The sequence below is a fragment of the Urocitellus parryii genome, chromosome 12, assembly GCF_045843805.1.
Source record: "Urocitellus parryii isolate mUroPar1 chromosome 12, mUroPar1.hap1, whole genome shotgun sequence".
Lineage (NCBI taxonomy): Eukaryota > Metazoa > Chordata > Mammalia > Rodentia > Sciuridae > Urocitellus > Urocitellus parryii.
In genome coordinates, this window is record NC_135542.1 from 89,472,619 (window position 1) to 89,544,707 (window position 72,089).

Below are 72,089 nucleotides of genomic sequence, written 5' to 3' on the forward strand. Positions count from 1 at the left end.
TTATGAAGGACCTGAGAAGCACTAAGATAGTTACAGATGGGCATGCGGACTTGCTCTGCAAACAGAACCCCACTTTCTTGGTCCTACTCCTCATTTCCCAGCAAACTTGCTCTTTTGACGGATGCCTCCACCCATTCTTAACATCCTGAGGATCCCAACTCACAGTAGAAACTGAAGCTATAAACTGAAGCTATAGATCTGTTTGACAACATTGTCGACTTAATTAAGTACTGCTTGTTGGGTGTCCCAGTTGCAGAATCTAGGATTTTTATCTCATTATTATACATCAACTTAATAGATTTATCCTTTGACAATATTCTCTAGCTGTTTTCATTTTGTGTTTGAAGTTGACTAATGTTTAGCATCCTGGCTCAAGATGAAAATCTTCCATTTTAATAAAACAGTAGCAGTACAAAACAGTAGATATTTTTAATTATGGAAAAATAAGAAAATCTACAAAATTAAAGAACATGCTCTGATAAACCTGGAGGACTCATCACTTAGTGTCTTCATGGTAGGCTGCAGTTTGCCTGGGAGATCTAGGCTGTGTGCCCTGTTCCAATGCGATTATGAATAGCTCTTCCTTTCACCCTACAGAGTGTTCCAGTTTAGGTAGATTTTGCTTGGCTTCTCTCAACCGTAATTATCCCTCCATACAAAAGATCATTTTGAGATAAATCCTAGACATCATACCATTTTATAATATGACATATATTTATAATATATTTTAAGAAGAGATTTTAATTCTTTGATGGCCTTCAGCTTGATATGTCTTCAGATTGAAACTAAACATAATAAATAGAAGCTTCAACATCATGCTAAGTGAAGTTAGCCAATCCCCAAAAAACAAATGCCGAATGTTTTCTCTGATATAAGGAGACTGATTCATAGTGGAGTATGGAGGGGGAGCATGGGAGGAATAGAGGAACTCTAGATAGGGCAGAGGGGTGGGAGGGGAAGGGAGGGGGCAGGGAGTTAGCAATGATGGTGGAATGTGATGGACATCACTATCCAAAGTACATGTATGAAGACGTGAATTGGTGTGAACATACTTTATATACAACCAGAGATATGAAAAATTGTGCTGTAGGAAGAAAATGGTGATTCTGGACCCATCTGCTGCCTCTTTCACTTCGCTCCCGGCAGAGAAGCTGAATGCGTAATCAGCAGCGGATTGTAAGTACCTGAGACAAGAAAGCTCAGTACACTCCCTCCTTTTTTTCCTTTTTTTTTGTTTTTGAATATTTTCTATACAGGGAGAGTTAGTGGATGGGTATTGTGGGCTGGGCTGTGGTTTCGGGGCTGAAAATCCACTCCGCGGGAGCCGCCATTTGCTTTATGCATGCTGTCTTAATGGCTCTGACTACATAGTCCAGCTGCCGCACCTAGAGACTGGAACTGGGCTGCCTGCCGAGTCCTGTCCTCCGAAGGCGGGACCACGACCGAGCGCCGCCGCGAGAGACCACGGTCGCTTGTTCCCTGCTGCACCTTTGAGCAGAGCCTGTTCTGGGGTCGTTCGGCATTCCCCTGCGAGGGGACCCGTGCTCCGGAGGTGGGAACTGGAGAGCCGCGGCGGCAGCAGCTCGGACTCCGGGAGCCAGGAGCCGCGGCGGCAGCAGCTTGGACCCCGGGAACCAGGCACCTAGCCAAGGAGCGGCGGAGGTCACGGCGGCGCTGCTAAGGCCGCGGACAAGCGCGGCGCCCGAGCGCGGCCCAGAGGTGGAGGCGATGACAGCAGGGTTTCAGTTCTAGAAAACTGGACGGGAAACAGAAGCAGCAGTTTGTATAATCCCAAGATCTTGCTTATGCCAGGAAACTGTAAGGGCAACATGAATGTCACTGAGGTGGTCTAACATGGCGGCAGACGCGGAGAGATCAAGTCTCTGACCTCTTCAATTGTGCGGATATAGGGAGCTGTAAATTATCTAAAGTCTGCTTGCTCAGGATCACTAGGCAAAGTTGAGCTGACGTGGAGCTAGGGCGCACAGCCTGGGCCCCTCAGAAAACGCACACTGAGCACGAATCAGCTGCATTCAAGCTCTGGTTCGCCTCCTTCTAGTGACTCAGCACTAACGATCCCACTGAAATAACTAGTCGGCCCACCTGAACTCACAGAGGTAAAAGCCAACTGAGCACCATAGCCGGACCCAGGGAATCAGGAGAGACGTGGGACCTGCAGTGCAGATCTCCCGGCTATTACTTCCACCAGTGCTGACAACAGAGGTCCCTTGCACCAGCTACCAGGGGAGTTGCTACCTGAGGGCAAACAAGTTCGCTGGGGGCCCTCAGCCCCAAACCCTACAAACTTGGGGTCTGAGGGAGGCAAACAGAAAGGGTGTGCCCAGGCACCCATGAAAACAGGGCTCCCAGGAGCAGCAGACCTGGCGTGTAGCCAGTATTGTGGTGAGTGTCACAGGTGAGCGGGGCCTGGCTTGAGGAACCACAAGAGAAGGCCCTAGGCACTCAGGATTAGAGACCCACACAGTCTGGGAAGAAGAGCTGAGGCACAGTGATTGGCTCCCACCTATCAAGAAGAGAAGCCTGGCCCAGTGGGCATAGCTCCACCAACTGGAAGAGAAGCTAATCGACCTATATGACTGCATTTATTATTATTATTATTTTTTTTAATGATTATTATTAGTATTTTTTTTTTCACTTTTTGTTGTTGTTGTAGTTGTTGTTCTTTAACTTTCTTATTAATGGTTTCAATTTTTTTAAACTCTTTTTATTTTATTAGTATTACTATTATTTTCTAAACTTTAATTTCCATTTTTTATTATCATTATAAAATTTTTTTTTTTTTTGGTTTTAAAGTTTTATTTTTTTCGTTTCTTCTTTCTTTCTTTTCACTTTTTTTTTTCTTTTGTCTTCTCACTTCTTCTCAATTTTCCTATTCCCCCTTCCTTGAATTCTACCTGCCTATACTCATTCTCTTTAGTGACTTCTTCCCTCCCCTTCTAATATCTCTCCTCCCCAGTGCCTACAAGCTAGGCAAACCTGCAACCCACGGGCGGGTCAGGTCCAGCAACCTGCCGAGTGACAGAATAGCTACACGTGCCTGCAGGGAACGCGGACAGGACCCACAAGTAGGACAGGGCCGGTGGCTCGCTGAGGGGCAGGCCCGTCCCCTCCCCCAGTGTCTGCAGGTAGGCGGGACTGTGACCACCGGCAGATGGGCCGAGCGGCCTGCTGAGGGGCGGAACCGGCCCCTCCCCCAGTGACTGCAAGCTAGGCGAACCTTCGACCCATCGGGAGGTTAGGCCCAGCAACCTGCGGAGTGACAGAGGTGCTCCTCGTGCCTGCTGGGTAGGCGGACCTTTGACCGACCAGCAGAGCAGAACTAGGGCCTGCCAGCGTGGTAGACGGATCACACCAATTGGAGGAGGATCACAGCCACTACCTGCCCTGCAAGGGTGATTTTTCAACTATTCAAGAGCAATATAAATAAATAGAGAGAAAATTTCAAAACACAACAGTTTCACCAAGCAGAAAGAAACGCCAGCAGTATGAAAAGACAAGGAAAGAAAGGATCACAGGCAATGCAGGTCAACTCAACTTTAGAAGAGGTAGTAGGTGCAACAGATGGAATGTCAGATAGAGAGGTCAGGATATACATGCTTCAGATGATCTGGAGTCTCAAGGAAGACATGAGACAGCAAAATCAGATAATGAAAGATCACATTGACAAACAAATCCAGGAAGTAAAAGATCAATTTCACAGGGAGATAGAGGTAATAAAAAACAAACAAATAGAAATCCTAGAAATGCAGGAAAAAATAAACCAACTTAAAAACTCAATTGAGAATACTACCAGCAGAGTGGATCACTTAGAAGATAGAACATCAGACAATGAAGACAGAGTATTTCAACTTGAAAAGAACATAGATAGCTCAGCAAGTCTACTAAGAAACCATGAGCAGAACATCCAAGAGCTATGGGATAATATCAAAAGACCAAACTTAAGAGTCATTGGGATACAGGAAGGCACAGAGCTCCAAACCAAAGGATTAAGCAATCTATTCAGTGAAATAATACGAGAAAACTTCCCAGACTTGAAGAATGAGACAGAATCCCAAATCCTAGAAGCCTACAGGACGCCGAATGTGCAAAATCATAAGAGATCCACACCTAGACACATTATAATGAAGATGTCCAACATACAGAATAAGGAGAGAATTTTAAAAGCTACAAGGGAAAGGAAGCAGATTACATTTAGGGGTAAACCAATCAGGATAACAGCTGATCTCTCAACACAGACTCTAAAAGCTAGAAGATCCTGGAATAACATATTTCAAACGCTTAAAGAAAATGGATTCCAACCAAGAATCGTGTATCCGGCGAAATTAAGCTTCAGGTTAGAAGATGAAATTAAAACCTTCCACAACAAACAAAAGTTAAAGGAATTCGCAGCTAGAAAACCATCTCTTCAAAAAATACTAGGCAAAACATTACAGGAAGAGGAAATGGAAAATAACATTGATAACCAACAATGGGAGGTAGGACAGTAAAGGGGGGAAAGTAGTCAAAGAGGATAACAAATCAGGTTCAGTAACATCAATAAACAAATATGGACAGAAGAACAAACCATATCTCAATAATAACCCTAAATGTTAATGGCTTAAACTCACCAATTAAGAGACACAGGCTAGTAGAATGGATCACAAAACAAGACCCAACAATATGCTGTTTACAGGAGACGCACTTGATAGGAAAAGATGTACATAGACTGAAGGTGAAAGGTTGGGAAAAATCATATCACTCATATGGACCACGGAAACAAGCAGGAGTGTCCATACTCATATCTAATAAAATAGATTTCAAGCCAAAGCTAATCAAAAGGGATAAAGAAGGACACTTCATACTGCTCAAGGGAACCATACACCAACAAGACATAACAATCATAAATATATATGCCCCAAATAATGGTGCAGCCGTGTTCATCAAGCAAACTCTTCTCAAGTTCAAGAGTCTAATAGACCACCATACAATAATCATGGGAGACTTCAACACACCTCTCTCACCACTGGACAGATCTTCCAAACAAAAGTTAAATAAGGAAACTATAGAACTGAATAACACAATTAACAACCTAGACTTAATTGACATATATAGACTATACCACCCAACATCAAGTAGCTACACTTTTTTCTCAGCAGCACATGGAACCTTCTCAAAAATAGACCATATACTATGTCACAGGGCAACTCTTAGACAATACAAAGAGGTAGAGATAATACCATGCATCTTGTCTGATCATAATGGAATGAAACTGAAAATCAATGATAAAAGAAGAAAGGAAAAAATAAGCATCACCTGGAGAATGAACAATAGGTTGCTGAGTGATCAACGGGTTTTAGAAGACATCAAGGAGGAAATTAAAAAATTCCTAGAGTTAAATGAAAACACAGACACAACATATCGGAATCTATGGGACACATTGAAAGCAGTTCTAAGAGGAAAATTCATTGCTTGGAGTTCATTCCTCAAAAAAAGAAAAAACCAACAAATAAATGATCTCATACTTCATCTCAAAATCCTAGAAAAAGAAGAGCAAAACGACAGCAAAAGAACTAGAAGGCAAGAAATAATTAAAATCAGAGCTGAAATTAATGAAATTGAAACAAAAGAAACAATTGAAAAAATTGACAAAACTAAAAGCTGGTTCTTTGAAAAAATAAATAAAATTGACAGACCCTTAGCCATGCTAACGAAGAGAAAAAGAGAGAGAACCCAAATTACTAGCATACGGGATGAAAAAGGCAATATCACAACAGACACTTCAGAAATACAGAAGATAATCAGAAATTACTTTGAATCCTTATACTCCAATAAAATAGAAGATAGTGAAGGCATAGATAAATTCCTTGAGTCTTATGATCTGCCCAGATTGAGCCAGGAGGATATAGACAACCTAAACAGACCAATAACAATAGAGGAAATAGAAGAAACCATCAAAAGACTACCATCTAAGAAAAGCCCAGGACCGGATGGGTATACAGCAGAGTTTTACAAAACCTTTAAAGAGGAACTAACACCAATACTTTTCAAGCTATTTCAGGAAATAGAAAAAGAGGGAGAACTTCCAAATTCATTCTACGAGGCCAACATCACCCTGATTCCGAAACCAGACAAAGACACTTCAAAGAAAGAAAACTACAGACCAATATCTCTAATGAACCTTGATGCAAAAATCCTCAATAAAATTCTGGCGAATCGGATTCAAATACATATCAAAAAAATTATACACCATGACCAAGTAGGATTCATCCCTGGTATGCAAGGTTGGTTCAATATACGGAAATCAATAAATGTTATCCACCACATCAATAGACTTAAAAATAAGAACCATATGATCATCTCGATAGATGCAGAAAAAGCTTTCGACAAAGTACAGCATCCCTTTATGTTCAAAACTCTAGAAAAATTAGGGATAACTGGATCATACCTCAACATTGTAAAAGCAATCTATGATAAGCCACAGGCCAGCATCATTCTGAATGGAGAAAAATTGAAGGCATTCCCTCTAAGATCTGGTACAAGACAGGGATGCCCTCTCTCACCACTTCTGTTCAACATAGTCCTCGAAACACTGGCCAGAGCAATCAGGCAGACGAAAGAAATTAAAGGCATAAAAATAGGAAAAGAAGAACTTAAATTATCACTATTTGCAGATGATATGATTCTATACCTAGCAGACCCAAAAGGGTCTACAAAGAAGCTATTAGAGCTAATAAATGAATTCAGCAAAGTGGCAGGATATAAGATCAACACGTATAAATCAAAGGCATTCCTGTATATCAGCGACAAATCCTCTGAAACGGAAATGAGGACAACTACTCCATTCACAATATCCCCCAAAAAAATAAAATACTTGGGAATCAACCTAACAAAAGAGGTGAAAGATTTATACAATGAAAATTACAGAACCCTAAAGAAAGACATAGAAGAAGACCTTAGAAGATGGAAAAATATACCCTGCTCATGGATAGGCAGAACTAACATCATCAAAATGGCGATATTACCAAAAGTCCTATATAAGTTCAATGCAATGCCAATCAAAATCCCAACAGCATATCTTGTAGAAATCGATAAAAGAATCATGAAATTCATATGGAATAATAAAAGACCCAGAATAGCAAAAACAATACTAAGCGGGAAGTGTGAATCAGGCGGTATAGCGATACCAGACTTCAAACTATACTACAGAGCAATAGTAACAAAAACAGCATGGTACTGGTACCAAAACAGGCGGGTGGACCAATGGTACAGAATAGAGGACTCAGTAACCAATCCACAAAACTACAACTATCTTATTTTTGATAAAGGGGCTAAAAGCATGCAATGGAGGAAGGATAGCATCTTCAACAAATGGTGCTGGGAAAACTGGAAATCCATTTGCACCAAAATGAATCTGAATCCCTATCTCTCGCCGCGCACAAAAGTTAACTCAAAATGGATCAAGGAGCTTGATATTAAATCAGAGACATGGCATCTGATAGAAGAAAAAGTTGGTTATGATCTACACGCTGTGGGATCGGGCTCCAAATTCCTCAATAGGACACCCATAGCGCTAGAGTTAACAAATAGAATCAACAAATGGGACTTACTCAAACTAAAAAGTTTTTTCTCAGCAAAAGAAACAATAAGAGAGATAAACAGGGAACCTACATCCTGGGAACAAATCTTTACTCCACACACTTCAGATAGAGCCCTAATAACCAGAATATACAAAGAACTCAAAAAATTAGACAATAAGATAACAAATAACCCAATCAATAAATGGGCCAAGGACCTGAACAGAAACTTCTCAGAGGAGGACATACAATCAATCAACAAGTACATGAAAAAATGCTCACCATCGCTAGCAGTCAGAGAAATGCAAATCAAAACTACCCTAAGATACCATCTCACTCCAGTAAGACTGGCAGCCATTAGGAAGTCAAACAACAATAAGTGCTGGAGAGGATGCGGGGAAAAGGGCACTCTTGTTCATTGCTGGTGGGACTGCAAATTAGTGCAGCCAATTTGGAAAGCAGTATGGAGATTTCTTGGAAAGCTGGGAATGGAACCACCATTCGACCCAGCTATTCCCCTTCTCGGTCTATTCCCTAAAGCCCTAACAAGAGCATGCTACAGGGACACTGCAACATCGATGTTCATAGCAGCTCAATTCACGATAGCAAGACTGTGGAACCAGCCTAGATGCCCTTCAATAGATGAATGGATAAAAAAAATGTGGCATTTATATACTATGGAGTATTATTCTGCATTAAAAAATGACAAAATCATAGAATTTGGAGGGAAATGGATGGCATTAGAGCAGATTATGCTAAGTGAAGCTAGTCAATCTTTAAAAAACAAATACCAAATGACTCCTTTGATATAAGGGGAGTAAACAAGGACAGGGTAGGGACGAAGAGCTTGAGAAGAAGATTTACATTAAACAGGGATGAGAGGTGGGAGGGAAAGGGAGTGAGAAGGGAAATCGCATGGTAATGGAAGGCGATCCTCAGGGTTATACAAAAATGACATATAAGAGGAAAGGAGGGGTAAGACAAGATAATACAAATGGAAGAAATGATTTACAGTAGAAGGGGTAGAGAGAGAAAAGGGGAAGGGAGGGGAGGGGAGGGGAGGGGAGGGGAGGGGAGGGGAGGGGAGGGGAGGGGAGGGGAGGGGAGGGGAGGGGAGGGGAGGGGAGGGGAGGGGAGGGGAGGGGAGGGGAGGGGAGGGGAGGGGGGATAGTAGAGAATAGGACAGACAGCAGAATACATCAGACAAGAGAAAGGCAATATGTCAATCAATGGAAGGGTAACTGATGTGATACAGCAATCTGTATACGGGGTAAAATTGGGAGTTCATAACCCACTTGAATCAAACTGTGAAATATGATGTATTAAGAACTATGTAATGTTTTGAATGACCAACAATAAAAAAATAAATAAATAAATAAAGAAAAATTGTGCTGTATATGTGTAATAGGAATTGTCATGTATTCCACTATCAAAAAATAAAATTGTTATACATTGTAAAATAAAATAAAAAGAAGCTTCAAAAATAATAATAAATAAATAAAAATAATAATAATAAATTGAAGCTAAAGCTTCTCCCTTGGAGAAGGTATTTGGCATGGGGCAGGAATTGTTTTATGCTTGAACCTATTGGTTTATAAACTAGGGTGCCTGCATTGCCTTGAAAATTAAAAAATTGGGCATAGGGAAAAAAGAAAAATAATAATCTATTTTATAAAACAGCCTAGAACACTAAGAGTAAAGTTATATAGCAGGATTCTAAAAATTATTTTGTCTTGATTATCATAGCTAAACCTGAAAAATTAGACAACTGGAGATGGAAATGTGGAAATGATAGTATTTTCTTATAAATTCTTGTAACTCCAAATTTACTGGACAAAGAGTCTTTGATACCCTTCCTTCTCATCCAGGTGAAAATGCCTCCGTTGTGAGGACCCGCTCTTCTAGCTCATTTATTTTCTGATAGCTCCTTACTTTTGGTAACCCTGAAAAATGATCTCCCATAACACTTGAGTAATAACTGCACCTCATTCCTAAAAGTATTAAACTTTTTAACCTCACTTTTATTCTAATTCCTTTTAGACTATTATTCAGATCTTCTAATTTGCCCCTTCTATTTTTCTGAAGTTTCTGATAAGAAATAACCATATTTGTCAGAACTATATGTAAACTAAAGTCAATAATCTTGAGTGGGGTAGAAGAATTTTTCAGCATCTCTGGACTATTCTAGATGGAAGGTACTGGGACTGAATTCATAGGTACTACAGCTATGTTCGGGCATTTTTGTAGCAAAGACAAGCAACTTCACCAGGGCTTGAATTTAAATTAACCCCCCTGGCTTTAAAATTCAAGATGGTAGGCCTATCCCACCATATCCTTATGCTTCTATCCCTACTTGGACTCCCTTACATGGATCAAAAGGGAATAAAAACATAAACCCATAATGGCAAAACAAAAGTGGGTTACAACCAAAGGAAGAGACTTTAACAAGTTTCTGGAAGACAAAACGCAGATGGAGCACTGGTGATTAATGTCTGAAGGAGAAAGAAGCCACAGTCTAGATTTCTGGCAGAGGAGGCTGGAGCAAGAAAAGCCTATCTGTAGGGCACAGCCTGGACTCGGAGATGAGATGCTCAGTACTACAGAAAGCAGGGATCAAAAATTAGAGGCTGAACACAAATTACAGACCCTGCCCAACTTCCAACCGGCACACAGAGCAGCCCACGGCCCAGCACTGAGCTGTCATTGACCTCTGCCTCAAAATAGCCTGCATATACTGCTTTTTCTCAATTCACCAATTTCAGTCACAGGATGGGTCTCAGGCCAACCACACACAATGCAGGGGAGACCCAGGGCAGCTGCGATGGTGTGGTGTCCCCACAAAAGAGAGTCTTTCTCAGGAGCTGCCTAGGGGACCTGAGAAAACAGAATCCATTTGAATTTCACCCTTTGAACACTTTCCACTTAGTGGCCCAAGGTGTATTAAGTAAGTACAATCCTGCTACTTACTTCACAGTGAACAATATCAACCCAGTCAGGTGACACTTCAAGAGTTTTCAGCTCTTACAAATTCCTTATGGACAAATCAGAGAGACCAATTATGAGTATGGAACAGAATGAATATTTTATCCCCTTTGATAATGCAGAGCTGGAGGGAAGGAGGAAGAAGCGGTGGTAAGAGCCTCATCTTGCAGAGGAGAGTCCAGTCACACATCAACAGCGGATGGAGTGGGACATTCAGTTTTAATTAATCTATTGTCTGGAGTTGCAGGGATGACCAGGAGAAGGGCAGTTTCGGGGTGGGGGGTTTGCAGACGTGTTGCAAATAAGCTACATCCTTGATTTTCATGGCAGAGTCACTAGACGATGACAGAAGACGATCAGAGACAGTAGTATATATGTATACTTTTTTTCAAACGAGAGGTAACTACAGCAAAATGAAAAAACACAACTACAGTGGTTTGTCTGGGAGAGGGGATTTGGGGTGGGGCAGGAATTGTTTTCTGCTAGAATCTATTTGATTTAAGAACTAGGGTACCTGCATTGCCTTGAAAATTAAAAATTTGGACATAGGAAAAAGAGAAAAATAAAAGTCTATTTTATAAAATGGGAGAAAGGAAGTCTCACACAGCACAAGCAGGGATGGTAAGCTGGAGTCTGCATAACTATGGTAACAGATGTAGCTAATTTAGGACAGAAAAGAGGGTGTTGGAAAGAGCTAAGAGTACGTGGTGTTAAGAGGGAAGGAGAATAAATTCTAAATAAAGGGATGCTGAGATAATCAGTATGGATGCTCTGCCATCTGACACAGTAAAGAGGAAAGAACTGAGCCCGCCCTCATTTTTCCTGTGTCTTTTCACTGTAGATTTTTTTTTAAAGTAAGATCCTGATGGGAACTCCATGCCAAATAAAGCAAGCAAACACAGTGAAATTCATACCCAACAAAATGACACAGGTGGAACATCACGTCCATTGTTTAAAAAATCCTGTCTTCATCGAGTCCCTGTGCAATTCAAAGTTCAATAGCTTCATTTGTTCAAGAAAAGTAATTTATCAATGACATTCAAATGCACTTGTATGGATTTTCCCTTCGAGAAAATGATTCACAACTGAGCACAAAGACTTAAGTACTTTCAAAATGCCACAGAAATTTACCAAAGGAATATAAAAATAGGAACAAATCTGCATTGCTTCTGGTTACCAGGAAGCTGCCCACCCTGTGGCAGGAACTGTGGGGGATCGGCAGCTCTGCACCATGGTTCCTCCCGTCCAGGAACACGGCATTCTATTTCTTGAGTAAATATTGTTAGTTCATGTTTTCTGTGAAAAATTGCCCATTTCATCCAGAGCTTCACCTGTTAGGATTCTATAATGCCGTATTCACATGATTTTAAAAATATTTTATCATCTTGGTTCCATATGTTGTTTCCAGATTTATGGAATTTTTTTTTTCCTAGTCTTGCTAAAGTTTGTCTATTTTACTGGCTTTCTAAGAGAACTTACTAGACAAAAGAGAGGAGACCACCTGAGGAGGAGGAATGGGCTGTGGACCACCCAGGAACTGAGGCGGGATAGGTGAAGGGAGTCCTTCTGAAGGCTGAAGTGGTTCTACCTTCCCAGGGGGTGGGTGGAGTGTGAAGGAGGAAGAGGGAAGGCTGTTGGGGCTACATTCTGAGGGTAGAGGGATGATGAGCTCAGCTATGGATGGAGGGAGGTCAGGCTAGAAGCATGGAGGAGAGGGAAGGTACTCCAAGTAATCCAGATTGCAGCCAAGAGCTGTGTGGCTGAATGAAATGGACACCTAACCAAACAAACCCAGGCAGAATGGAAGGGCAGCCTGGTTGACAAGGGAACGAAAGTCTAGCTGGGTCTCATGGAAGCTACTAGAACTGAAATCAATTTAAGGAGCCATGCAGATGCCTCTCTAGATCATCCATCAAGTGGAATGGAGACAAGACCCATGATGTCTCTCTTTCTTGAGATTTTACTTTTCAGAAACACACAAGTTTCCAATGCATCTGACACTTCTTGCCATGCTTTCCTCTTGTAAACCTGAATTCTATTTCGAGTACTCCAGGTCCATGTTTAAAATGACAGTGCCTTAACAAAAGAAAGAAAAATTGTGCTGCATTTTTCCTCCTGTTACCTGAAAACATAATGGGTGTACATATATTAAATATATCCTTACAAATGTCCGGGTCATGTTTACCAGCTGGAATTCTTTTACTTAATGTGTGGGTAATTTTGCATTGTGATATTTTTAATCAAGACATATGAGTAGAAGGTTGTTGATTTAAGACAAGTTTGAGATTCACTAAAATTAATGGCTGTACGTTTGTCCTTCTGGTGGCTGTGGAAGCTTCATATTTTCTTTGGACATCATTAGATGTCTTAGCTCTTGAAGTACAACTTTAATGCTATATGAATTTTGCCATTTTGCTAACACTGGTATGCTTCGTGCACCCACCATTCCACTGGAATTATTTATTCCATTCATATTAATTTTTGTTACAAATCTAACTGATGGAGGAGCTTCTGGGTATTTAGGTCCACATTCTACTTTCAAGCTATATATTCTGTTTTCATAATTTGTCCTTGGTGGCCCAATAATCATGCCTGTCCTACTTGTGTCATATCTTCATCATCTTCTCCTACAGCCCCCCACGATGTCTCTCATGTCTTTTTTTTTTTTTTTTTAGGGGGAGTGGGCGGTTGGTGGGGTTTGAACCTGAGTCTCAGCATGCTAGGTAAGTGCTCTACCGCTAAGTTACATACCCAGTCCTTTTTTATTTTTGAGACAGAGTCCCGCTAAGTTTCCCAGGCATGACTTGCAATTCTCTGCCTCATCCTCCTAAGTGGCTAAGATTATAGGCGCACTCCATGCCCAGCTCTCTGTGGGGCTGGGGGGGTCTTCTCATCCCAACTCCTCTCCTCTTGATGCATGGCCTAATGTGACCACTGAGATTCCAAGTCCTCATAGGTCCACTTCAGGTCCAAATAACTGCATTAATAAGGAGATGGGGTGAGGGTGTCATATAACTCTTGGAGCTGTCAGAGAGAGAAACCAGAGGGATTTGCTACCTGGCCTGATAAAATCTTCCCAGTCCCTATGAGGCGGGGCAAGGGAAGATCATAGATATCAAATGGAACTTGAAATTTGCTTTGGGAACCACCTCCTGAATGCCCTGGCCTCTAGATCCTTTTCTGGTAAAGCCCTGTGTCCCATCAAATATGTTAGGAATATTTACTGCTGGGCCAAACAGCACTTATATTTCTTTATTTTTAGATGCCTTTATCAGGTGATCAGAATTGTCCTTGTTGAAGTTGAGTTCTAGTTCCATGTTCCTGGGAGTTCTCTCAGTATGTCAACATTGGGGGTCCACCACTCAAGATGGAAGTGCTGATTCTCACCCCATCAATCATACAACAGCCCATCCAGCCCTGTAGCACCGAGCTTAGGACTACTCTAGAATTCAGCCAGGGCACACCTGCCTCTTCTCAGGAGGGACCCTTGTGGAACCCTGGGCTGGCTGATGTTGGTTGGCACTATCTGTACCATGTCTTCCATAGAATCCTAAAAGAATCTAGGCTCAAGGTTTGTACTCTCTATTCTCTAAAACTAAAATAGATCTGGTTATCTGTTTTTGTCTTATCAGAGGAAAGGGAGCCAGGTATGGTGGCACATACCTGTAATCCCAGCAGCTCTAGAGGTTGAGGCAGGAGGATCACAAGTTCAAAGGCAGCCTCAGCAACTTAGCAAGGCCCTATGCAACTTAATGAGACACTGTCTCTAAATAAAATATAAAAATGGCTGGTGGGGCTGGGGTTGTGGCTCAGTGGTAAAGCACTCACCTAGCATGGGTGAGGCAGTAGGTTTGATGTGTCCATCTATAACTAAAAAATGTTTTTTGAAAAAAATGGCTGGGGATGTGGCTCAGTGGTTAAGGACATCTAGGTTCAATCCCTGGTACCAGAAAAAATAAAAAGGTGTGGGGCCTGTAAGCATTAAGGTAAATGCTTAGGCCCTTGCTACCATCTTTAAACCATCTCCATCCATGTGATTATGATTATGACTTTGTTACCTCCAGCCCAGATCCCCCTCTCAGGCTCTGCCCAGACCTACACATTGACCTCTCCACTAGCCATTCCCACCTTACCTAAAACTGACCACTGTCTTCCACAAACCACTTTCTCCTTGGCCATGCTGATTACCCAACAATCAGACAAAGGAAGTCTAAAACTACCAGCAAAGCAGGGTTCCAAACACTCTTGGCATGAACTGTATATTCTAAAGCATCAGAACAATCATGAAGCTATTATAGTCATAATATTGAGCAAGACACAAATGATACAGTTGCAATCTTTATAAGAGAACCAAGTCTGATCTATTGTTTAGAAATGCAAATTTAGATTATAAAACTATAAATGAAGGAAAGTCAATGAACAGCATAAAAGAAAGATAAGCCATTAACTGCAAGAAAAAGGTGTGTCCAGAGGGTGCACTGGGCTCTGGAAGCTGGCAACGACCCATTTCTTAACTTGCTTGGTAGTTACCCACACATTCGCTTTATAAGGCTTCCTTAAGCAGTACCTTTGTCTCTACATGTGCATTATGTTTTATACTTTTTAAATTTTTAAATAAAGTAGTTATTGGAATGGGGCAAAAAAATCTAAAACTTTCCTAGACTTTCTTAAACTTACTGTCAACATCAATAAAATAAGTGTATCTTCCATGATGCGGAACACTGGAAGACAAAGAACAGTATGTAGAGTTTTCAGGTGAAAAAGATTCTGAGGAACAATTATGTGCCCTACATAAGGACAACATACAGAAGTTCTTTGTCAGGAAATAGCAAAAGAACAAATCACATTTTCTGAGAAAAAAACCAACTAACCAAGAAACAAGTAAAAATAAAGATTGCATATAAGAAAAAGATTGTGCATGGTCACTTACATGACTCAGTCTATAAATAACAACTGTTAATGTGGCTATCAAACAAATGTCACAAATAATTCTGGAAAACAATAGCATGCATTATCTTTCCTTAAAAAAAAAAAATGCTTCTTAACTAAAGATATTTTTAAGGTAAGAAGTGGGATTGGGGGAACTGAAAGCCTTCCTCCCCCATTATTAACTACTTACTTTAGTAGGGTACATATTTCACTTGTAATAATCAAGGTTGACACATTATTACCAAGGTCCATGTTTTATTCAGATTTTCTCAATTTTTGCCTAGTGTCTTTTATTTTTTGTTTCAGGATCTCATTTGGTTATCTCATTGGATTTAGATGCTATGTCGCCATAACCTCCTTTAAGTCATGAGAGTTTTTCAGACTCATTTTTTTGTCACTGTGACAGCTTTGAGAATTACTTTTTGGACATTTTTGGGGACTGCCTTTCAGTGAAATTTGTCTGATGTTGTTCTCATAATTGGATTGGGTTGTGTGCCTTTTGGAGGAAGACCACATTGGTAAAATGACATTCTCATCATACATTTGTCATTCCATGGATTTGTATTATGAACATGACATTACTCTTAAGTAAACTTGATAATTTGCTGAAGTATGTCAGTTTTTTTTTTCATTTGTAAAAATTACTCTTTTTCTCTTTTACATACTCTAAAGAAGTTATCATGTTCTTTAGAGAATTTGTGCTCCACTTACTCGAAGGTGGCCTGTATGTACATACATCCTTTGGAATTCTTCTACCTGGGAAATTTATCTATTCTCTTATTTATTAAATAATTTATATAAGTATGGAAAAAAGAAGTGGGATTGGAGAAAACAGGTAAGAAATTAAAATATATTCATTCTCTCATTTGGGGGAGAATTAATAGATATGATGGGGTTTTTTTAATGTCAATGAAGAGTACTTAAGAAAACTTCTCTTTTATCTCAAGAACAAGGAAATCTTAGACTACACTTAAGTTTAAAAAAAGGTGGTGGGAAGGTGAAGAAATAGCCTGGAATTTTTTTTTTTAAACAAAAAATTTAAGATAAAATATATCAGGCGTAATCAATGTGAACTTGTTTAAAAATAGTCAGGGGCTGGGGTTGTAGCCCAGTGGTAGAGCATGTACCTAGCACACACAAGGCCCTGTGTTCTATCCCAAGCACCACACACATACTCACCACCATCCCCACCGCAAAAAAATTAAAAAGACAAATATCAATGGGCTTGGGGTTGTGGCTCAGTGGTAGAGTGCTTGCCTAGCATGTGTGAAGCAATGGGCTCAATTCTCAGCACCACATATAAATAAATAAATAAAGGTCCATCAATAAGTACTAAAAAAATTTTTTTAAAGACAAATATCGTGGCTGGGGATGTGGCTCAAGCGGTAGCGCGCTCGCCTGGCATGCGTGCGGCCTGGGTTCGATCCTCAGCACCACATACCAACAAAGATGTTGTGTCCGCCGAGAACTAGAAAATAAAAATTAAAAATTCTCTCTCTCACTCTCTCTTTTTAAAAAAAAAAGACAAATATCAAAATGACATGGAAGAAATTTAATTTTTAAAAAATGACTATCATGCCAGGGAAATGAAAGTTTTAAAAAGAAAGCAGGATCTCAGTTTTATCATCAGTAAAAATTAAAACAAAACAAAACATACAATGAAACAAGGATATATGAAATAAAGATTTATTCCATAATGGAGCTTCAAGAGTTACAAGTGATTGTGTCAAATAGGATGATCAACCACCACTGTTTGTCTGGCACTGTCCTGGTTTAAGAACTAAAATTCCGGGCTGGGGATATAGCTGAGTTGGTAGAGCGCTTGCCTCACTTGCACAAGGCCCTGGGTTCAATCCCCAGCACCACTGAAATTCCCCATCCAGGAAACCCACCAGGCCTGGACAATCAGGGCCCTAAGTAATCAAGCATCCAAGATATCTGATTGTGTGTGGGTGTGGGTGTGGGTGTGGATGTGTATCTGTATCTGTGGGCTCCACAAGATTCAACCAACTTCAGATTAAAAGTATTTGGTGAAAAAAAAGAAACTGCATCTCTACCATCTGATCAAACTATCCCACCTCTGGGTATATGTATCCAAAGGAAATAATGTCTATGTATTGAAGAGACACCTGCATGACTATGTTTGTTGTTGCACAGTTCACAACAGCTAAGATATGAAATTAGCCAAGGTCCCCACCAAAAGATGAATGGATAAAAAAAAATGTGGTACATGTATACAATGAAATATATATATATATATATATATATATATATATAATTTATTTATATATATATATAATTTATTTATATATATATACATACATATATCATATATACATAATAGAATATTGTTCAGCCATAAAAAGAATTATATCACATGCAGCAGAATGCGGGGAACTAGAGGAAGCTTACATTGTGAAATAAGTCAGACATACAAAGACAAATACCATATGGTCTCTTGTAGATTTAAGGAAAAAAGTTAATTAGAATGTATAATAGTGGTTTTTAGAAGGGTAGAAAATTGGGGATTGAGGAACATTGGATAATGGATACCCAAATAGAGTTAGATAGAACAAGTTTATATACAGTATGATCATACTACTGGTGTGACTCAGCACCATTTACAGCCAGAGGAAGGAGAAGTTATGTTCCATTTGTATACAATGTGTCAAAATGCATTCTAATGTCATGTATGACTAGTTAGAATAAAAATAAAATTATATAAAACAAAAAAAAAGTGTATATTCACAGGGACCAGTTCAAAACACCTATGCTTTACAAATTTTTGACTAAAACGTCAAAATAAATGCATCTATCAAACTTTAAAGTGTCAAACCAATAAAAACTGATTTACTGCAACAGATAATATTGCATTATAATATTATAATATATTGCTGAGACTAAAACACCATTTGGGGTTTAATAGTAGAAAGGTATAGCCTCAGGTTTTGGTTGCTACATATTATCAGTTTTTAAATTTTGACTTCAATAATACTAGTGCAAATAATGTCCCCAAGCATGGTGTGCCAAACAACACTAACATCCTCAAAACCAGGTTTGCTACCTGAAGACAATCAGATCATTTAAAATTCTGTGATCCCGCCATCTTCTGAAATGCCTACATAAATGAACTGTCACTTCATACAAATAAAAACAGTCTATGCTCCAGGTGTCTCGTGTGTAATAACTTACCAATCCTCATAAATCCACCATGAAATCAATATCATATGTTTATCCCCATGTTATCACAAGAGGAAATGGAAGAACAGAGGAGTCGAACAACTTGCTAAAACTCTCACAGCTGATGAAGTAGGAAAACACAGATTTGAAGTGAGGCAATCTGGCTCCATTTCACCATTATGTCAAACTGCCTATTGGGGCACTGGATCTATGTTAAATGGAGAGCTAACCCAATGATTGCTAAAGCCAACGGCAGCCACCTTTTCATTGCATTTTTACTCCGACACCTGCAGCTTATAAATTGCTGCAACTTGGTCCACAAGAAGGTGGGACTGGCATGAGATTTTCATTCTTTGCCAACATAGCAGTGGTCACCAGGAGCTGTTCTTTTGAACTTGGCAAGCCCAAACCCTGTGCAGACTAACCTCTCTCCAATATTCAAACTCCCCTGCCTTCCTTGGAGCTGTGACCCAACCCATGAAGCCTGCCCCTTGCTCAAATGGAATAACCCAGAGGCTAACATAGGCCCCAGCACCTGATTTGCCATTAACATGAGCCAGAACACAATTTAATTATTATCTTAGATTAAAATTAATAACTACATCCAATGATAAAGAATACAGATTCCTCAAAATACAAATATTCTTAGAACACCAGGGCTCTGAGAGATCTGTGGTGTGATATTTTTAGCTCAGATTGAGGGACATTGCCAGAAAACAAGTGTTTTGAGCTGGGTGTGGTAGCACACACCTGTAATCCCAGCAGCTTCTCAAGTTTAAGGCCAGACTCAGTAACTTAGGGAGGCATCAGCAACTTAGTGAGACCCTGTCTCGAAATACTAAAAGGACTGGGGTGTAGCTCAATGATAGAGTGCTTGCTAGCATGCCCAGGACCCTCAATTTGATCCTCAGTACTAGGAGTGGGAAAATATATATATATGTATGAAACTCTCCTGTGTCTGATAAGGAGATGACTGAAGACATCATCCCAAACACTGCAGTATTTTTGAGCAAAGTTCCTTTCTGATCTCAGAATCAAGAATTGTGCTTCTCTTAAGAAGTTTTTATGTTTTTCTATTCTGGACATGTGATGTTTTGTTTTCCCTGAACAGTTCTTAGCACAATTTGTAATTACACATTCATTTGTGAGATTCATTGCTGAATATTCATTTCTTGCCTTTGTCTTTAAGTGCCACCAAGGCAGAGACCATGTCTATCTGTCTCATCCCTTTTTCCCCCCTAGTGCTTCTCTCAGAATCTGGAACTTAGTAAGTTCTCATGGAATGTGTGTTGAGGGAATGAGATAATACATAAATAAAACATATGCACTATGGGCTGGTCAATTACCTTTTTGCATGAGCTGCTAACAAGGTTTAGAGCGGGATTTGCTTCCTACCCTAGTCAGTGTCTCTACCTTGAGTTTCCTTTTTTTCTTTTCTTTCTAAATTAGGCAGCCTTATTATAATTTATGAATCCCTGTAAACTGTCTTAAAACCCTTGTGGAACAAGGCAGGAGATAAATATATTTTCTAAAGTCTTTTATATATATATTTAAAACCTCAACACTAAATCCTCTGCCAACAAACACATTTGATCATCAGTAAACCTTAAGAATAGCTGAGGTTTGCTAAGTCCAGCACTGTACTAGTGCAAATTCAAAGCAAATTCCAATCAGAGCCCAGAAACCACAGGTGTTATTTTGGTTCAGACACACTTGAGTACTGTAGTTAGAACAAGCACATTTCTAATAGGGCTAGGCAATTTGGTGGACAAGAAAGAACATAGGGCTGACTTCAAAATCTTTATGGATTTGTGGTCAAAGAACGATTTATCTTTAGTGGGTCCTCAAAGTGCTTGATGCCACACTCAAATGAAAAAGTTTGCTTTTACTTGTTCCCCTATGTGCTGGAAGAAAGGGATTGGACAAGATCCTGGTTCATAGGCATTGAGAAAAATCTATTCTGTCTGCAGAAGGAAGGTAGAACATTAGTAAAACTATTAAATGCTCTAATCACCTTTTGAAATCTTTGACATATTATATGTAAATGAGAGGTGTTACTTGCAAGCCTAAAATTTCATAGTTACCTGGTTATATTCATTTAAAGTCCCTTCACTTCAAATATTGGCTAGCTATTTCGTTGTTAAAATGAAACATGATTTTTAAATCCCATTAGTGCAAAAACCCTTTTCACTGAACTTGGCAAGCCCATACCCTGTGCAGACTCAAGAATTCCAACTGTGAAAAGAGCTGAGCCCATGTACCCTCTCCAGTTCCTTTGCTCTAAACCAATCCTTCCTTAGGGGTTAGTCAGAACCGTCTGCCTAGGAAACTGAGGTTTGATTTCTATTATTTATAAGACTCACTTGAGTCAGTTGAATTTTAGATGACAAACTGCCAGAAGAGGGAAGAGTGGGCGTAAAGAAACAGATGGGTTATAATTGTGTGTCATAGATTAATGACAATTTTTAAAGAATTTGATAGGGTGTGGGCTGGGCCTCGCCTTTTTTTTTTTTTTTTTTTTTTTTGGTGGAGGACAGAGATTAGGGATGAGAAAAGGAAGAGCCAGGCAAGACAATAGGCCAGACTCCAGCGCCTGATCAGCATCCTAAAGCAGTGTGCCCCTCCCGCCCTTCCCCCCAGCACCAGGTAGGCTGTGGTCGCATTTCAAAACAATCCTACATGGCTCCCTCCTGCCAGCTGGACAGAGGGTGGCCTCCTCCCAGGCTGCAGGAGGAGAGGAGACACCGAAGAGAGGGAAGAGAAGATGGAAGCTCAAGATGAAGTGACTGGCAACACCTCCTTAGGGACAGCGGCCTTTTCTCCCTCCCAAGTGGTGGAGTCACATAAAAATCCAAACCCACCGGGCCGCTCACGTGCCAATCGCCCCAATCCAAATGCAGACAGCTGCAGGCACGGCACCTGCTCGGCGCGCCCCTGCTGCGGAGCGCCAGGCCCCTGGGAAGCCAGGAGCTAGCACTGCTCCCCGGGAGGGCGGCGGCCGGCTGAGCCGTTCAGGAAGGGAGGGGGCGGGAAGGGAGGGAAAAGAGGGACCGGCCGCCAGGCGAGGTGGACCCAGGCAGGAAAACAGCCTCACCCGTCAGGCCCGGCTTTACGCTCCATCCACATGTGGGAACCGCTGCTTGCAACCCCGATCTCTAAAGAGCTCAATATTACACCATCACCAGAAACCTATAGGCGTAAAACATACAACCTCGACCAGGGCTGCATCGCCACAGCGCACCCGAACAGAGGCTCACCTAGCTGGACCAGCCAGCTCCTGCACTGTGGCAGGATGCTTAGGGGTCCCAGATGCTGTTAAACCGAGCTCCACCAAGGCGAGCCCACCGTACCCCTTCCCAAGCAGGTCTTACCGTCTGCACAGCATCACAGCATCGTATGCATCTCCGGTCTGCCACTGTGGGTTGGTCTGTGTTTTTCTGTGGGATTTTTTTGGATGCGCTTCATAAATCCATGCAGCTACTCTGCAGAGCAGTGTTTTCCACCCATCCTGCAGCCCCTGCTTATCAGAGCAGGGAATCCCACCAGCCTGGCAACTTCTCCTCGCGCGTTGGTGCCAATTAAGAGCACCAGAGCTGCCACTCCTTGACAAAAGGCTCTGCTTCCCGCGCGCGTCCCTCACGGCCCTACGGTCAGAATTAAATCCATTTCCCGCAGGAGGCTGGGAGGAAATGAGAGCTCTCGGCTGTGCACGCTGACAAAAGGCCGCCTTGCCGTGCCCACAGCGCCCCCTCCAGCGGGCCTCTGCAGGCCCGACCCAGGCCGCGGTGCTGCAGTGTACCCGCCCGCGCCCGCAGTGCCACCGCCAGCTGCCGCAGACCCCGCGGCTCTGGCTCTGCCCACGTCTACTGTGCTCAGCACCACTCACTGTCCCAGACAGTACAGCGCCCGCAAGAGGACCTTGTTACTGGGAAGAAAATTGAAGCGGTGGCTCCATTAGGGATGTCTCCTCCCTAGATTAAAAAAAAAAAAGTCTTACCCATGCTTGGAGTTGTTTTTCTAGTTGGTTTGTTGGTTTTCTGGTCCAGCGAGGGGGAGGGAAGCATCCTGCCTTTGGAAGATAACTCTATTAGTGATGTTAATAGCAACTGGTTGACTGAATTCCAAATCAAAATTTCCCTTATTCTGACTCCATTTTCAAGTAGGACAAAATTCTTGTTGGCACCGCCCCTCCTTCCTCCCAGGCTTTGGGTCCAGCTCCAAATCTCACTAGGCATTCTCCTTCACCCCTTCCCCTCCCCACTCTCCCATGCCAGAGGAAACAGGTATGTAGTGAGTGGAGAACTAAATGGGGACCCAGACACTTGGTTGCAGTCTCTAACCTGCCTTTAGCCAGCTCTGTGGCCTTGATGAAGCCACTTACCTCTCAGGTTCTGTTTGTCTTCTACAAGGAAGTTGACACAGTAAGCTATGGCCTAGATGGTTTCTCGTTCTGTCTGTGTTTCTGAAGGTTTGGCCCTCAGAGAATAGGGATGACAAGGGGAAGCTTGGGACTGTACACCCCCACAATGGCCATGCATTCCACAAAGCTCACCTAAATCAACACTTAGTGCTTTTTAAAATGTGGTTGGAAAAAAATGTTCAGCTTCCAGAAAAGCCTCTGACCACTGATCCCAAACCATGCTACAGCCCCTCTGCTCATTCTAGGTTATGGAGGCCAAAGCTCTCAGATTCCTCCACAAAATCACTGGACCATACCATAACGGAATGCAGAATCTCTGCAGGTGGGCCCAGGAATCAGCATTTTTAACAAGTACCCCCCCCAGTGATTCTGTTGCACCATACCATTTAAGAATTGCCACTCTGTGCCAGCCACTACTGATTTAGAAAAGAGAAAATGTCCATCACAGCAACCTTAAAGCAGTTGTCAAGGATTCCATTCCAGATGCCAGGATAACTTCTTTCTTGGTCCTGCAGCCTCCTCCTCCTCCCCAAGCCTCCCAGAAGCACAGTTCTCAAACCCTCTCCTCGCTGTCCTGTTCAAAGCTGAACTACAAGCACAGCCACACAAGGTGAGCTCTCATCCCTCTTCCCACCCTGCAGGACAGAAGGTCTGCTGGACCAGGAACCCTGGAAGTGACATGTTTATTGAGACACTCCTGGTGGCTGTGACACCGTTGGTGTCAATTAGTGATTAGATCTGGGAAGCCAGGAACCCCTTCTCCAGAGAATGGAAATCACAGGTAAAGTGGGCTGTGTTCCTAGAGAACGCCAAAAGGGAACAAAGAAATTTTATTTAGTCTAAAACAGCAAGTTTCATGAATCCTCCCAAGTCATCTCTATCAAAAAATTAGTTTGTAGTGTTAATTTTCTCAAACTAATCACAGCAAATTCTTGTTGACTCCTGGCACTATTCCAAAGGCTTTATATTTATTCTTACTTTAATCTTCAAAAGAACTCTATGAGGGTGGTGGTAATATTATCCTCATTTTACAGATAAAGAAACTAAGGCACAAAGAGGTTAGGTAATTTGTTTGAGGCTGCACCTCTGATAGATGGTAGATGGCTGAGCCAGGATTCAAATTCAAGCACTAGGACTCCAGAGGTTATGGGCCCTAACTGCAATGCTGCTTGGCCTCTTAGAAGGGACCAGAGACAATTAAAAACAGAACTGGTACAAGACACTGGCAAGGTGGATACACTCTCCTTTTCCCGAAGAAGCGATTCTGCTTCTCTACGTAGCACAGGATTTTTTTAAAAAAGAAAATACGTTCTGCTTCTCCCAGACTTGATCTGAATATGAGAGATCTGAGAATAGTGGTGCCACGTATGGCTTGAAAATTGTTCACATGTCAGACAGGAAAGACTTCATTAAGTTCCACATTAATAGCCTCTATCAAAATTTTCATTGAGATTCCAGAAACTCTCTATTCCAGATTCTCTTTGAAAATCTAACAAAAGGAAGCATAAATGTTATTGGCCCCTAGTATCACTGGAAGACTGAGACACTTCAGAGTTCTCATAGCAGCAAGCCTAAGACTCCCAGTCCTTAAAGAGGACCAGAAAAGCACAAGAGACCCCAGGTCAGGCTTAGAACACCACAATTGCATAATGTCCTATTGGTTCTGTTTCTTAGAACTTGGACTAATACAGATTTTGGTGCAGAGAGAGGGGTGCCACTGCAGGAAATATCTAATCAAGTGGAAGTGGCTTTGGAAATGAGCAATGAGGTAGAGGCTGAAAGAGTTCTTAGGTACATGCAAGAAAAAGCTTAGATTGACATGAAGGGACTCTTGGTAGAAACATGTATGTTAAAGTTGATTTCTGGAAAGCATTCAAAAAGGAAAGAGGAGACCTGAAGAAAGAGCTTCCATCTTCCTAAAAAAGTACTTAAATAATCACCAACAGAATATTGATAGAAAATTATTTCAAATAAAAAAATAATGATGCATCTCAGGAACTTAAATAAGCCATAACAAACCAAACCAAGTCCAAAATTAATAGAAGGAAATAAATAACAAAAATCAGAGTAAACAAAATAGAGACCAAAAAAAAATTAGTATAAAAGATCAATGAAACCAAGAGTTGGTTCTTTGAAAAGATGAACAAAATTGACAAATTTTTAGCTAGACTAACCAAGCCAGGGGTTTGGGGATGGGGAAGACAGAAGACCCAAATAAATAAAATCAGAGATGAAAAGAGAGACACAACAACCAACACCACAGAAATACAAAGGATCATTAGGGGTTATTGTGAACCGCATGCTAACAAATTGGAAACCCTGAAAGAAACCACCCCATTTCTGAACACTAATCTGTATGGACACATATAACTTAGAAAAATGAGCCGTGAGATCATTAGAAAGAAAACCTGAAGAGACTAATAACAAGCAATGACACTGATCAGTAAGAAAAAGTCTCCCAGGAAAGAAAAGCTCAGGACCAGGTGGCTGCACTGCTGAATTTTTCTAAACTGTTAAAGAACAACACACATTGTTCTCAAGCAATTCCATAAATTAAAGGAAAAAGAATTCTTCCAAACTCAATGAGGTTATTATTAACCCTGTCACCAAAATCAGAGGCTATGACAAAAAAAGAAAATGACAGACCAATATCCCTGATGCATATAGATGAAGAAATTCAACAAAATACTATCAAATTGAATTTAAAGCACGTTAAAAAGATCATTCACCACCATCAAGTTGGTTCCATCCAAGGAAGCACATCATAGGATGCAATGTAATAAAGAACACAAAAATAGCATAATCATCTCAACAGGTACAGGAAAAGCATCTGATGAGATTCAATATACATTCATAATAAAGAGCCCTGAACAAAATAGGTACAGAAGGATTATACCTCAACATAATAAAAGGCTGCATATGACAAGCCTACAACCAATATCATGTCGAATAGGAAAAAAAGCAGAAAGCATTTCCTCTAAGATCAAGAGCAAGACAAGAGTATTCACCCTCATCACTCCTATTTAATGCACTAAAAGTTTTCGCCAGAGTAATTCGGCAAGGAAAAGAAATAAAAGCACACAAGTAAAAAGGGAGAAAGTAAAATTATCTCTTTGCAAATGATATGATTCTATACAGAGAAAAACCAAAAGACTGTAACTGATAAACAAATTCAGTAAAGTAGCAGGATACCAAAGCAACATGCAAAAATTAGTAATTTTTCTTTACACCAAATAATGAACTTGCTAATAAAGAAATCATGAAAGCAGTCCCATTCACAACAGTGACAAAGCAAAAATAAAATACCCAGGAACAAATTTAAAGAAAGAAAATACCTTTATAAAAAAAATTACAAAACACTGAAGATAGAAATTGAAGAAGACAAAAAAATGAAAAGCTCTCCCACATTCATGGATGGGAAAATATTGTTAAAATATTCATACTACCCAAAATGATCTACAGATCCAATACAATCCCCAATGATTGACATGCTTCATAGAACTAGAAAAAAAATGACATTCTTCATACAACTAGAAAAAAAAATGACATTCTTCATAGAACCAGAAAAAAAAATCCTCAGCTTCATATGGAAGCATGAAAGACCCAGAATAATAGCCAAAGTAACTTGAGCAAAAAGAACCAAGCTGGAAGCACTGCAGCCTACATCAAGACATACTACCAAGCCACGGCACTCACAACAGCATGGTATTGGCATAAAACAGACACAGGAGCCAACAGAACACAATGTAGATCCAAGAAATAAAACCTGTCACACATCTGGTTCTCAGTATAGGCATCAAAAAAAAACATTGGAAAAAGAACACCTTCTTTAACAAATGGTGCTGGGGAAACTGGATATTCACATGGAGAAGGTTGACATTTGACTTCCCTCACCCTGTACAAAAATCAACTCAAAATGATCAAAGGCCTAACTGTAACAATAAACTAGCCAGGTACCATGGTGCACATCTATAATCCAAGCAACTCAGGAGGCTGAGTCAAGAGGATCACAAGTTTTAGAACAGCATCAGCAATTTAGTAAGGCTCTAAGCAACTTGGTGAGATCCCGTCTCAAAATAAAAAGGGCTGGAGGTGTAGCTCAGTGGTGGAGAACCCCTAAGTTTAATACCCAGTACTTCCCCCCACCAAAAGAAAAAAGAAAAAAAAGAACTGAAATTACTAGAAGAAAACATAGGGGAAACACTTTAAAACATTGGTATAAGCAATAACTTTCTGGGTAGAAGCCTAGAAGCAAGCGACATGGACAAATGGGACTATGTCAAACTGAAACACTTTTGCACAGCAAAGAAAACAATCAACAGGGTAAGGGGACAACCTACAGAATGAAAGAAAATAGTTTTCAACTCTTCCTCTAACAGGGATAATTCCAAGATATATAAAATAATTTTTAAAATCTGATTTTAAAATGGGCAATTGATATATTTCTTTTACAAAGTGTCTATTCATAAGTGGCAAAAAATATGCAAAAACGTTCAATATCCTTAACCATCAGAGAAATGCAAATCAAAACCACAATGAGCTATCACTTCACCCCAGTTAGAATGGCTATTATTTTAAAAATTAAGAATAAATGCTGATGAGGAGGTGGAGAAAAAGGAACTGTTAAACACTGTTGGTAGAGTCATAAATTAGCACAGCCATATGGAGAACAATATGATGGTTCTCAAAAAACTAAAAGTAGATCTAAAACATGACCCCACTATTCCATCTCTTGGTATACATCCAAAGGAAATGAAATCAACGTACCAAAGTGATACCTAAATGCCCATGTTTATTATGGCTCTATTCACAATAGCTGGAGTCAGCTGTGGTGCCTATCAACAGACAGATAATGTGGTAAATGTACACAGTGGAGTATTATTCAGCCATAAAGAATGAAATACTGTCATTTGCAGCAAAATATATGGAACCAGAGAACATTATGCTAAGTGAAATAAACCAGAAACGAACAAGTAAATAAATAACATTTTATTTCATATATGTTAAAAAAGTCAACCTGAAAGTAGACAGTAATTACAAGGGATTGGGGAGGGTACTAGGGGAGGGGAAAGGTGGTTAGCTTTAATCGGTGCACACTGAACTCCATTAATATGTACAATTAATACATGTTAACAAAAAATTTAAGACTATTCTAATTAAAGCTCAGGTGGAAATGAGGAATGGTTTACTAGAAACTGAAAGATGACCCTTTTTTATAAAGTGACAAATTGTATCCTAGAACCTGTGAGTAATAGAACTGGACACGTAGCAGAGGAGCTTTTTAAGCAAAGTATAGAACGTACTGCTTATAACAAAATGTGAGAGAAGAAAAATGAATTAAAGAATTAAAAGCAAAAAGGACCAGAACTTGGAGAGTTAGAAATTCTCAACCTATCCATCTTTTAAAAAAAAAAAAATATGACAGCAGAATGCATTTAGATTCATTGTACACAACTGGAGCACAACTTTTCATTTCTCTGGTTGTACACGACGTAGTCTCGCCACATGTGCAGTCATACATGTAGCTAGGGTAATGATGTCCATCTCATTCCACCATCTTTCCTGCCCACATGGCCCCTCCTCTCGCCCAGTCAGAAAGTTCCTCTATTCTTCCCATGCCCCCCGCATTATGAATCAGCACCCACTTATCAGAACATTCAGCCTTTGTCAACCTATCCATTTTGAAGAGGGAGGGAGATGGGAGGGGAAGAGAGAAGAAAAGGAGGAGAGAGAGAGTTTATTATGAAGCAATGATGCAACTGAGCAGCCATCTATAAAGAAACCATGAGTGTAATTCACGGACTTAATCAGCCATCTCTACAAAAGAAATGGAGGTGGGATTACACCAGCAAAGACACTAACAGTGAGAACTAGAGGGGACAGAGAAGGTGGGGTGGAGTGAAGGAAGGCTGCTGACCTCCTCAGAGTCCACAGGACTGGACCACATCTAACATGCACTGTTCAAGGAAAGGGAAGAATAGCCCCACTTACAATTCAGAGAACCAGGACAGCCACTTACACAAGTCTGGGGACAGGGCTGGTTCTGCCTGCTTTAGAAGGATGACACTTCCCCACCCCCCAGGGAGACTAAAAGGCAGGACATCAAACCAAAGAGGATTGTCCTTGAGACTTAAGATAAGATGAAATTTGCCTTGCTAGGTTGTGAACTCACTTGAGATACATCAATCCTTCTACTTCTCCCTTTTGGAATGAGAATGCCCATCTGTGTCTGTCTCACCACTATATTTTGGAAGCAGCTAACTTGACTGGTTTTACAGGTTCACAGCTGGAGAAGAATTTTATCATGGAACAGGACTCATACCTCACATCTCATAACTGATTGAGATGATATTTAAATGAGATCCTCGAATTAAGCCATTAGAAGTGATGCTGGAATAAGACAAGACTTTGAGCTGTTGGGGGGGAATGAATGGATTTTATAAACAACAAGGACATGAATTTCAGGGGCAGGAGGCCGGTAGCAGAGCACTCCAGACAGAATCATGTTCCTGCAAAACTCATACATGGAGACCCTTATCCCCCAGTGTGACTATGGTGGAGACAGGTCTTACAGAGGTAGAGGTTGTGACTATAATCCCATTGCAGTAGTGGCCTTATAAAGGATGAAGAGGGACCAGAGCTACTCAACTCTCTGCCATGGGAAGACACAGGGAGAAGGCAGATATTCTTAAGCTAGGAAGGAAGCCCTCTCATCAGAAACTGAACTCTACCAGACCTTGATCTTGGATTTCTCAGCTTCTAAAACTGAGAAATAAATTTCTGTTAAACCACCTAGCCTAAGGCATTTGTTAGGGCAGCCTGTGCCAACACCCTTTCTGTGCCTCAAGTTTCCCCATTTGAGAAAGGGGGATACTCATGCCCATCTCTTAGGACTGCTGTAAGAACAAATTAACCCATACAAAACGTATAGAGCAGACAGCGGCATAGATGAAGCATCAGGTCTTTGTGAGCAACTATTCTGAAGATGGAGGCTATCTTTGGGCTCAAGGTGCTTGGGTGACTATCTCCCACAAAGGTGCCACTTGTCCTGAGCTGGGCATTTAGAAAATGTCCACTCCTACAGGCCAGTGTTCAGGATTCCACACTCCTCTATCGTAAGCTTGCATTCCAATTAAAGGTTAATTTCCCTGGGAAAGGTAACAGCCACTTATTCCTCACAAGGCAAGACATCAGGTGTGGGTCCTGAGAGGGTGAGGGTGAAAGCTCCTGAGGGGCTGGGAGCAAAGGCTGATGGGTCCTCCAATCTATTTCTTCAAAGCTTGAAGTAGAAAGTGGAGTCGAGCGAGTCTGTGGGAGACAAGGCCATTTAAAGGGTGACTGTTAAACTCAGAATTATTGCAAATTTCTTAAAAAAAAAAAAAAAAAAGACTCCAAAATGTTCAAGACTGAATTTATTTTTCTCTAGAAGGTAACCCTGGGCTTTTTCACTTTTCATACTTGTGGAGTCTGAAACAGAGAAGAAAGTCCATTATAAATAGCTAAAGGAAAAGAACAGATCGCTCACAAAAGAAAAATAAAGAAATATTGGGGCTAGGGGCATAGAACACAGTATGAGTGAGGCCTGGGTTTGATCCCCAGTCCAAAATTTCATTTCAATTCATTTCATTAGTAATCAAAGATGTCAAAGACAGCTGGGTGCAGTGGTGCACACCTGCAATCCCAGTGGCTTGAGAGGCTGAGACAGGAGGATCACAAGTTCAAAGGCAGCCTCAGCAACTGCAAGGTGCTAAGCAACTCAGTGAGAACCTGTCTCTTAAATAAAATACAAAATATGGCTAGGGATGTGGCTCAATGGCCAAGTGCCCCCGAGTTCAATCCCCAGAACCTCCCATCCCCTGCAAAAAAAAAAAAAAAAAAAAGATATTTAAAGACATCAGGGTTTTTTTTTTCCATTTTTAGATGTCTCATTGTTGGCAAGATGGTCAAACTGGCACTGTGCATTGCTAGTGGCATTACAAATAAGCAAGTCATAGAACATACCTACCTGTCACTCAGGAACTCTTCTACTTCTGGGAACCTATCCTGAAAAAAAACAATACAAAATACAGAAAGGGCTAAACACAACAGGCACTCTCCTACATTTATAAAAACAAAAAGTTGAAAACAACTTAGGTGTCCAAAAATTTGAAAATTGTCCCCATTAATGGTCACCTAAACATGATCATGATGAGAAAAAAAAAAGTCACACAATTGTTATGTGCCCTGTGCTAATTTCTTAATTCAGTAGCATAAGGGAAAAAGTTGGAAGCATTTTAGTAGATTTCCAGCAGAGATTTTACTAAAGTGGTGAAATCATTGTCTTCTCCGTTTCCTGAAATCTCAAAGGAAGAATAAACCCAAGACTGAAAAAAAAACAAAGGCTTGACTCATCTCTAGGCAACTCAGACATTAGAACTCATTAAGTATATAATTGTGGATGATAAAATGCTATTGCCAGAAGCTTCAATTTAGTTTTAAAGTTGTATGTATTTTCTGGTCTGCTCTCCTTTACATTTCAAGGTTGAGGGGTTTTCTTTTTTAGAATAAAAATGGTTAAAAAGAATTTGATACTATGGCCCACACCCCTCAAACACACTTCATTGACTGGCTAGATATTGAGCAAGTTATTTTTGTTCTTTAGTTTCCTCAGATGCAAAGTGGAGAGAACTGTTTGTACCAAACAAGGTAGTTACAAAAATTCAATAGGTTACTATGTAGAAAGGGCAAGGAACAGTGTCTGGCACAAAATAAGTATGAAGAGCTGTTTTTCTGACTTTTTAAAAAATATTTTTTGTTTCAGTTGTAGATGGACACAATACTTTTTATTTATTTTTATGTGATGGTGAGGATCGAACCCAGTGCCTCACAGGTGCAAGGCAAGTGCTCTACCACTGAGCTACAACCCCAGCCCTATTTTTCTGTTCTTGATTCATTCAGTCTAAGATTTTTTTCTGTTAGATTTAGCTTTAGAAGCCTTTTTAAAATTAACTTTTTACATATACAGAATGTAAATTAAATCTAAGAAACAAATTCATGTATTGTTATGTTTACCTAAAGAGTTAAAAGAGTAATTGAATTCTATCAGCCTGGGGTCTAGTGTATTTTAGATAAATTGTTTGAGTTTGTTTTTAAGAGTTAGCTGGAAAATTCCAGAAATCTAATATTTAAGAACCCAAATAGGAAAACTTGCTTATCAATGTTGTCTTTGATGTCACAGTTCATCAAAAAAAAAAAATGACAGCTGGACCTCATCTAAGTCAAAGCGGGTAGTCTGAGGAATAGAAACTCAGCCTGTTGATTAACATCTTTCAGAACAGGGGTGCCCTGCCAGTGTGAGCTGTGCGGCTGGATAATCAGAGGTACTATCCAATCATTTTTCATTCATCCAATGAGCCAATGCTTGGTAGGGGAAGGTGGGGTGAATAGAAGTCCTTGCTTACTTAGTTTTAGGGTTCAGTCCCCAGCCTCATAATAGTTTGAAAAGCAACTTTCATTTGAAAGAGAATATATAGATTCTGGTGGGCCAGAGCTTAGATGGCTGTCCATCAGGTAGCCCTAGAACAGGAAGAAGGCAAGATATGATGTGGGAAAACCTTCCTACAACCAAACATGGAGGCAGAAGTTGAAATGGCAGGAAGTAGTTGTTGAGAGGTGATGGAAGCAGTGTGAAGAAGCTCCCTGATCCCCGAGGACGACCCTGCACTATGCTGTCTTGGGCCTTGACCCAAGATGGGAAAGAGTTCCATAAGACAACAGAACCCAAGAAACAGACAGTAGAGTCTGAGGGAAATAGGGATTCGCCTCTACTCCCCAAAGGGAGCCTCTCAGAAGAGGTAAGTGCCACAGAGCTGAGTGGCATCCCCAGGTTCATGGATCCCCAGGCAGCCTTATTTTTTTTTTTTATTGGTCGTTCATAACATTACATAGTTCTTAATATATCATATTACACAGTTTGATTCACGTGGATTATGAACTCCCCCCCCCCAGGCAGCCTTATAATCCCAACTAGAAGTCGGGGAAGCCATGGAAACCAGAAGTCCTGGTTTCTGAATGGAACTGTCCCAGCAAGTCTGGCCCAGAGAGGAGAAGACACCGTGGGGTCACAGAATTTACAGGGGATGTCAGCTCAGCACCGCCCAAGACCAGCGAAGCCCAAGGACAAGCAGAATCCCTGCCAGCCTCCACAGTGCTCACTCCACACTGTACTTAGAGACAGAGGAGAGGTGGGAGAGATGTCCCAAGAAGCAAAAAGCCCCAAAGGGATTCTGAACATTGAATGAACATAAATATTGAACATTCAATACTTATTTAAAAAAGATGGGCCTTAACGGGGCAAGATATGGAATTTCCCCATAATCTGCATTATAAGGACTGAGACCTTGGGAACAAGTAGAATATAGTATGGAAGGTAATATTACATTTCCTCACATCTAGGTCATGCCTATATCTGGCAACCTGCTTCAGTTGTCCATCTGGACCTAGAGACCAGAACACAGCCATGTAGTCCCAGCCTGGCCTTCTCATATCCAGGGAGACAGCTATGTAACTCTTCCAGCCAATGAAGCTCCTATCATGAATGGAGTGTTGGCCACCAAACCCCATGCAGTCCCAGTCTCTTCACTGGGGGTCTCCTGTTCCTCAGCACAGAATACATGGGACTGACTGTCCCTGGTTCCTCATCTCAGACCACCCCAATGAGGCAGGTGCCTCAGACACATCTTTCACACCAGAGTAGCTGGAAGAACATATACAGGGAGGGGATTTCCAAAGAGGAAGAGTGATCTAAAGGGAACAAGAAGGGTCCCTAAAGTAATGGTGTAGTATTTATAATCCCTTCACCCTCCCCATTAGGAGATCTACCATTAACACTGTGTCCTTGGAATTCCACTTTATCCCTTATCTGTCTGGATAACACAGGAATAAGGACAGGACATCAAAGGTGGTAAGACACACAGAGCTTCCTCAGAGGCTAGGGCTAACTTGTGTTGTCCTAGAATTTGGCGATTCTCTACTAACCCAAACGGCCATCTGTCTCAAGGAAAATGAGCAGCATATCCAAAAAGTCTGACCTCTCCTCTGAGACACCCTTCCATTCAATTCTGCCATTCTTTATGTTCACCTGGGGCCAATGAGATGGGCATATTACAAGGCTCTTTATAAAGTCTCGTAAATCCTCCTTCTGGAAGTCTAATGGAATAGACAAAGACTGACTGAAATTAATTTCACAACAAGGCCCATTATAGGTAGAAAAGGGTGGAATTATTGGCTCTCTCGAATAATAGTCCACTTTCTGACAGGATTAGGGGACATACCAGGTAGAGTTCTTGTCATAAAAAACACCAAATTTCACACACATCCACACATACACCCAAAGCATGTAAACCTGCATTCATAATCAATTCAGTCTTCTTTACCCAGAGAAAAATTAAAAGAAATCTCCCTTTCTTATTTTCACAAAGAAATAGAAATTTGTCTTCCCTCTAACATTTTATCTTGATGGGATTTAGCCTTAAGGGTCTCCTCTTGGGCATCTAGTTGTATTATTCCTCGGTAGCTGCAACCTGGGAATCCTCCACTGGATGTATCATCATTGCCAACACAGATCCATCCTGCCCTGCCTGCCCCAGATGGCTCACCTTTCCAGAGTCCCAGACAACCTACAGCATAGGTAGAATCAAAGCATCAGCTCCTAGACCCACAAACTTTAGAAGACATAGAAAATCCCAGAGCTGAATGCAGTTACTGGAGCAGCCTACCCCAAGCCCCATGTCTTAAGTCCAGAGCAGCACTGTCAATCACCTGAACAGGCAAGATGCTAGTACCGTGCAAAGAGGAGTGGTGGGGACTCTGGCAAACCAGAGAGCACCTGCCCCGTCCAAAGGGAGATTCAGCATTCCAAAATATCCTGCTGGCTACACTCATCAGAACATGCCTCATCAGTCACCAGTGAACACCCAGGCAGACAATGTGCTTCCTATGCAAAAACCTAGACACGCTGTGCTCTGCGGTAGACTTCTCACTACTGCATGCCTCCGCCTGGGGAAAGGCAAGGAGCAAGATAGAAGAAGCTTCCAGGCTTTCCACAAGTGTTCATCTGTTCCCCTCATTTCAGAGGTTAAAATGTTATTGGAATAAATGTCCCCAAGGAGTCATTTCACAGATGCCCACAACCTGGAGAGGGGGCAGTGGGAATCTACCACCCATGCAGCTTCCTTCTCTCAGGCTCTTTCAAGGAACTTTCTCACAGCATGCCAAAATTCAGAAATCTATGTTGGCAGCAGTTCTAGGCCCCTGGGACAGACATTTGTGTTCAGCCACATGTCTCTTTCCAAAGCCCCTCAAACCCCGGCATTCTTGGCATCTCACTCCAAAACTGAAGGATTTTTTTTCTTTTTTTTTGTTTTTCAGAGATGTAATCTCTACAGAATCACAAGCAACTCTGAATACAGTTCAGAGCCATATACATTGTCAAATGCCCAAGCCACCATCACAAGTGACAAGTAGAAAGAATAAACATGGCAAGACAGCAAACACTTTGCTACCCAGCAATGCCCAACCCCAAGATGGCAAATACCCACACCTGGAAACTTCATTTTTAAACAATCCTCTTGCAGACCTTGAAACCAATCCTTATCCCTACCAGGCCCTGCTGTGGAACCCCTCATGGCTCCCAACCTCTCCGCCTACATGGATACTTGCTGCTTCTGTTCCCAGGCAAACCTGCTCTGGCCCCAGAAGTTAATCTCCGTCCCTGCCATCAGCAGATTCTTATGTACTTCATTCAGGATTCTGCCTCCCGGGAATGTTGTTGACCTTGCATAGCCCGTTCTGACCCTGTCTCCAAATCCCCTACAATGCCCATCACTGCCAGCACCAGGAATTCCACTCCTGACCCCAAGGGCAGGAAGAAGGGTGCCTTTCCTGCACACTGAAGCTAGAAAGGGCCTGCCTCCTAAATCCTAAGCCCCTCCACATATAAGTGATTCAGTTCAATGAGCTACATCAGCTGTCACTAAGTCTCTAGTCAGGGTATCTGGCCAGGATTCTGAAACCCTGTGTAGTCACCCCATTGGGTAACATGGGCTGAACCCTTACAAGGATCCTTTTGTCAAATAAAGGCTAGCCCAAGCATAGCGTCCTTGACCTCATCCTAGTTTCTGATTGTAAAGTACAAGTTTATATAAAGTCAGTAAATAATTGCTCAACTCACATGCAAATAATAATCTCAGAGTTACATGTGTTTAAAGGGAAAATAATGTAGAAAAATGCTCACCTCAAAGGAAACATAATTTCCCCCTTTTCCTGTCTGAATAATTCAGTCCCAAAGCCAATAGTTGAGACAGGGTTAGGTAGGAAAAGCCATGATGACCCCAAGCAAGGTATTGGGGCCCAAGCGGGTAAATTGGCATTAATACCAGAGGAAGCACCCATGCCTTTGGTAAGCATGGCCCAGGTGGAACATGAGAGCCAAAGAGAGGGCCCTTGTGAAATCTGATAAATCCTAAGAAAGATTGAAGAGACCAGCCATACAGGGAGGAGATGGCAGGAGATGGGTTACACACAGGATAACTTGGATAAATGGAATCATCATTCCAGGCTGGGGGTGGGATAACATGAGCTCAAAACATCTTCTGCAAGAAAAGAAGCGACCAAAGAAAATACTGATGATAAAACAAACAGAAAGGGCTGGGGATGTGGCTCAAGCGGTAGCGCGCTCGCCTGGCATGCGTGCGGCCCGGGTTCGATCCTCAGCACCACATACCAACAAAGATGTTGTGTCCGCCGAGAACTAAAAAAAAAAATAAATATTAAAAAATTCTCTCTCTCTCTCTCTCTCTCTCTCTCTCTCTCTCCTCTCACTCTCTCTCCTCTCTCACTCTCTCTTTAAAAAAAAAACAAACAAACAGAAAGGGGCTTTCACTGGCCACAATAAGGACAATTTGAGCAAAAAATAATGACATATGATATAAGCTACTGAATTTAACAGAAAACTATGCACCGATGCTAACATAAAAAGTAAATTAAAATAGTAAATTAAAGACAAAATGCACATGTGTGCATCCATGTGATGCATGGACTATACTCAGGAATGAAAAGGAAACACAAACTACTGATACAACAACCTGAATGATGTCAAGAGCATTGTCCCTTTCAAAAAAAAATTTTAAAACAAAGTCTCCAAAGATAGAATATGGTATGATTCAATTTTCAAAACATTCTTGAAATAACTTACAGAGATGGAAAACATTGGTGGTTGTCAGGGATTCAGAAGCACAGAGAGTCAGGCAGCGGGTGTGACTACAAAGCGGTAACACAAAAAAGATCTTCATGGTGATAAACAGTTCTGTACTGCGATTGTGCTGGTAGATGCACAAATCTACATGTGCTAAAATGACACAGAACTATGTACCCTCTGGTTTTGATATGCTATAGTTAATATAAGATGCAGTCATTGGGAATAACTGGGTTAAAAGTGCATGACACTTCTCTGGACTACCTTTGCAACTTACTGTGAATCTATAATTACTTCAAAGTTAAAAGTTTAATAATATAGGATGTTTGATGAGTAATGGGACAGTTAGGAAATCTCAAAGCAGCTCCTCAGAATACGTATTAATTATGAAAGAAAAAGACTGACTTTCAAGTGGAGGAGCCTGACAGTCACTACTTCAAGCAAGTGATCAAAAGGAATGTCACTAGAAATAGAATAGACATGTGCCCCAATAGGATGCAATGAATAGAAACAGCACGACTTGTGAGATTCCTGGCACAGATACATGTCTTAATCTAATCAGGAGAAAACAGATAGTGCCTATCAAACATACCATAATGCTGGCCCATAATCTTTCAAAAGCGTCGAGATCATAAAAGTCACAGAAAGGTCATGACCAAAGGAAGCTAAAGAGACAACTAAACACAATTTATGATTCTCCTCTGGGTCTTTTTTCTTAGAAAAGGCATTATCTAGGATATAAGTGAAACATGAATGGAGCCTGAGGTTTACACAGCAAGCATGCAAATGCATTGGCTGCCTGATTTGGGGTGGTTGTGTTAGGAGAATGTCCCATGTGTAGGAAATGCACACTGAAGTAATCAGGTGTGAGAGACCCTCAAAATGTAAGAGGAAAAATGTTCTTTGTACTACACTTGTAACCCTTCTGTAAACTGATTATTATTTCCTTTTTTATTAGCACTGGAGAGTGAACCATCCCTGGAATTGGCCTACTGAGCCACTGGGTTACAGATGTGCGCCACCACGCCCTGGCTTCAAATTTTTTTTCAGTTTTCAAAATGAATGATTTGAATGTCAAAGGATGAGACATTCTTGACCAAACTGATCAAATCCTAGAATGCTCCCACAAAAAATGGCACACTTTACAAACAGGATTTGAAAGTGACCTTGGCAGAAGTTATATATCCAGTATATAAAGATGTCAAATACACAATTCATTCTTTGTTCAGTCTAAGAATTAGCAGTACACTCTTCTAATTAACAAACTCGTCTGGCTAAAGACTAAAAATTATCTCCTTCCTTTTTGGAAGCAAACTTCCGTGAGAACTGGTTAATGAACAGAAGTTCATTATGTGATGAACGATAAGCAGCTATCCCAGAATCTATTACTCTTGGAAATCAAGGATTGCACATATATTTATGGTCTGTTCTGCTACCATGGAAGCTTCTGCCCCAGTCTGGCCAAAAGGGATTGGCAAGAAGATGATAGAGAATGACATGAGGATACCTACCAAATAAGGAACAATGAGAATTAAATACAAGTCAGATCCCACCTTGATATCTACTACATATTCACACTGTAAATTGCAGAAACACAATTAGTATTAACTTAATCAGTATTGATCCAGGTCAAGTGATTTCTTCACCTTCTTTTGGTCTGTCATCCATGTCCACTCTTGCAGTAGCAACAGAGATTGTCTCCTAAATGTTGACCAGCAAGAGAAGGTTCATATCTCAGGTGGTCAGAATATGAAAATCTAGGCTGAGCACAAACTCAGATGGGATGCTTAGAGTACAGTAATCAAATCAGACATGGAAGCCAAGGCCAGCCAGTGAACAGAAAGACTGAAGATCTCCAGTCAGAGCAGAGCTACAAACATTTGCCACAAACGAGCTGGGATGCCAGTAGCTTATTGTTGCTCACCAATCAATCTTGATTACTTGTGGAAAGTCAAGCAAATGTGGTATCTGTCCAGGTGAACCCATACCAGAGACACGCTGAACACTTTACTGACATGATGTCATTTGAACCTCACTTATTTTACGTGCAAGGTAGGTACAAGCATTACTTTCATTCTACAGATGGGAAAACAGGATCACAGAGAAAAGTTCAGTAGCTCAGGCAAGATCACACAGCCAGCAGATGGCAAACACAGGGTCTGAACCTCAGCAGTCTGCCTCCAAAGCCTACATTCAACTGTTATTCTAACCTTCTCCCAACCACCATCGTTGGCGACTCTGTCCCTTATATTACAGAGACAACATGCTTGTGACAGTTCATTGGTTTCAGTTTCCTACAAGCCTTTCTCATTTTGACAGCATTAGTTACAGAGAAAAGGATAGAGCAAGAGGCAAAAGTCCTCCTTCTGAATTTGGAGAAGCATGTAGCCACCTCCAGCTACTACTTTAGTTTGACAAAGTAACAAGAGCAATAACTGTGAATGGTTTTGCTATTACTTAGAACATATTCCCCTACAACCAGACTCCCGACCTTAAAATAGCATTGCCATGTATCTTCACATATGGCAAGTTACTTGTTCTGGAGAACACACAGTCCAGAAAGCCTTCTGCTGTATTAAATATGGCTATTTTAAAACTAAGCTTAGGGAGCTGGAGTTGTTGCTCAGTGATAGAACGCTTGCCTCATTTGTGTGAGGCACTGGGTTCAATTCTCAGCACCACATATAAACAAATGAATAAAATAGGGTCCGTCAACATCTAAAATATATATATATATATATATGTAAAAAATAGATAAATAAAATAAGCTTAGGTTTGTATTGGGTGGTTCTGGAGGAATTTTCCCTTCCTTGAGCTGACAACCAATTAATTTAGGGACATCATAATCTTTTTTTTTTTTTAAATAGAGATAATTTATTTATTTTTACATCTTTATTTGTATGTGGTGCTGAGGATCAAACCCGGGCCACACGAATACCAGGCGAGCGCGCTACCCCTTGAACCACATCCCCAGCCCACATCATAATCTTCCATGCTAGGAAGCCCCTCCTCCCCACCCAGATGTTCTCACAAAATCTTGTTTTAATCAAGTTTGAGCATAGAAAATGCCACACACTTCCAGGAATACATTTGGAGGTTTTTGACTTCCATAAAGCCATTTAAGAAGGAATACTGTACCAGACTCCTGGCCGGTGAAGTAATTTCTGGTGGCCAGCGTCAGACCCGGGCAACAAGTGTATGCTGGCTCACCACTGCCACCATCTGCCCAGGGCCCTTCCTCTTCACTCTTCAAGCCAATGGCACAGCTGGTATGTCGGATAACGTTTCTTGATAGCTCTCTAGCCAAGGAAACATGTGATTCACAAGTATTGTTGCTATAGTTCTGCTCCTCTGGCTCTTGTTTCTAGAAACCAAATTAATTGTCAAATAGTATAATATGACATTTCAGACTTTTTTTGGTTGTACTTTTGTGTATTTTTGTTGTTGTTTGTTTGTTGTTGTTGTTGGTTTGGGGGGGGGGTTGGTTTTCTAATGCTGGGTATTGAATTGAGGGCCTCACACATGCTAAGCAAGCACTTTGTCAAGTGAGCTACATCCCTGAGCTATATGAAATATATCAACTGGGCTATATTGGCTACATAAAATATATTTCAAACTTTTTACATAAGGGCAATGCTTCAGTTATTATGGAGAGAAAGTATTGCTCAGTAGCCTTTATTTTCTCCCTCTGTAAACTCAAAAATGTTGTGCATTTAAAATATTGTGGCATGGAATAAATCCTATATTTTATAATGACTGCACAGAACAAAGCACTTGTTACACAATTAGTCACCTGCACATATTTGAACCTTATGACCATGCCATCTAATTTGGCCAATAGGACAATCCATTACTGCCATTGCAAAATATAGCTTCCAAGCAGTCACCTGAATAGGACTAGTGGACAAAAAGTTCTAGAATGTTCTAGGTTCTAGAATGTTCGTTTCTCTTCTCTCTAGTATCTCCCCTCTTCTGTCCTTAAACACCATCACACTGCTACTTAGAAAATGCCTTCACTTGACCTGATAGTTTTCTTCTTACCATTCTTTTGATCTTTATTTCCTTTCTCATACTGTCAACGTGAATGGACCTGAAGCTTGCCACTTCCCTGTTTGAACCCCAGATATTCACTGATAATGCCTACCTGACTTCCCATGAGTTGACTCCCAGCCCGCTCCTCTTCCATCTCTCAGATGCTAAACCTAGTTGCTGTTCCTCCTTTGCCTTCCTTGGTCTCAGCAGCATCCTGATTTTCCACCTTTGGTTTTCTATCATTCTCTCTTTCTCAACTTGATGATCCCATCTTGTTCCTCGACCTTCCTGTCACTTACCTAATGACCTCCTCCTGCTAATGGTGTCACTTGGAGCTCATCTCAAAGGCCTTCTCTCTCTTCATATCTCCCCTGATCATGGATCCATTTTCAGGCCTTCACTGTTTGCCTCTCTATGAAACCCATGAATGAGCCTATACCTCCCACTGCCTATGGACATTTCTAAGCTAAGCCACTCTGATAATGGAAACAACACTACAGTGCTTTACAGGTTACAAAGCAGGTTCATTTAGATTGTCTCATTGAATAACTGCAAAACCCCTTCTGGATCTCTGTTGATGAGTGTTCAGCTGATAGGAAACTGCCACCCCCAAGTGCTTTCATGGAAGCCTCCTCCCAAGTTCCAGCTGTTGAGGTCCTATTAAAGATTTAGCAACTAGCATCTAAGTGCCTTGGAGAGTAACAGAAGGGAAGTAGATAGATGGCCAGACTTGACTGCAAAGCTCATCCAGATCTGGGTTCAAATCCCAGTCTTTACACTACTTCACATGAATTTTGATTTCCTCCTTTGTCAAATATCACAAGTAGCTCTGATGATTATTATAAAGATTAACTGGAGGGGCTGGGGTTGTGGCTCAATGGTAGAGTGCTCACCTAGAACATATGAGGCACTGGGTCTGATCCTCAGCACCACATAAAAATAAAGTAAAGGTACTGTGTCTATCTACAATTTTTTAAAAAATTTTCAAAAGACTAAAACTTAAAGTATACATAAATTACTTGGCACAGTGCCTGGCATACAGAAAGAGCTCAATAAATGGTGACTATTAATGTTCTAAATTTTTAAACCTTTACCTCTAAGTCTTTGGATCCTTCCAAAACATCACTGAGAACTTGTATGTATTCAGATGCACCTTTAAGGATATCAACTTTGCTAGGCTTCCTGCTTTGGGGAAGAAATGGCACAAGTGCCTTCAGTTTGGCAAAACCACGGTTGAGATTTTTTATCTAGAAGACAAAAAGGTACAGACAATGCTGGGTATTGAATTGAGGGCCTCACACATGCTAAGACAACAGAGACACTAACTTATGCAGACATCCCCCAAACCACAGAAGAGAGCTGTGAGGTCTCATTTCCACCACCCTCTCATCTGGGAGGCGAATCAAGGCAGGCATCACACAAAGGGTCACATCTCTGTCTGCTCTGAACTTAACAGCCAGATGACAGGGGTAGTAGAATCGACTCAGTTCTGCAGGCAGATGGGCTGGAAGGTGTGTTGTCCACACTGACCTTGCTTCACTTCCTTTGAGAATGCACCTACTTCATTATAACAAAAATAATAAAAGTAGGGGCTGAACTCTCTGCAGCAACTACACTAGGATTTAAAACCCAGCTCCATCCTTGGCCTTTTGTAGTAAGTGGATACTTCATATCACTAAGACTCAGTCTGTTCATCTGCAAAGTAGAAAGTACCTACTATATATCTTTTTGGTGACTAAGAAACATGATGTACAAAAAAAAAAAAAAAAAGCCCTCATCCAGATCTCATACCTAGTCTTCAATAAGCACTACTGTACATACATCTTTCTTTCATCACCGTGCCCTCAACTTGTCAACTTGTCAACTTTCACACTTGGCCAAATGTGAAAGACCATATGGTTGCTCACCCTTCAAAGACTCCTCATTTTTACTTCCCCTATTCTCAAGGTCTACCTCAGCTCTGAAGGCTTGGAACATTGATGTTTCTCTGTCTAGAGGACATGGGCTCTGGTAGAGCTGCCCCTACAACTCCACAAATCCAATATATTGAGAGTTGTCCCAACCTGAAGTGAAACAGATGAGAGACCAGGCTAATTGACAGGAGAATCCAATGACCAGCAAATGTATAAAAAGATTTAAGGTCAATAAATTATAAATATCGTTTTTCATGTACCAAGCTTGTAACATTTGTTTTGTTAATTGGATCAGGAATACCATGAAAAAGAAAGCAGTCCTGTACTCTGTATCAGGGATAAATATATATATATATATATATATACATATATATATATATATATATATATATATATATATATAAATAAACCTTTCTAGAAAGCAAGTGGGAAACTTGTATCAAAAGTCATGAAATCCGATGTGCCCTGTCTCCCAGTAATTCCACTTCTAGCACTTTTATTCCAAGACCAATTATCAGATACACACAGACTTATGTACCAGTAAAAAAGTTACAAACAACATACATGCCTATCCATGGGAGATGGAATTGGTTATGGTCCATTCCTTTGACTGTAAAGTCAAAAACTGTTGCATGAAAGAACACTTACGAATACGAGGAAACACATTTAGTAATGTTAGGTGAAAAGATCTACAATGATAAGATATTGAATGACCACAATTTTGTAAAATTATGTACATGACATACAACCAGGAAAAATGAATGACTGAGGGGACATAGGCAAAGATGTTCTGTGGTTATCTGTCATGAGCATTGCGGTCCCTCTTCAGTCATTTCTGTACTCCCTAGGCATATTGATTTTATCATTATAAAGAACAATAAAGGTAATTAGCTTTCAAGTGGATAAAATGAGGCCCAGTTCTCTACAGAAGGCAACTCCTTCTTGGTGGGAAAGGCTCACTTAAAATGTTGAATTATAATCTCATTTTAGGGCCATCAAATAAGATCAGAGGATAATTTGTATAAAATATCTCGTCTCTGGTTAAAAAAAAAAAAAAATCAAACTTACCCTTTTTTGCAACTTCCCCAACCTCCCTAAGTCTTCTGCCCCCACTTGCTCCTTCCTCCTCAAACAAAGCTTTCTAGTAGGCTAATTTCTACAGGACCTGGCTGGAGTGTTTAGGGCCTGCCCTCAACAGAACTTATCCTCCAAGCCCTAGGCCTAAATGTCTCTTCTATCCCTCGTCCTTCCCCCCTCTAGTTCACCTCCATGGCAACCAAGCCCAAAGATTACAAAGGGCAGAACAGAGAGAGAGAGACCAGACCTGACCATTTGGGGCCAAGTTTGGTCAGAGATACCCAAAAATACCAGCAGATGACGCTCCAACCACGGCCCACAGGATTAACCGCGTCCCCACCCTGACTAGGAAAGTCGCTTTTTTCATTCTGCGGGGTTGAGAAGGAATTGGGGCTCATACTGGGGCATTGTGTTTCGTTACTTAAAAAAATTAACAACAACTTCCATTAAGCCCCCTTCTCCCCCTCACCCTGCATTTGCTCGAGGCTAAGAGGCCGAAGTTAAAGAAACAAGTAGGGGGTCCCCTTTGTGCCCAAGCACGCCACAGCTTGAGACTGAAGTTCAACTCCAGCGCCCTGAACTTTTTAAAAGCACCTGCCAAGGGGAAAGAGTTTTGAAGTTGTCGGGGTCCCCCTCTACCCTTCTCCTGGACCTTCCTGCGCAAGTCCAGGAGAGTCAGCAGATGGGGCGGCAATCCCAGCGGCCAGGAACCAAGCAGCCGGACGCAGGTGCCCAGTAACAAGGCCACTTATTCTCCCAACAAGCTAAGGTCCCACGTCGGGCCTCCCGAGGTCCAAGTCGCCTGGCGGCCTGCGTTTGGACGGCAAAGGGGCGCACCGGGGCGCACTGCAGATGTTTGGTGGTGGGTACCTCTGCGGGAAGTCAGCTCCCTCCCAGGACACGGTCGCGTGGTGACCGCGCCCAGTGGCCCTGGGGAACCCCTCACCCGCTCGCGCTCCTTGGCGTTGGCCACGCGGCGCCGCTCCAGCACCAACTGGAGGTCCTCCGTCGACGAATAGTCGCCCGAGCGCAGCCGCTTCAGCCGGCAGATGGCGGCCAGCTGGGGCAGCGGCCCGAACTGTTCCCGCAGCACGTCTTCCAGCACCTCGGCCTGAGGTGCGCCCAGAAGGACAGGCGACAGGGGACCCGACTCAGGGGATGAGGGTGCAGCGTCCATGACGGCGCGCGGGGGTCAGCGGGCGTCTGGCTTTCACCTGCCCTGCCGCACCTGAGGCCGCACGAGGCCCGGGCGGGGGCGGAATCCAGACCACCTGTGCGCTTTCGGGACCGCAGAACCGCAAGGCTGCTGCCCTCACCCGAGACGGGCCAGTAACCCCCTAGTTAACAAGCCCCACCGGTCGGTGATTATCATGAGCGCTGGATTACAACCTGAGGTCTCAAATTTGCAGGCACTGCATGGTGCAGTTGAGGGAAGGGGTGGTAAATTCACAGGTGAGCTACCAATCCCCCCAATTAATAATTAATTAGTCTGAGTTGAGACCTTGGCTCCTGGATGTACCTATGCACATGTGCACTTATATACACACGTATAAACATTTATACAGAAATTTTGATGGATGCACACACTATTTTAAAAACTCATTTTGAAATTAAAGCTGCAGAAATGGTCTCAAAAAGAGGAACCAAGAACTCCTGTATTCCCTTCACTGAGTTTATCTCTTTTTTTCTCACGTGTTCCAACTCATTTCTTTTTAGGACTATTCCCATTTTTATTATTTTTTCCCAAACTATTTGAATGTTTGTTGTTTTGAGACATTGTCATACTGTGCTACCCTGGCTGGTGGACCTGACTTCTTGGGCTCAAGCCACACTCCTGCCTCAGCCTAAGATTTGCCAGGACTACAGGTTGTTTTTCTAAAGTAGTTAAGTTGCAGGCGCCAAGGCCCATCACCCCTAAATACTGCAGTGGGTATTTCCTCCTTAACAAGGCCACTCTCCTACTCAAAAACAAGTCAACGTTGACACTGCCACCATCTAATCCACAGACCTGTCCAAATTCCTCCAGCCATCTCTACAATGCCTTTCTCCTGTCTAGTTAGGATCCAATCCAGAAGCACGTTTGATTTTTGTCATGGTCTCTCTCTCTCTCTCTCTCTCTCTCTCTCTCTCTCTCTAACATTTTTTTTAGAAGTAGTTGGACACAATACCTTTATTTTATTTATTTATTTTTATATGGTGCTGAGGATCGAACCCAGGGCCTCGCACGTGCTAGACGAGCGCTATTACCGCTGAGCCACAATCCCAGCCCTTGTCATGGTGTCTCTTAACTCTCCTTCACTCTGGAACATTTCTTCAGTCTTACCCTAGCTTGCTGAGGTTGACAGTTTGAGTAGCAGAGGGCTTTCATTCTGTAGGCTGTCCCTCAACCGGAATCCGTTCATTGCTTCCTCACATCCAGACCTAGCTCCAGGGGTCTTAAACCTAGTTGATAAAATTTCTCTGGCAGTTGAGTTCCTGTCCATCTTGGTTTCTGTTGCTGCTGTCCTTTTTCTGTGTCTTATGAGGCATTTTAGAGGCAGACGAGAAGACATCAGGGACCATTTTTAAAGGGAAAGGGCCCCTCCTTCAGACTTCAATTGATTCATTTTTTTCATCTAAAAATAAGAAAACATATTAATTCATTTAGCGAGTGTTAGAAAGAATGCAGTTAAATGTACCCCTACACCTTTCCCTAGAGGGCCTCCAACTTGCTGCACCAACACCAGGTATGAGCTGGGGTTAATGCCTTGACCACACCACCAGCAGGGTTAACAGTGGGTCAAAAGTGTGACTCCACAAAGAATAGAGAAGAGGAACTGACACAGAGGCACCTCTCAGGCTTCGTCCCCACAGTTCTCTAGCTGTTGTCACTTCACAGAAATAAGATCAAAACGCTGACTTTTTCAGCTAGAAAGGGTCAAGGCCAGGATTAGACCCCAGATATAATCGATCTATAAGCACCAATCTCTCCCTGCCCCACTTTACCCCTCCCATATTGTAAGTGATAGCTATGATTTGTGAGCCTGATAAAAAGTCTAGCAGAAGTCGCAATAAGAGCTGGTTGTGTGAGGGGCTTGGTTCAGTTCTGGTGCCCCCATTTCAGAGATGTGATGAAAGGTGCGTAAGGACCACATTGAAGAGAGCCCAGGTTCCCAGTCCCAGAATCTAATGGTTCATCACAACTAAGAAGGAAGACTGCAACAAAAGCAGGGCTTTGGAGACGTTCAAAAGGCAATGGGGTGCTCTACTTTGAGGGTGTAGGAGGAGCTGAGAGATACAGCTAGGCTGTGGACACCCTGCTGCCTGGGACCTTGTTCTGCAGAAGGAAGCTTAGCCTTCCTCTTGAGTCCCAGATGGAAGGTTTCTTTTCTTTCTTAAAGCACAAGGGCCCTCAAATCTCCCAAGAGTAATCCAGGTCTCTTCGCTCCTCCATGACTCCCACTGGGGCTGGGACTTCTAGAGTTGGTTGCCTTTAAACTGCAGCAGAAATGACTAGAGGCAAAGGTAGAGCTATGTGAGAACACTACAGAAGGGGAAGGTCCCTCTAGCAGGCATGGTGCGGGCATTCAGGAGGGTTAGACATGAGCCCAAACTTGGGTATCTAGGCAGTAACTGCTGTAAAAATTCAGAGCATAGAAGAATGGGGAATTCGTTGGTAGAAGATAATCAAAGTTACTGACCAAACTCATAAACTAGTGGCTTCCCTCATCCTCAAAATGTTGCTGCATCTTCCTCTATATTGCGTTCATTCTCTTGACTGACAAACTTCTTCTTGTCTGTGGGAGGCCAACCTTACACGTGACTGAGTTACACTCCCCGGCTGGGTGCTGAGGCGCTCAGTTGCAGAAATGTGGCACCCTTCTTGGGTGCGAGGGTTGGTGTCTCCTGCATGGGTGTGTCTTGCTACAGCCCCATGGGTGAAGCTATGCTCACCTGTTCCTTTGTAATATAACCCCTTGCCCTGTTTAGGATACAATCTTCCATGGAAGTGCCTTGGGTGTGGCCTACCCAGGTGTCAGTCAACCTGCTGACAGTGGACATCATGAAGATAGACTCAGCCCCCTGAAACCTGACCCCTTGCCTCATTTAAATAACTTCTCCTCAATAAAAGGGGTCAGTGCATGTGCTCATACTCTCTCTCTTCCTGCGGACGCTTAAGGTCAGAGGAACCATCACAGCAACCCCAAGGAAAAAGGTATTTGTGTCTCTTGTGTGGTTATTTCGTGCAGCCCAGTTAGCCCCGTTTAACTGGAGTGACCCCTGAGCCTTTTAGTCGCCAGAACAGAAACCTGGCACTTGTCCTCAGAAAACCAGGCCTGGGAGATCATTTCAGGACAGTTGTCATGTTTATTGCTTCTTCTCCCTATGCCGGAGTTGGGCCATTCCCTAAATCAAAATGTGTGGAACCCTACCTTCCATTAGGTATGGGTTCTCATACCCAGAGAGAAAATCTCTGATGATAGGGGTACTGGAATGTCAACAGCACAGCCCATGGAATGGCAATTGTCACAGCCTGCTAATTCCACCAAAGTAGTCCATGTCCCAGAGCAGCAGCTCTGTGGAGTTCCCATAGTGGAGCCAGAGTGAGAAGCTGTCCACTTCCCCCAAGTCAACTGAGAACCTAACCTCTCTGGCTCCCCAGATGGCTCCAGACAGTCTATGGAGAACTTCATTCCTCTGCCTCTCTCTTGGGAAACTGAAACTTTCAGAACCTACTCTGGAGAAGAGAAGGAACCAACCCAGGCATTACAAGTGAGCCTAGCATATTAGCAGGAAGGAGTCCTTCCAATTAACCTGCCCTTGTCCCACTCCCTCTCCATTATCTTGAGACCACAGGCTGTGGTTGACTGGATTGATGATGAACAGGTGCTTTCTACTGCGGAACATCTGTGCCCCTAGGTTTCTAGCTCCACAGGATTCCTTCTGAACTACCTCTTCATGCTGGCTTCATGAGGACTTGGGTTTTTATCCTTTGGTTCAATGTTGCATCCCTAAAACTTAGAAAAGTGCTTGGTACATGGTAGAGGCAAAATAAATATTCTTTGAATGAATGAACATTGATATAAAGTAAAATTCCTCCCATATATTTAAAGGTGATGAATCTTTAGACATTAATCAAAGTAACTCTGAAATATATAAATAAAAGTTCTTGGAGAAGCCAGGTGTGGTGGCACATGCCTGTAATTCCAGCAGTTCTGGAGGCTGAGGCAGGAGAATCACAAGTTCAAAGCCAACCTCAGCAAAAGCTGTTGAGAGCCACAGTTTAGTCAGAATGACGTCTGGCATTTTTGCCAAAGGGAATGGTTGAAAGGTGACCCTGCTCCGGGATTAGGGCAGCTCCAGGATTAGGGCGGATCCTGCTGGGATTAGGGCAGATCCTGCTGCCTCAGGCGCCCGCTACTTTGGAGTTCCCATTGAGTTCTCGTGGAGTTCTGAGAGAATTGGCGCACGGAGCCCGGTTGAGGTAGTGTGTTCCTGGAAAGTATGTGAAGAGTGCTGGTGAGAATTCGGGAATAAAGAGTTGCCTTTGAACCTACAAGGCTTTTTGGTGGCTTGGTTATTTGTGCCCAGCCAGACTGCGGCAAAAAGCGAGGCACCAAACAACTCAGTGAGACCCTGTCTCTAAATAAAATACAAAATAGGCTGGGGATGCCCGCAGTGGTCGAGTGCTCCTGAATTCAAGCCCCAGTACCCCCTCCCCCCAAAAAAAGCTACTAGAGAGTTTAAATCTGGCTACCTTCAGAGGAAGGCTCCATTTCCAGTTGCTCTGGGTTCCCAATTCAAGCAGCAAGAATACTGCTCAATGAACTGAGTGAAAGAGGGAATTCACAGAAATTCAATTATAGATAGTCAAAGTCTCTTAGAGACTCAGAAATTCTGGTGCATTGACCAAAGAACAAGAAAGAGTCCATTGGAGCTGAACTTGCAACTGTGCTGGTTCACCACAGAGAGAGGGATAACACAGAGAGAGAAAAACACAATGGACAAAGATGGCGGAGAAAACCCTACAGATCAGAAAAGCAGCCTGAACTTAGCTGATCCAGAAGCTGCACAGCAAAAAGTTCTGTTCAAAAAGTTCTATGTATTTCTCACCAGGCAAGGGGAGAGCTGAGGTGGGGCCATCTTGAGGCAGCCATGCTGCAACTTGCTGCAGCAGAAGCCAGGAGATCACAGCAAACACTGCCATGCTGTCCTGGCAAGAGCCTACCATGTGGCCCAGGGTGTACCTGGCAGAACGTGAGTGAAACAGGCACGGACACCATTGTACCCACGGAGATTCGAGTCAGAAAAATAGAAGGCAGAACAACTCACTTTCTGTTAGAGTCTGGTGGCTCATGTGACCAGCTAAGGAAGGTCAGGACACTGAACAGGAGGGCATGATTACTCTCAGAGGCTAAGCCTGGGAAGACCACACTGTGGGCAGTGAGTAGAATATACGAGACCTGTAAAGGGTTGACCCACTGGCTGGCTAGTAGGATTCTCAAGAGGCTCCAGACTCCCAACAGAAAGCTGCCTGGCCATAGGGTGTGTTGATCTAATCTCTCCAGAACAGGTAGCACCCAACAAAGTCCCTAAGGCTGATTAGAGCTAAGCCCCAGCCAAACACCGGAACTCTGCAGCATGAAAAGAGGAAGGGGTTAACATTCCCAGCTTGCACTTGCTCATTTTCTTCCCCCCCACCACCCGGCCCAAGAAGGAACAGAAAGAAGGATAGTCGGACATAGGCAGTGACCATAAATCCTCATCCTCATCAACAGTTTTGACCATTTCAGTGGAGATGATTTTTTCATTTTTCATGATGAATCTTTTTTCCTCTTAAGGTTTAGGAGCCTTGTTAAGGAAGTCAGATCCTAAGCCAAGATGGTAAATATTTGGTCTGTGTTCTAGTGCCTAAGTCTTTGATCTACTTTGAATTTTGTTTTGTGTATATACACATATTTAATTTTTTGTTCATTTTAACATTTTTCTTTGTCTTTTGAGGGTTAAGGTTTTACTTTATTCCTTTTTATTTTACTTTTGTTTGTTTCTCTTTCTCTCCTTTCATCTCCCTCTAAAAGCCAAATTCTCTTGTTCTCTTTCTCTCTTATTATTAACTTGTTTTTAAATTATTTTTAAACTTGTTTTTAAATTATTTTTCTCCTTCCAATTTCTCAGCACAACCTCTAAAATCCAGGAGAACTAGGGATGACGTGCTTCAAGGCCTGAAAGAAATAACTGTCAATCAAGATTGCTGTATCTAGCAAAACTATCCTTTAGAATTTAAGAAGAAATAAAAATATTCCAAGATAAGCAGGAACTAAAAAAAAAAAATCAATGACTATTAAGAAATACTTTTAAAAATTCTTCATACAAAAGAAATCAAAAACAAACCCCAGAGAACACAAATGGACAAATCTTATTTGAAAAGTAGCAAATGAGAAACAGGACCAAATTAAACACTAGAAATAGATGGAAATGGAAGGAATTAATAAACGTCTCTCTATAATAACATGAAATGTAAATGGTCTCAGCTGTCCAGTTAAAAGATGCAGACTGACAGAATGGATTAAAGAATAAGACCCAACTCATAGCACAGGCTGAAAGTGAAAGAATGGAAATTGATACATCATGAAAATGGAGTACCAAAACAAGCAGAAGTAGCTGCTCACATATCTGACCAAGCAGAACTCAAGCCAAAATTAATCAGAAGAGACAAAGAAGGGCAATTCATACTGGTAAAGGGAACAATCCAACAAGAAGATATAATAATAGTATATAGCTCAAACATTGGTATACCTAATTTCATAAAACCAAGACTACTTAAAAACTCAAATAGACACCAGTACACTAATACTGGGTGATTTCAATACAACTTTTTCAACAATAGATAGGTCATCCAGACATAAACTTAGTAAAGATTCTTCAGACCTAAAAATATTATAAATCAAGTTAACTTAACAGACATCTATAGATTATTTCATCTAACAAAAGCAGAATACACTTTTTTTCTCAGCAGCTCATGGAAACTTCTCCAAAGTAGACCACATTTTAAGCCACAAAGAAACTCAGCATATATCAAAAAGTTGATATAATGCCTTGAATCTGATCCGATCATAATGGAATAAAATTAAAAATCAATACCAAAAAAACCTACAGAAACCATATAAACATGTGAAGATTGAATAATACACCACTGAATGGTGAATGGGTGATAGAAGAAATCAAGGAAGAAGTTTTTTGTTGTTATTTTTTTTAAGAAAGAGAGAGAGAGAGTCAGAGAGAAAGAGAGAGAGAATTTTAATATTTATTTTTTAGTTTTCAGAGGACACAACATCTTTGTTTGTATGTGGTGCTGAGGGGATCGAACCCGGGCCGCACGCATGCCAGGCGAGCACGCTACCGCTTGAGCCACATCCCCAGCCCAGGGAAGAAGTTTTAAAAATTCTTAGAATCAAATGAGAATGATGATACAGTATACAGAACCTCGGAAACACAATGTAGATGATTCTAAGAGGAAAGTTTTAACTGTGAGTGCCTCCACAAGAAATATCAGAAATATCCCAAATAAACAACCTAATGATGCATCTCAATACCCTGGAAGAACAAGAAACAACTCCTTCCAGAATCAATAAAAAGAAGGAAGTAATTAAAATTAGAGCCCAAATCAATGAAATATAGAGCAAAAAAAGTATATAAAGGATCAATGAAATGAAGAGTTGGTTTTTTGAAAGATAACAAGATTGATCAACCCTTAGCAAAATTAATCAAAAGAAAAAGAAGACCCAAGTCCCAGGCCAAATGACGGACCGTGGGGAACGGAGCCCTGCAGCCTCCCAGAGACCCCATCCGTTAAGACAAGGAAGAAGGGCTGGGGATGTGGCTCAAGCGGTAGCGCGCACTCCTGGCATGCGTGCGGCCCGGGTTCGATCCTCAGCACCACATACCAACAAAGATGTTGTGTCCGCCGAAAACTAAAAAATAAATATTAAAAATATTCTCTCTCTCTCTCTCTCTCTCTCTCTCTCTCTCTCTCTCTCTCTCCCTCCTCTCTCACTCTCTCTAAAAAAAAAAAAAAGACAAGGAAGAAGGGAAGGATGAAGTTGGGGGTGAAGATGAAGATGATGAGGATAGTGACAGAGAAGAGGACAAAGAAGTCCAGGTCGTTGATGAAGAAGTGAATATTGAATTTGAAGCTTATTCCATCTCAGATAATGATTATGACAGAATTAAGAAATTACTGCAGCAGCTTTTCCTAAGGGCTCCTGTGAACACTGCAGAACTAACAGATCTCTTAATCCAACAGAACCATATTGGAAGTGTGATCAAGCAAACAAATGTTTCTGAAGACAGCGATGATGATGTGGATGAAGATGAAATTTTTTGGTTTCATAAGCCTTTTAAATTTAACTGAAAGAAAGGGTACCCAGTGTGCTGATCAAATTAAAGAGTTGGTTCTAAGCTTCTGTGAGAAGAACTGTGAAAAGAGTGTGGTTGAACAGCTGGGACAAGATTTTAAATGACACCACCAAGCCTGTGGGCTTTCTCCTAAGTGAAAGATTCACTAATGTCCCTCCTCAGATTGCACTGATCATGCACCAGCAGCTTCCGAAAGAACTAGCAGAGTCACACAAAACTAATAAGCCATGTGGGAAGTGCTCCTTCTACCTTCTGATCAGTAAGACTTTTGTGGAAGCAGGAAAATCCAATTCCAAAAAGAAATGGAGCAACCTGAAGGATGAATTAACGTTTGTATATGCAGAGGAAGTGTTTTTCTGTGAGAAGGCAGTCCTGAAGTTCAACTACTCGGTGCAAGAGGAGAGTGACACTTGCCTGGGAGCAGGTGGTCTTTTGATGATATACCAATGAAGCCCTTGCAAACTATGATGTTAATTCCAGAAAGCAAGATGAGTGAAATTATGGATAAACTGAAATATCACCTATCTATTTGGCCCAGTTTTCATGGACACTGATGGGCTTATTTTTGTAAAATTACCAGAAAACCCAGTGGAGAGTTACTGAAAAACTCATGACTTTATTCAGATTTAAGTCCTCTACAAAAAAGTAGGGTTCTTTTCCACGTGTCTATGAAACATTCACAAAATATCTTTTTTGGGGCTGGGGATGTGGCTCAAGCGGTAGCGAGCTCGCCTGACATGCGTGTGGCCCAGGTTTGATCCTCAGCACCACATACAAACAAAGATGTTGTGTCCGCCGAAAACTAAAAAATAAATATTAAAAAATTCTCTCTCTCTCTTTAAAAAAAATCTTTTTTTCTGTTTTTTTAATTATTAGTTGTTCAAAACATTACAAGGCTCTTGACATATCAAATTTCATACATTTGATTCAAGTGGATTATGAACTCCCATTTTTACCCCGAAAATATCTTTTTTTGTCAAATTATGAATGGTTGTTTAAAAACTTCCACCAAGAAAAAAAAACATGGTGTAGTAATTTGAGGAATGCAATAAAACTCCTATTTAAAAAGAAAAAAGAAAAAGAAAACCCAAATTAATAAAAATAGAAATGAAGAAAGAGAACTCATCATAGACATTACAGAAATCCAGAGGATCACTCGAGACTATTTTGAAAACTTTTAATTGAATAGTTGGAAAACCTAAAAGAAATGAATACATTTCTAGACACATATGACCTGCCAAAATTGAATCTAGAAAACCTAAACAGATCAATAACTAGCAAAGAAAATAGAACAGTAATAAAAAGCCTTCCAACAAAGAAAAGACCAGGACCAGATGAATTCTCATCTGAATTCTACCAGACTTTTTTTTAATATTTATTTTTTAGGTGTAGATGAACACAACACAATGCCTTTATTTCTATGTGGTGCTGAGGATCGAACATGAGTCCTGCCCATGCTAGACGAGCGCTCTACCACTGAGCCACAATCCCAGCCCCTCTACCCGACTTTTAAAGAAGAACTAATGCCAATGCTTCTCAAATTGTTCCTATGAAATATAAAGGGAATGGAACACTTCTAAATTCATTCTATGAAGCCAGTAGCACACTCATTCCAAAACCAGATAGAGGACACATCAAAAAAGAAAGAAAAATTACAGATCAATATCACTGATGAACTGAAATACCAAAATCCTTAATGAAGTATTAGCAAATAAAATTCAACAACATATATAAGAAGATTGTACACCATGACCAAGCTGGTTTTATCCCAGGGTTGCAAGGATTATTTAATATACTCAAATCAATAAGTGAAACTCACCACAAAAATAAAACTAAGGACAAAATTCACAGTCGTCTCAATAGATGTGGGGAAAAATGTGCTGAATTTTGTGAAATTCAGCACCCATTCAAAACCATTGAAGAAAGTAGGGATAAAAGGACCTACCTCAACATCACAATGGCTATATATGACAAAGCCAAAGTCAACATCACAGTGAATGGGGGGAAGCATTTCCTTTAAAATCTGGAATAAGGATGTCTACTCTCATCAATCCTATTTAATAGAGTTCTTGAAACTCTAGCCAGAGCAATCAGATAGGAGAAGGAAATTAAAGGGATACAAATGGGAAAAGAAGAAGTCAAACTGTTTCTGCTTGCTGATGACATGATTCTATATCTAGAAGACCCAAAAATCTCTACCAGAAGACTTCTAGAGCTGATAAACAAATTCAGGAAAGTAGCAGATTACAAAATCAACATACAAAAATCAGTAGCATTCCTTTAGGCCAGTAACGAGTCAGGAAAACAATCCCATTCACCATATCCTAAAATACTAGGAATAAACCTATCCAAGAAGGTGAAAGACCTCTACAATGAAAACTACAGAACATTGAAGAAAGAAATTGAAAAAGACACAGATGATGGAAAGGTGTCCCATGTTCCTGGATAGGCAGAATTAATATTGTTAAAATAGTCATACTACCAAAAGCATTATGTGGATGAAATGCAATCCTCATCAAAATATCAATGACATTCTTCGCTGAATTATAAAAAGCAGTCCTAAAATACGTTTGGAAGAATGAAAGACCCAAAATAGTCAAGCAATTCCAAGCCAAAAAGCAATGCTGAAAGTATCCCAATACCTGACTTCAAATTATACTACAGAGTTATAATAACAAAAACTGCATAATACTTGCATAAAAACAGACCCATAGACCAATGGCACAGAATAGAAGACACAAACTCCCACAGATCCAGTCTGATACTTGATAAGCGTGCCAAAAACACATAGCCAAGGATATCACAAAAGATATAACAGACTTCCACTTGTGATCATAATGGAATAACTGGACAAGCGATCCCTAAACCACTAGAAAACTGGACAACATACATGAAACCATCATTTTCAGACACTGGCCAATAGGCAAAGCAAATTGATTTGAGTTCCTGAGATAGGGAAGGGGACAGGTGAGCTCACAGCCTCCCTGGGTTCCCTCTCGGAGGTTCTTTCCACAGGGCAGGGAGGAGGATACCAAACAGGATATGACAATCTGCTTATGCTGAGGAGAGAAACCCAGGAGCTTGGCAGAAAGGGGGGTGCTAGAATTTGGGGACAGAGTAGGAAGAAGAAGGGGCTATGCAGAGAAAGGGCTCCAGAAATCTGCATAGGAGTCCCTGTGTGCATAGGGTGGAGATCGACAAGGCCCAACAGAGACCTGCCATAGAAATTCTCATTCTAAACTGAGCTGGCAGAAAGCTGAATCCCTGGAAGGATGAACAGAGGCCACAGGAAGAGGCTGAAGCCAGCAACACGGTTCTGGGGGTTAAGTCTGGAGACAGAGGAAGCCAGCCCACAGGAGAGAAAGAGAAAAAAAAGAAAGAAAAATTACAGACCAATATCAATGATGAACTGATATGCAAAAATCTTTAATAAAATATTAGCAAATAAGATTCAACAACATACATAAGAAAATTATACACCATGACCACGCTGGTTTTATCCCAGGTCTTTGGAGTGCTGGGAAAACATCCAGTTTCAATCCCGTCTGTACCCAAAGGAAACCGAAGGAACAACTGGAAGGCTGGAACTTCCTGGGACTTTGGACTCTTTGTGAAGTCTCTGTAGGTTGTATCCAACATCTGCTGTTTTCGACAAGGTAGCTAAAAGTTACAAGCTGTAACACCCTTAAATGAAGGTATGCTTATTTGGGACAGAAGGAACATAGAGGAAAGGAGGGTCAATCTAGGGAGAAAGTGCGGTGGCTGTCACAGGGACAAGCAATCACAGAACTTCCATTCATTCAGGGAGTCTTTATTGGCAGCCTAGGCTGGAGACTGAGGGAATACAAAGGCACATCAAGGCTCTCCCTTTGAGGAGCCATTGATCCTGCTGGATCTCATGATGTAACCATGCTAGAAAGGGTGAAGTGAAAGGACATGGCAGGAAACACAAAGGCCAAAGGAAGACCTACGGAACAGACTGAATTCAGAGGCCTGTCAGGTGTCACAGAAGAGGGTCCACCACAGCAGCTGGGACGCTCCCTCAGCTCTAGCCTGCCACCTGCTGGCCCATGGGCTTCTTGCAGACCCAGTAATAGGGGCTATTGCAGTTCATGTCATTCCACGAGCTGCGAAGATGGACGCAGTCTTCAGTCTGCCCATTCTGGTGCCTCCAGTTGTCTGGCTGATTTTTGTCCCAAAACCTGGAAACAATAGGGCTTTATTGCGTCAGACAAAGCAAGTGTCCCTTCCTCCTGAAGTGGCATGAGGAACTGATGCCAGCCACTCACCCCCTAAAAGTCCTAGGATGAAGACAGGACTGGGGCCAGAGGTACCCTGAAGGTGGCTCCGCTGAGGTTCCCCCCTTAGTTACTGAGGATTCAGTCAGGGAAGGACAGCCTGTGATTTTGCCAGCCCTCACCCCAGAACGCATACTTAGATGCCTTCTGATAGGGGAAAGAGTCTCTTGGGACCAGGCCTGAGTAAGGCATAGGATAGGAAGCAAACAAAACAAAAAAAAAAAAAAAAAGAAAGAAAAAGAAAAACCAAGAGGAACACTCACAGGTTACCTGCCAGTCCCAGGACCTATCCTGTCCTGATACCCCTCTGTGGGCATCACACACCCATACCACATACACATCACATACCACACACCACACAGCAGCTGTACTCACGCCTTGCTCCGGGCATTATTGAACTGTGTCCCATCTGCCCAGCGCCAGGTGCCCTCCGTGCCCATGTCAGTGAGGCCAATCCAGTGGTAGGAGTTACTTGTGAACTGTACCAGGAATGCCTGTGGAGAAGAGGCAGGGTTGTGTTTGACCCTGCCCATGAGGAGCTGGTTCTCCAGGCTGGCCCTTCCCTGGTCCCAGGGCTTGTAGCCCACCTGGAGGAGCCCTCCCTGCACCTTCTATGGCTTGCTGAGAACCTAGGACTTGTTCAGGACTTCCCTCAGGGAAGTCCAGCATCTTCCATATTGACTGTCTTTATTAGGTCCTTGACCTTGAGGGGTATGGCTTTATGTGGACAAAAATGTCCTGTCCATATTAAGGAGATGTGTTTTACAAAGTAGCATGTCCCTCAACAGTCCTATAACAACAGTCTCAAGAGAGCCACAGGAGTGGAGTGTTCTATACTCCTAACTGGACCAAACCTGTTGTAGTCCTTCGTTAATGTCCAAACAAATTCTGAAAAGGACCCTTAGTGTACCGGCTTCCTGGGACCATATTAGCATTTGGTGTCCTGGACTTATAGGTGGGTGTCTGGTCTCCTCAGGGAGCTTTGGGTCTCCTGCTCATGAGCCCTCCACCACCACTGAGTTAGCTGACATTAATATCAGGACTGATGACTGGAAAGGAAGCCTAACAGGAAACAGAGGGCATGGGGGAGGGACGTATTCCCACTATTTAAGAGCAGTCACCTGATGCCACCTCCCTTTGCCTGTTCTCCCTGATGACATCTGCTGGCCTGGGTGTCCAGAATATGGACTTTTGCTGTCAGTCCTTCTACCTCCAGGTCAAGGTACTCATCCCAACTCAATAAATATTTGCTCTCTACCTGACAGAGGAGACACAGAGATCCCCAATACAGTGCTGATAGGGAAGAGGCCAAAGCACCCTAGACCCTTCCACACACCAACTCCATTAGTCACCCCCACCTGCAGCTCTGACCTGCTCTTCCTGAGAGGTCACCGATGCCAGGTGGGCTCCCTTGGACACACAGGACCGCTCAGCCTCGTGCCAAGACTTCTTGATTGGAGAAAAGTAATACAAGTTTTCCTCATAGGCCTTCCAGCCTTGCAGGATCAGCTGGAGTAGTTGATCTAGACCAAAGGTTGGGGAAGAGAGAGAACCATGAGCAAATGGTGGATGTCCCAATGCTGGCCTTCTGAACTCTCCTGGGGCCAACCACTGAGTTTCAAATGCCCAGAAAATTTCTGATGCTCAGTGCTCCTGGATCAAGGCCTGGGAGGCTGCACCACCAATCCACTACTCACTCCTCCTGGAAGCAAAGCGCACCCCGCCCCAAAGCCCAGGTGTCTCAGCCCCTCCTGGGAGGCTCAGCTCTACTCAGTCAACACTGTCTTCCTAGACCCCTGCTTTTGGGCTATACTGCCTCTGTCTCACTTCACTGCTACCGTCTGACAGTCCACTCCAATTCCTAGAAGATTTTACAGTCATCTCAGAGCCTCCTTCATTTCCACTATTTAAGAGCAGTCACCCAGTGCCACCTCCCTTTTGCCCTTCCTCCCTGCTGACATCTGCTGGCCCTTCATCTCCATCCTTCAGTTGCCCATACCCAGGGCCATCCTGGGAACTTATCGCCACCTAGTCTGCAGGACATCATAATCCCCAACCTCTGAGAGCTGCTTCTGTGAGCTCAGCTCTTTCATCTCTCCCTGCCATGACACCTGATCTCTGACATTATCTACACCACAGTCCAGTCGTGTGAATGGAGCTGCACAGGCTCACTTACTCTCTATTCTTGTGTTCAACATTCATTATTCAACATTCCTAAACTTCTCTGAGCCAGGGGCTGTTATACAAAGATCAGTAAGACATGATTGATGATGCCCTTGAGGAACTTAGACTCTAGTAAATGAAAAGAGAGAAAGTGTTGATTAAAACCATGTGCATGTTAGAACAGAGGATATGGTTCATTTCACCTGGGAGTGAGGTATGGCTCCAGAGGGGCATCCTCAGTGAGATGTCACTCAATATAAGTCTTGAGAGATTGAAGGGGAGTTTTTCAGAAGTTCCAGGAGAACATTTCAGACATAGGAAAGAGTAGGCATCAAAGCTTTATGCATTCAATGACATAGTATGTCTGGCCTGTTGAAGCTACCAAATAAACTGAGCAGATGGCCTGTGGTCAATGTATAAAGGATGGGAGTTAAACTTGGACAGATTCACCAGCACTCAACATATCATGTAAAGCATTTGGATTTTTTCCCTATGAGCAATGGAAATCAGAGAAAGGTTTTAAGAAGGATCCTAACATGCTCAGATTTGTACTACAAAAAATTCCAACCTGGGGCTGGGGTTGTGGCTCAATGGGTAGAGTACTTGCCTCGAATGTGAGAAGCACTGGGTTCGATCAGCACCACAGCACCACATAAAAATAAATTAATTAAATAAAGGTATCATGTCCATCTACAACATATATATATATATTCTCCAACCTGGTGGAGACAATAGGAAGAAGACACTTTGAACCAAGCAGAAACATCATTTATAATGTAAGGGCAAAGATCTCAAAAAGATGGTGAGTGTGTGCAATAGGAGTTCTCTTCAAAATGTAGTCCCACACTGGCAACATCAGCAATGTCTGGGAACAGAGTTGAAATGCACATTCTCAGGCCCACCCCAGCCAGCCCTGCTCAATCTGAAATTGTGTTTTAACAATCTACAAGTAGGCAAGTCCTCCAGGGGATTCTCATGTTCTTCAAGGTATGAGAACTCAGCCTGAACCAAAGATTGGCAAACTGCAGCCCACCAGCCAGTCTCTTTACAGAAAGTTTGATTGGCACACAGCCACGCCCATTAATTTATATATTATCTTCTACTGCTTTATCCCTCAGCAACAGAATGGACAACCCAGAAGACTAAAATGTCTACTATTAAGGGAAAAAAGTGGCCCTTTAAAAAAAATTCTAATTAATGCTTCTCAGTCTGACCGCTATTAGAACCATGTAGGAAGTTTTTTGTAAAGTCGTGGTCCCCAGACTGCATCCAGGAACCCCCCCCCACAAAAAAAAAAAAAAAATCAGTGCCAGAGCTTAGTTTTTAAGCTCCTTGAGTGATTCTCCACAGTGTGTCCCTAAAGTGGAGAAGACGGATCTCTGCTACAACAGTCAAAGACCATGGGGGAGTGAGGAGGAGAGCAAGCCCTAGAAGAATCATGAAGAAGAGAAGGCTGCCCGCCCCCACACCAGACCCAGATGGAGCAGAGCAGGCCCTGGGGACTGCCTGCCACGCCTCCCTTGTCAGCCCATCTCTTCAGCAGCTGCTTGAACCACACCTTCTCTCCCAGCTCCTCCAGATCCCTCCCCCTTAGCAAACTCCTCCCACTCTAGCCAGAAAGAGGCAGGACTAAGTACCAACCCCTCTGTTTCCTGTTCCCACATCTGCAGACCAAGATGAACCACGCCTTCCACACACCCGGCCTCAGAGGGGCAGGTTTTGCCCCAGCCTGTGCATTTCATTTCCCTCTCTATCCCTGGCCTCCTCTTCTTTGTTGCTTCCTTTCTCTCACCTGCCCATCAAGACTATCCAAATCTAGAAAAGAAAATAAATAAATAACTCTCAAGGAAGTTTGCCCGTGGGTTCGCATGGAAAATACAGAAATGCTCATGAAAACACAGCCGTTATTTTCTCATCTCTCTTTTTTCAATATTTGCCACCACCTCTATATTGCATATGTTGCTCTTCTTTAGAAACACCTCTTTGTCTTCTTGCCACCTGAAGGTTGGCTTCCTATTTCCACCCTCAGCCCTCTTCTCATGGTGATGTCTGTCTCATGCAAACTCCCTCACCCCCACTGCTGCAACCAGAGCCAACATACCCAGGGCTCCCAGTGACTATGACTATATCCCTAGGACTGTATCCCAGGTTTCTGTCTTGGATTTCAGACAAGCTCTGGGTAACATCCTTGATCCCCCATAGCATCCCAGACCAGCATGAAAAATCTCCCTGCTCCTCTTCCTTTTTTATTCTCCATCTCTAGGAGCCTCCTCCTAGAGATGCAACTCTTCTGTAATTTTTCATTCCCCAAAAGAGAGGAAACACAAGCTCAGAGGCCTTCCCTGTCCAGGCTGTGTCTCCCAGGCTACTTCCCTCCCTCATGGTTCAGTGTTTTCTTTTCTTCTTTGTTTTCCCTGATACTGGAGATGGACTGAACTCAGGACCTTGTGCATGCCAGGCAAGTGTTCTATCACTGAGCTACATCCTCAGATCTTTTAATTTTATTTTGAGGCAAGGTCTTGCTAAGTTTCCCAGGCTGGGCTTGAACCTGCAATCCTCCTGCCTCGGTGTCCTGGGTACTTAGGACTACAGGTGTGCCATCACACCTAGCTAGTGCTGTGTTTTTTGGACCATATTCACCAATCCATTAGTGAGTCATGACAAGCTTTTTTATAAAGAATAGATTATAAAATATCCAAGGGCACTGATGCAATAAAACATTTTCTTTTTGAAGTGCATAGGTATGCCTATTTATGCTGTTACAATGTAAAATGAATTTCATGCCGTGCTTACATTCAAAGCAGCGTGAAAGTCACCGCTCTGGTCCATGCTTGCTATCTTTTTAACTTGCACCTCATAAAGTTGCCCTCTTTCCCACAGGTTAGTCAAAGTAACTGAAGTTTCCAGAATATCAATTTCACAGCTCTATGGCTGTGTGTTGCTTTCTTACCTGATTTTCTTGGCAAATACTATTAGTCTTCCAGGACTCAGTTCAAAGGCCATCATCTCAACACAGAAGCCTCTGATCCTTTCCCACAAAAGATGTCTCCCCACACATACCCCTCAGAAGGTTCCTTCTTGCTTCTTTCTTCTCCTCCTTCACCCCAGCTCCCAGGACCAGCTTCTCACTTCTCACCTCTTACATATGTCTGTGTATCTTTCATGCAACATGGACATCCTTGTCCAAAAGCTTGTCAAAGATACATAGCAAGTCTTATTCATCTTTATACCTGACACTTAATAGGGCCTCAATAAAACATCAGATGAGCCAGGTAGGGTATTGCACACCTGTAATCCCAGCAGCTTGGGAGGCTGAGGCAGGAGCATCACAAGTTCAGAGCTACCCTTAGCAACTTAGCAAAGCCCTAAACAACTTAGCAAGACTCTGTCTCAAAAACTAGAAATTGAAAAGAGCTGGGGATGTGGCTCAGTGGTAAAGCACCCCTGAGTTTAATCCCTGGTACCAAAAAGAAGGAAAAAAAATGTCAGATGAGTGCACAAATATTGGCATGTGTTAACTCATTGGATCCTCGCTGTAAACCACATATTACCATCCCCACTTTAAAGAAGAGGAAAGCAAAACTTGGAGGAGGTGAGCAACCCACCATTCCCACCCAAGACACTGTCCTGCCCCACCAGACCCCTCCCTCTCACTTACTTTGGGTGCTCTGTAGCTGCTCCTGGGAAGCAGTGGTTGCAGAAAGGTTCCCCAGGCGACTCTGCTCCTCCTGGATTTTTGCAGTTAGATTCTTGGTGTTCTCCAAATCCTCTTTTAACCTCTGCATCTCAGCATTGGCCTTCTGCAAGTTGCTCTCTAACATCTGAGTCTGGGACCTTAAGGCTGCAGCACCCTTCATTCCTTCTTTTAGGGTCCGGATCTCTCTGCTGGCATTTTTCAACTGACCATTTAACACCTGAATCTGGAAATTTAAAGCACTGGCATTTTCCAGCTCTGCTTTTAGCTCTTGGATCTGAGCATCCGTCTGTTCCAGATGGCCACTTGCTATTTGGATCTGGGCAGTGGCAGTTTCCAACTCTCTTTTTAACACGGAACTGTCATCATTTGCCCTTTCCAAATGACCTCTCAGCACCTGTAGCTCAGCACTGGTGTTGTCTAAACTGCCCTGCAGAAAGATCTGGGCCTGGGTGTTTAGAGCATTTGCATCTTGTAGACTTCCCTTCAGCCTTTCAATCTCGCTATTGGCCCTCTCCATGGAGCTGTTTAATGTCTGGGTCTGTGAGCTCAAGGTATTGGCAGCCTTAAGAGCACCTTTTACCAACTGGATGTCAGCCCTAGCATCTCCCAGATGACTGCCAAGTGTCTGGATCTGAGAACTGACATTGTCCACTCTGTACTTCAACATCTGGATCTCCTCATGCCAAGTGTAGGAATTTTCCATATGCCCTCTGAACATCATCTCCTCTTGCATTCCTGCTACGCTGTCAAAATAATGATGATCTGGGGGGAGGAAGAATCAGAGAAGGCAGCCAGAGGCCCATTATGTAGGGAAGATCAAATGTGCCCATCAGAATGCTTTTAAAAGATCCAAGGGCAATGTCCATGACACAGCCCTGCATCCCTCTCAGGCAGCCTGCTGGACACTGCAGCCACCCAGACCCTGGGGATGGGCCACCTGAGAATGTGGACCAAAAATATAAATAAATGAAGACCAAAGCATCATGGAAATTCCTCAGAAAACTTGGAATGGAACCACCATTTGAGCCAGCTAACCCACTCCTTGGTTTATACCCAAAGGACTTAAAATCAGCATACTATGGTGATGCAGTCATATCAATGTTTATAGCAGCTGAATTCACAATAGAACCAACCTAGGTGCCCTTCAACAGATTGATGATTAAAGAAATTGTGGTACATATACACAATGGAGTATTACTCAGCCTTAAAGAAGAATGAAATTATAGCATTTGCTGGTAAATGGATGGAGCTGGAGAATATCATGCTAAGTGAAATAAGCCAATCCCAAAGAACAAAAGGCTGAAAGTTTTCTCTGAGATGCAGATGCTAACTCACAATGGGGGGTGCTAGGGAAGAATACAGGTACTTTGGATTAGACAGAGGGGAGTGAAGGGAGGGGAGGAAGTATGGTAGTAGAAATGATGGTACAATAAATTGAACATTATTATCCTATGTGCATATATGACTACATGACTGGTTTGATTCTACATCATGTAAAACCAGAAGAATGAGAATTTATTCTTCGTCTACGTATGATGTGTCAAAATGCATTCTACCATCATGTATAACTAATTAGAACAAATTAAAAAAAATGAATACCAACCTAGCTATCATACATGAACAAGGGGTTGGGGGATTGAAATACCTGCCTACAAGTAGATCACCCAGAGCCAGGCAGTAAAGTTTGAATTATTTTTGCCATAATAATTGCTTAACTTGAAAGTAACTAATTATATCCTTTAAAGCTGTTGAAGTTTAATTCTACTGAAATTTCACCATAGATGGGTCATTATAAAAAAAATAGGTATGAGGAAAGCCCGTGTTTGGTCCTATGGTGTATCTGTACACTAAGCATGAAGCCCCTTGATTTGCCCTTGTTTACTTCCTAAACACTCTGTAGACCACAAATACACATTTTATGATCACAAATTTGGGCGGGGGTGGGGATAAGTATCTCAGGAGGAAGCACACTGTTCACTTCACAAGGCCAGAATGGAGGAGTGCCACGCCCTTTGATAACACTGGATCTACATTGGAATGTCCTTTCAAACGGCTGGAACTTCAATATTACATAGGGAAAGGGGCCTACAGAAAAGTTTGAGGATGTGGGAGACCTGAGTAAGGGCCTTTGTCAAGTCTGGTGTGATGGCGCACACTTCCAATCTCAGCCACTCTGAAGACAGCGGCAGGACAATCAAAAGCTCAAGGCCAGCCAGGGCAATTTAGTGGAACCCCCGACTCAAAGTAAAATAAGAAGAGTTGGGGGATGTAGCTTAGTGGTAGAGTACTTGCCTAACATAGGGAAGGAAGGAAGGAAGGGAGGGAGGGAGGGAGGGAGGGAGGGAGGGAGGAAGGCCTTTGTTGTCGGGGTAATTCCTGGAGACTCGGCAGCCTCTTTAATCTGGGGGGTCTTCCTACCAGCCCCACTAGCCCCTGCCTTGGGCCTGCTTGCATTCTTGGCTCACCTCATCAACTAGGACCTAATCTCAGACATTTCTGGTTGCCTCCTGATTCTAGCCTCCCACAAAAATAGAGGGAAGAAAAAAAGGGGGAAGAACCCAAGAAGGCAGGGACAGTTTCTGGAATATTCGTGTACTATTCCTCATGCTCTGCCTAGGTGGGTGTGTGAGGCCTCAGCAGATGGCCTTTGAAGGCCAGGCAAATATTCTGTCTTGTAAAGATAGACAGATCAGGGCTGGGGATATAGCTCAGTTGGTAGAGTGCTTGCCTCATATGAACAAAGCCCTGGGTTCAATCCCCAGCACCACAAAACAAACCAACAAACAAAGATAGATCAGTGCAACAGAGTGGAGACTTCAAAAGTACAACCACACAGATGTGGACAGATGATTGTCAGCAAAGATGAAAAGGTAATTCTTAGAGGATAATGTTTTTCAAAAAATAGTGCTGAGACAAATGGGTAGCCCTATGCAAAAACAAAACAAAACAAAACAAAAAGACTTCAATCCATTCCTTAAACACTTATACAGAATTTCATAAATGTAAAACCAAAAGCTATAAAATTTCCAGGAGAAAACAGAGAACATCTTTGTGGCCTTGAGTTATGCAAAGATTGTTCAGATACAAGACCAAAAGCATGGGCTGGGGCTGAGGCTCTGTGGTAGCACACTTGCCTAGCATGTGTGAGGCACTGAGTTCGATTCTCAGCACCGCATATAAATAAATAAAATAAAGGTCCATTGACACCTAAAAATTAAAAAAAATTTAAAAAGACCAAAAGCATGATCCATTTCAGGAAAGAGGGAGGGAGAGAGAGAAAGAGAGGGAGAGAAGCTGAGGGTATGGCTCAGTGGTAAACATATGCTTAGCATGCACAAGGCCCTGCACCAAAAATCCCCAGCACCAAAAAATAAATAAATAAATAATTTAGGCTATCAGAATTACAATCTTGGGCTGAGGATATAGCGCAACTGGTAGAGTGCTTGCCTCACATGCACATGGCCCTGGGTTCAATCCCCAGCACCACACACATGCACAAAAAAATACAATCTTGTTCAGAGAATAAAAAAGCAAGTCATGGATGCAGAGAAAATATTTGAAAATTACCTGACCAGTAAAGAATTAAAAATGAGTGTATACATCATTTCCCTTTTTATATAAAATGCTAGAAAAAACAAACTAATCTTCAGTTACAGGAATCAGATCAGTGATTGTCTGGGATAGGTGTGAGGGGGAGATCACAAAGGGCCAACAGTTACACTCTGGGGCTGAGTGATGAATTTGAAAAATTTTAGAATCTTTCTAAGGAAAGTGGAACCTATTCAGAGACCTGGAGGTTTCAGAGGAGAAGCTAGTCCCAGGGTCTAGGCTTCCAAGTGTCCCAGTTCCCTCCCAGCCCCTACCCCACCATGGCTACTCACTGTGGGGCTCCACAGGTGACTGGTCAGTAGTGTTGCCTCCCGGAAACATGGCTTGAAACTCTTGGAAGGAAGGATGATCCCCCGGTGCAGGGCTTCGGGACTGGAGAGCTGAGACACCCCATTCCTGGGTCAGTGCTATCCCCAGCACTGACCCTGGAGAATAGGCTGACCTACACCAATTAGAATTCCAGAAAGATGGAGATGGCACCAAGGACACTCTCAGAATTTTCTTCATGGGCCTCAGTTCTGGGAGGCTCCCAGTGGTCTCTACTGCCAGGAAAGCTGTGGTCTGGGCCGGGTTGGTAGTGAAATGGCCCTTCTGGGAGAAGAAGGGCTCAGAGAATGTACATCTGGGTCCCCTGGAACCTTCACACAAGAAGGAAAGAGTCAGTGGGTTTCGGGTCACCTGAAAACTTACCCACAACAAAGAGAGCCACAAGAGAGGAGACCAGGATCACAGCCAGAGTGGCCACAACGAGCCTTGACCTCCTGGGGACTGCCGGAGCCACTGTCTCAGAATCCACCTCTGCAAAGGAGAAGCCAGGGTGGTCCAGGATGAGAGGGTGCCATGCCGGCAGGGACAGAGGCAGTCTCTGACCCAAGCTCCGGGTCTACCTACTGGGGGTGGAAAACCCATCATGCTTATCACCCAGGTGGCTGCCGAAGGAAAGGGAAGCACTTGGGACATTTGCCAGAGTTCACCATGGGGTATGGGAGCAACACCAGGAAAGGCATGCTGCTGAGACCCCAGCGCTCAGAATCCCAGGGAGGCTGCAGTGGCACCAGGGAACCTGGCACAGAGGGGAGAGCAAGGAAAGTGTGGTTTGAGTGAAAGAAGAAAGGAGAAAAGGGAGGGAGAGGGGGAAAAGAGGGAAGGACAGAGCCAGAGCCCTTGGAGTCCCCAGGCCAGTCTTGCTCATGAATCCTGACCAGAGCAAGAGTCAGAGCCCTTTGGGGCCCCACTGCTGCCTCCCCACACACTGACATGCGACAGTCCTGGAGCCTCTGCTACTGGGGTTAGAATGCCACCATGAGTATGGGACTGTGATTAGAGACAAAATGTGCCCAAGGAAACACACTGACAGTGGCTAGAAACCAGCCCAGAGCCCCCAGAGGCTTACAGGTCCACCCATATACAGAACTGGGGTTCAAAACCAGGTCCAACTAAATTCAAAGTGCAACCCCTTTTCCTTGCCATCCTCAACAAAAGAGGTCTGGGGAGACTTCATGCAGAGATGGAGAGGTGCCCCATCCTCTACGTGACCCACATTCTGCCCTTACCTGCTCATTGTGTAGGCCAAGACAGCAATGATCTGTGCTCTGACTTGCTAAGGAAGAGCTCAGAGGGCTGGGAGACAGGCGGGCTAATCCCAAAGTTTCTCACCTAGGTGATGCAGGGAGACACACTGGTTATCTGTGCAGAAGTGGACCGTGTCACTTTCCATCTCTGCGTCCTTCAGCCCTGCTGCTCCCGCTAGGAGCAGGACCCAGGACAAAGACCAAGTAACAAGCAAGCCAGTAACAGTGGGAGCAAAACAGAAATACCCCAGACTTATATGCTCCTGGAAAGGTCATGATCACATTCAAAGCCCTCCCTACTGACTCTGCAGAAACCCAGCCCAGCACAGCCCCTCCCATCAGGCTTCAAGGAGTCCATCGGCCCGGGCCCTGTCCTCTTCCTCTTCCCATTGGCACCTCCTCCTTTAGTGCCCCAAACTCCAGCCTCTGCCTCAAAGTCATAAATACACCTGTTCTCTGGGGGCTGAAACTGGCTGCTTGGGAAGAGGGTAGAGGTGTCTCAGTTCTGCAGAGAAAGCATTCTTGCAACTGTGGCTAGTCCTTAGTCCCACCCCACTCCCTCTAAAGTAAGAGGAGGTCAGGTGATGGAAGTCTGCAGGGTCCATGTGGCAGGGAGCTGCAGGTCAAGGGAAGGGATGGGGTGACTCACTGCCCACTTGGTACCTTACAACCTGATTATAGGAAAGAAGCTGAGATGATTTGAAAAACATATTTGGTCTTTGTCCTGGGTCCTGGCACAGAGCTCCTGAAACTCTATTTGCTGAGTGATAGGAGTGCCTATTGTCATACCTAATGACCACACCTGAGTTTATGTTAATGACTGGCTCAGGTGCACTCGGGAATTTCAGGATGGTTGGCACACTAAAGACCCACCATTAGCAGGGAGAACTTTCAGAAACTCATCCCCACTCCCCACTCTCAGACATCCTGGTAGGGGAGAGGAACTGGAGATGGGGTTTTACGAACTCTTGAACAAAACTCAAGGAGTGTCTCTGGGCTGGACATCCCATGTTCTGGGATGTCCCACCTGACTCCATGGAGACAGAGGCTGTCATGTTTGGGACCCCTCTGGACCTTGCCCTATGCCCTCTTCATCTGGCTGATGGTACCCTTTGCAATAAACTCTAATAGGAAATCTAATGCTTTCCTGAGTTCTGTGAGTTGCTCTAGTAAGCCATCAAAACTGAGGGAGTGTCATGAGAATCCCCAAATCTGTAGTCAGCCAGGCAGAAGTGTGGGATCACCTGGGAGCCTCATTCATTGCTGGTATGGGAAGTAGAGACTGTCTTGGGGGATAGAGCCCTAAACCTGTGTGGTCTGTGCTAATTCAGGGAGTTAGTGTCGAAATCAAATCAAATTGGGCCCAGTGTGCTGCTTTTCCATGAGATGTATAACTTCTAGCAGTGTTTACTGCTTCAGGAGGCTCCTACCTCTTGGTGGGCCTAGAACTAGAAGAAAGGGAAATGAAGTATCCCAGTGGATGTCACCATGGACCTATGCAAGCCTGATGTCCCTGTCCCTACTAAGGGATAGCCACTTCAACAGAACCAATATTCCCCACTGGCTGGTCAAGACATCCCTCCAAGAGCCAGTTCTGGGGATACTGGCAGATTCTTGTCCCTGGGTTCCCCTTTTCCCCATTGCCTCAGATGGTAGTCGTCAGTCTCCCATCGCCACCACTCTTGCAAGCTGTCAATGACAAATTTGCAAATTGCTTACTTCCCCATATTGTTGTTTTCCTGTTTTTATCCTCTCTCCCTACTTCCCCTTCCTGTGCCTTTTTCACAAATCCTGGGGACAGCCTCCCGTAGGCTCCTAGGCACTGACTAAAATGACTTCAGACTCTATTGGTGGAAAAGCCACATAGAAAGGGGCTGGAATTGCAGCACGGGTCGAGGAGGAGGCTGTGTGATGGAGGCCACTGTCAACTCAGTGGGCAGGTAGCCCAAGGATGGCTGATCTGCAGGGTAGAGAGGGAGTGGCTGCCCCCTCCCTGTTCATAATGCTATGTTTGGTGCTCGTGTGTCAGTAGGACCGTGCAGGGAGCAGTGTGGCTTGCAGAGGACACCTGTTGGCCTTCTGTTTGACCTCCTGCCTGTTGAGCGCTGACCTGGGGAAATAGAAAGTCACCCCAGGACTGCTGTTTCTCAGCCAGTCAGCAGCCCTTCCAGGGCCCCAGCAGTGTCCCCCAAGCCCCTTCTCCACATGGGACAGGAGCTGCTGGAGGTGGCTCCCCCGGGGATGGAGGTGAAAGAAACGGGCAGTCCTGGTTTCTATTTCCCCACACAAAATACTCGGGTTGGTCCCACTCAAGAACTCTTTCCCCCAAGGGCCCCTGAAGCTGAGAGGGCCTCGAAAGCAGAACTTTGGGGATCCCTTGCTCAGCAGAAGGGTGGTGTCTGGGCCAGGAGAGGGACATAGTCCTCCAGATAATGACCAGCAGGACTCCCCCTCTTGCTCTGCCTTTCCTGTCCCCATACCCTCCTGCTGCCTCCCACCTCCACTCCAGGGTCCCAATTTTTATATTTCCCATGAGAACACCATCTGCCAGCAGGGAACAAAACCCAGGAGGTTGCTATGTCCTTGCTGAGAGGGTCCTCTGCTCTCTAGCCAGAGAAAACCAAACCAAACGGGTAGAGAAAACTCGATTGCCAGAACCACTTCACAGCTGGACTCACTCATGCATTTGTTTTTCCTGCCCCTACTAAAGGTCACAGGGTCATGCTCTTGAAGATCCATTCCTTTAGCAACTACAGCTATAGACCTGTAGCTCAGAGACATCCTGGGAGGTGTCTCACTTTCCATATCAACCCCTAACACCACAGGGTTGGTGAGTTGTTCCAAGGCCAGATCCAGCAGTTAGTAATGGGAAAACCCAAGCAAGGCCTGCAAAGGCCTGCAAACCCAGGGCCGGGCAACTGAGGAATGACACAACTCTGTGCTCAGGCATTGTCCCTATGGTTTGCCTGGAGAACCACCCTCCTTCCATCCTCAGTCCATACCATCCCCAATCTG

The 72,089-nt window shown here is 42.8% G+C and overlaps 2 protein-coding genes and 2 pseudogenes across 2 annotated transcripts; 1 reads left to right on the forward strand and 3 right to left on the reverse strand.

The window, feature by feature from the left end:
- Nucleotides 1–12,852: 12,852 nt before the first annotated feature.
- Nucleotides 12,853–13,414, reverse strand: LOC113194157 (ubiquitin-conjugating enzyme E2 variant 2 pseudogene; annotated as a pseudogene).
- Nucleotides 13,415–13,478: 64 nt separating this feature from the next.
- Figla (folliculogenesis specific bHLH transcription factor) lies at nt 13,479–45,517 on the reverse strand. Its single transcript, XM_077791738.1, is given in 6 exon segments — nt 13,479–13,533; nt 31,091–31,128; nt 40,457–40,483; nt 40,485–40,682; nt 42,445–42,597; nt 45,287–45,517. Coding segments are annotated over 6 exon segments (702 nt in total).
- A 7,875-nt stretch (nt 45,518–53,392) lies between these two features.
- Nucleotides 53,393–54,290, forward strand: LOC113194158 (BRCA2 and CDKN1A-interacting protein pseudogene; annotated as a pseudogene).
- A 3,494-nt stretch (nt 54,291–57,784) lies between these two features.
- Nucleotides 57,785–69,229, reverse strand: Clec4f (C-type lectin domain family 4 member F). The gene is made up of 7 exons (XM_026405142.2): nt 69,160–69,229; nt 68,194–68,301; nt 67,776–67,928; nt 63,856–64,656; nt 59,406–59,557; nt 58,410–58,528; nt 57,785–57,938 (listed from the first exon to the last, which is right to left on the reverse strand). Exons 1-7 carry the CDS (start codon nt 69,218–69,220, stop codon nt 57,785–57,787), a joined length of 1,548 nt encoding a protein of 515 aa, XP_026260927.2. The 5' UTR covers nt 69,221–69,229.
- Between the last annotated feature and the right edge of the window lie 2,860 nt (nt 69,230–72,089).

What these genes read in the sequence shown, in the direction of transcription:
- Clec4f (XM_026405142.2), bottom strand. Translation starts at nt 69,220, where the DNA reads ATGGAAAGTGACACGGTCCACTTCTGCACAGATAACCAGTGTGTCTCC. An exon ending in TGTGGCTCTCTTTGTTGTGG is followed by an intron (nt 67,929 to 68,193) that starts GTAAGTTTTCAG and finishes CCTATTCTCCAG; the next exon opens with GGTCAGTGCTGGGGATAGCA. An exon ending in GTCACCTGTGGAGCCCCACA is followed by an intron (nt 64,657 to 67,775) that starts GTGAGTAGCCAT and finishes TCCTCCCCCCAG; the next exon opens with ATCATCATTATTTTGACAGC.